The 72,089-nt window shown below is 34.2% G+C and overlaps 1 protein-coding gene across 3 annotated transcripts; it reads left to right on the top strand.

Moving 5' to 3' along the window:
- Positions 1-12,996: 12,996 nt before the first annotated feature.
- Positions 12,997-67,478, top strand: B3GALT5 (beta-1,3-galactosyltransferase 5). 3 transcript variants are annotated; one of them, XR_012473974.1, is made up of 5 exons: positions 12,997-13,661; positions 42,690-42,782; positions 44,062-44,232; positions 63,343-63,379; positions 66,748-67,478. XR_012473974.1 is itself a non-coding variant. In XM_074213850.1 (4 exons), exon 4 carries the CDS (start codon positions 53,373-53,375, stop codon positions 54,333-54,335), a length of 963 nt encoding a protein of 320 aa, XP_074069951.1. In that variant the 5' UTR covers positions 12,997-13,661; positions 42,690-42,782; positions 44,062-44,232; the 3' UTR covers positions 54,336-57,764. The 3 variants fall into 3 exon arrangements, 1 of the variants encoding a protein (XP_074069951.1); XR_012473973.1 differs by lacking the exon at positions 66,748-67,478 and having other exon boundaries at positions 63,343-63,611; XM_074213850.1 differs by lacking the exons at positions 63,343-63,379; positions 66,748-67,478 and adding an exon at positions 53,373-57,764.
- The last annotated feature ends 4,611 nt before the right edge of the window (positions 67,479-72,089 follow it).

The raw sequence follows: 72,089 nt of genomic DNA, 5'->3' as shown, positions 1-72,089 counted from the left end.
GAGCCAAAAAAAGAGTAGGACTCTAACAAGAATGTCCCAAAAGAAACAGAAGCCAAGGAGGGAAAGAATCTTTGGAAGCCATCAGGAGCAGCAATAACCAGTTCAGGAATTACATGTGCATAGAGATAATTCAGGGTCCTGAGATTGTGTCCTGAGAAGTCAGAGGACTCTAAGGATCAAGGACTCTGAACTTCAAAAATTCAGGGGACCTAAAGCCAGAAGGCAGAGGGCAGTGTAATAACCTACATGATCCTTACTCAAAAGCACAAAGTCCTTCTTTGATATATACCTACCCCAGGTAAACTAAATAAACTGAAGAAGACACACTCATCATTATAAAGAATTAATATAGATCTAGAAGTGCCTCCAAATCCAAATTAGACAGAATAATTCTATAACTATCACCATAGAGACAAAGTAATAAATGGACAAGGACATATGAATATCTAGAAGAAGTAAAGAAGAGGTAAAACAAAAATGATATAAAATCTCTGGTGGAAATAAGCTTAGAACAGAAAAATGGTAAATAGTTCAAGGTGGTGAGTACTAGAGAAAATATGTAGTTTGTTATCTTGTTGGTCATGCAACCTCCATACCTAGTTCTTCTAGAGTTTAGGTCCCAGTCTTGGGAAAATTTAGCTGCTCCTATTTAGTGAACCCAGACTAGGGTTCAACTCGATTGATGATCAGAGGTATGCAAAACAGCTTCTTTAGTTGACTAAATCTACTCTTGGTCATTGAAACCAGATCATGCTTCAGTTTTACATTTTTTTTAGGATTTTGCAAGGCAAACGGGGTTAAGTGGCTTGCCCAAGGCCACACAGCTAGGTAATTATTAAGTGTCTGAGGTCAAATTTGAACTCAGGTACTACTGACTCCAGGGCCGGTGCTCTATCCACTGAACTACCTAGCTGCCCTAGTTTTACATTTCTTACAAGTCATACACTCAGATCATTTTAATAGTTTCCTACAAGCTTTCCCCTACTTCCTTTTCATGCTCAATCACAAAATATCCCTTGATGGGCAGCATTCCCCTATATGTGTTGGTTTTTCCATTACAATATAATCATCTGAAAGGTAGGGACTCTTCTTTTAAAAATATTATTATTCCTAGTTCTTAGCACAATTTCAGTCAAATGATAAGCATATAATAAGTGCATTTTCATTCATTCAAAAATCCCTTCTAATCTAAGATATTAATTTCTCTGTAAAAAGTCACTCTTCTAGATCCTTTGTAAGGACTACTGGCTATAGAATGTCAGCTTATATGCCATTAATGTGCATGAAGAAATTTCCTTTTAGTCAAATTTTCTTTTGCAGTTGCGTAGATAAAGATATCAAAATTCATTAAAAATCTGTTGTGTACAGTGGAATGCTCACAGAAGAAGAGATAAAGTAGAGCAAGTATCATGTAATTCTCATTTTTCCTAAAGACATCTCTTTGATGGTCCTTTCTTTCAGGCAAAAAAGATGACAGTGTTAAAAGGAAGCAAAATTCTTCTAAGGAAAATTATAAAGAGCTGAATATATGAGCATTTTTAAAAGAAAGTATAAAATTTTAATGCTCTAAAAGCTTTTTTTATTTCATCTAACTTTGAATTCACAAAATCTTTCAAAGGTGCCTAGCAATTCAATTTTATATAGCCTTAATTTTACTTTAGGCCCAAGCTAAATTTAATCTCAGGTAGTCCATTATATCAAAATTTAATGAGTTGTTTTTCACCTTATACTTTGTGGAAGTATTGAAATTTATGCTGCTTCAATTCCTAGTGATCCTGCTGTTTCTAGTCTTACTTGTCTTCTGATCAATGTTATCAATCTGTTGGTTGAGGCATTAATTAGTCTGAGGCATGAATTTTCATCCTATCCCCTTACCTCTAATTAGGGCAGCCAGGTGGTACAATGGATAGAGCACTGGCCTTGGATTCAGGAGTATGGGAGTTCAAATCAGGCCTCAGACACTTGCCACTTACTAGCTGTGAGACTTTGGGCAAGTCACTTAATTCTGATTGTCTTACATACAGGACTATCTCCAGTTGTTCTGATTTTCATATCTGGCCACTGGACCCAGATGACTCTGAAGGAGAAAGTGAGACTGGTGACTTAGCACAACAACACTCCTCACTTAAATCCAATTCATGGGCTTGTTATGGCATCACCTCCCTGATATCGTGATCTTCTTATTACCTCTAATTTCATTGCCCAAGGAGCAGTGGTGGAGGAGTTGAAATTCAATGGTTTATTTCCTTTTGGAAGCTTGTGCCTATCAGGATTATCTACTGAAATATTGTCTATAAAAGCAGTTCCTGGTATGAATGCCAAGTTGGCCCCAGTAGTCAACCTACCAATGTTTTTCTGCCTTGTTTTAGTAAACTCTACTTAAACTTTCTTTATCTAAGTTTTTCCTTTTTAATCAAGGTAAAGGCCCAAACATAGAATTTTCCTTTTAACATTAGATTAATTCATTCAATTAATTTAACAAATATTTATTAAGTGTTTATGGAGTGCTGGGAGAAATAAAAAGTTTGTAAGTAAGATATGGATACTGCATTAATGGAACTTATGACGTAGTAGGGTTCTTAACCTGAAATTCATGAATAGTTTTCAGGGAATTTGGATATGAAAATGTTATATCTTTATTTTGGGGAAAGTCTTTTTTTTAAAAAAATAACTGATAACTAGAATTTAACATTTCTTTTAATTATGAGTTAAGCATTCTGATTAAACAAACACTATTAAGCAAACATTCTGAGGAGTTTGCAGGAATCACTCAACCATCAAAGGGGTACATAATACACAAAAAATGGCTCAGAACATCTGCAATGTAGAAATAGAACACAAATATAATATGCAACACAATGTTAGATAGCAGATAGATGGTTTAGTGAATATAATGCTGATCTTGGAGTTAGCAAGACCTGAGTCTGAATTCTGAAGGATGTAAATATTGATGATGTTGATATGATACGGTGGTGATTGTGATGATGATGATGATATCCTACATTAAAAACTGCAATATTTGGAGGCAAGAGAATTCCACCTTTAAGCAAATCAAAATTTCTCTGAACCACAATTTCTTTATTTGTAAAATAGAGGTAATAATAGTATTATTATTATAGCCAACATTTATAAATGCCAGACACTTTACAACTTTTAATACTTTACAACTCATTTGACCCTCATAGCAATCCTGTGAGGTAGGTTTATTATTTTACATTTTAGAGGTTGAGGGAACTGGAAAAAAACAGAAGATAAGTGAGTCACCCAGGGTCATAGTTAGGAAGTGTCAGAGGCCAGATACGAACTCAAGTGTTCTTGACTTACAGTCCTATGCTTTAAAAAAAATCCTCATAGGATTGATTGTAAACCTTAAAGTGTAAACCTTAAAGTGCTTCATAAATATGAATTTCTATTAATACAGACTAGTGTACCTATTGTGGCACAAATCTCTGACATACTATGCTGGTTTTCAATTCAATAACTGAATCTGTGTGCCATTTTTGGACTGGGCACAATGTAACTGAGCTTCAGTTTGTAAAAGAAAGAAATGGATTGAAAGAGCTTTGTTTTTCTCTAGCCTTAATATTGTGATTCTGTGAATATGCAAAATGCCATATAATATGTATATAATAAACAACTGGTACATTTAACTCCTCATATGACATTGATATGTTAGCATGAAAAAGGTCACCATTTTACAAGCAGAAATGTTTTGCTTAATTCTGTGATCTACACACTCTTGTAACTGACAATAAAAATTAATTCTCCTAGTTTTCCCTTCATTTACAATTTATTTGCATATTTTATAGGACTACATGGTCCTAGGAAATTTTAAATTTTTTTAGAACATTTGTCAATGCTATTATATAGTCCCTGATTATAAATGGTGAACTTGGTAACTATGGAAACAGAGCTGCCATAAATGAAGTGGTTTTCAGCTCAAGATGCATCAGATCTGAAAGTATAATTCCTGCAACAAAGGCTTTCTGTGTTAAGATGGGCACAAAAAATGCAGTTGTTTCTTATATTAAGCCATAAATCTTCAGCTTGATGATCAAAGAGAGAAAATGTGAGTTTTATGAATTCTGTCACCACATCTTTTATGAAAACATTAACTTTAAAAAGCTTAGTAAACTTAATGAATAAATGCATGCTGTGTAAATGATAATGAAACAAAATGTGGCTCATTGCTTCAGTAGACATGTTATTAGGTAAATATATTTAGTGATGTCAATGAACATTAAGTGTTTATTATGCCAGACACTATACTAAATATTGGGAATAAAAAAAAGGAAAAGAACATTATTGCCCATAGCACCCTTACATTTTTTTTATTTTTAGTTTTTTACAAGGCAATGGGGTTAAGTGGCTTGCCCAAGGCCACACAGCTAGTTAATTATTAAGTGTCTGAGGTCAAATTTGAACTCAGGTCTTCCCGACTCCAAGGCCAGTGCTCTATCCACTGCGCCACCTAGCCTCCCCACACCCTTACATTTTAATGTGGGAAGATGATGTGTATATAACTGTATACATACACAATAAATGCAGAGTAAATGGAAGGAACTGGGGGAATCAAAAAGGGCTTATGGCAGAATTTGAACTGTGGAAATCAAAGAACTTAAAGGGTTGAAGTGGAGGGACAGCTCTGTTCAGATTAATGGCAATGAACAACATTGTTTCTAGAGGTGATTCACTTCTCCTTAGTAGGGGAGGTATTAAATTCTGAGTATCAGAGTCTGCATGTACTGTCAGATATATTATATCAGTTGGGTTTTTATTTTTAGGGTTTTTGCAAGGCAAATGGGGTTAAGTGGCTTGCCCAAGGCCACACAGCTAGGTAATTATTAAGTGTCTGAGACCGGATTTGAACCCAGGTACTCCTGACTCCAGGGCCGGTGCTTTATCCACTACGCCACCTAGCTGCCCCAATATATTAGTTGGTTTTGATGGATAATTTTTCTTGGTGACAAGGGATAATTTGGGAGTGGAGGTAAGGAACTGAAGAGAAAAATGGGAGAAATATTTGTGAAGTAAAATAAAAGATTTAGTTAAAAAAAGATTGAATTTTAATAACTTCATATTATACTAATTGCTAGGAAATGATGGGACTGGTTGCCATGATCTTAATTTTTTTAATGTTAAGCTTCAGTCAACTTTTATACTCTTTCCTTTGACCCTCAACAAGAGGCTTCTTAATTCTTCTTCTCTTTCTGCCATCAGAAAGAGTCTGCAGGGGTGGCTATGTGGCACAGTGGATAAAGCACCTGCCCTGGAGTCAGGAGTACATGGGTTCAAATCCGGTCTCAGACACTTAATAATTACCTAGCTGTGTGGCCTTGGGCAAGCCACTTAACCCCATTTGCCTTGTAAAAAACCTAAAAAAAAGAGTCTGCATATCTGAGATTGTTGATATTTTCCCCAGAAACCTTAATTCTGGATTGTGATTCATTCAGCTTGACATTTCACTCTGCATATATGTAAATAAAGAAGGTGAAAATATACATCTTTGCCATACTCCTTTCCCAATCTTAAACCACTCAGTTGTTCCATGGTTTGGTTCTGACTATTAATTCTTGTCTCACATATGGGATCCACTGGAGTCAATAAGATGATTTGGTGCTCCCATCTCTTTGAGGACTTGTCTTATTTTGTTGTGATCCACACAATTCAAAGCTTTAGTGTAGTCAATGAAGAAGTAGATGGTTTTCTGAAACGCTCCTTATCATAACTCCCATTAGCTTCCCTATTATAATAACTCCTAATAAATTAATCAATAATCTTGCAATTTTCATTAACTGATACCCAAATGATTTTAGATAACGCTTCCTCTGTTATAGGCAAATACTTCAGAATATTGTACTCAAAGATTTTCTTCTTTTACTTTTTTTATTGTTAAGTTCATAATATAGCAACATCAAGATTAGAAAGAGATTGAGGTCTTAACAATATAATAAACAGTATTATGTTTCTGAAGCATAGAAAAAACCCTTTCTGGTTAAGGAACTTCATTTCAGTTGGATAAATCTCAAAATTACATTATACAGAAAATCATTCAAAGCCTAAGTTGAATTTACATAAAACTAATCTATAAACTTTCCCATCATACTTGCTTTTTAATCTGAGACGCTCTTAGGTTTAAATGTTATTGAATTTATAACATATCACAAGCAGAGTTGAAATAAACATAGATAAAAACATAAAATATAATAGAAATGAACATATTAAACATAGATAAAAATGATGAAATAATTTTTCCATTATTATAATCCAATAAAATGCTCTCCACACTAATAGTATAATATCCAAATTAAAAAAATAATGTATTTTTCTAACTATATTGCTGTAACCAAGTTTTACAACACAAACTTTAAAAATACTAGAAAATTTACATGTAATTTTATAAAGTCTGAATTTATGTCTAAAATATAATATTATATTGGAATGGCTAGGTTTGGATTGGGTTAAAAAAAATGAGAGACACTTATGGAATTTGACCTAATACTTGCAGGGCACAGTCAGTTTCCCCAGATGGAAACTTTCAAGAGTTTTCACAGAAAGAGTTTACTAAATAATTCTCTCTTTGAATGATACAGGCAAATATTTAAGGTCTTATATCATAGTTATAACCAATATTTTTGCTACAACCCTAAGTTCATTTTTCTAACAAGATTTCTAATACAATGAATTATATTAAAATAAAGCACTATCTTTATTCACATTACAAATAACATAATAAAGTAACTTGGATTAAAATCATATGACTAGCAAATTTCCTGATCTATATAGTATGATAATAAAAATACATAAAAATAAATTTCACTTAGAATGAGACCAAAATAAATCCAATTACATCTGAATCTAATTTCTAAATGATATCATAAAGAACTTCAATCTAAAATTTAAATTATTTAGTATATTTTAGATAATGGCTATTTATTTCAAGCATTTCATTTATGAGATTCATAATTTAATAACCCACTACAAAAGATTTGAAGTTATGATATATAAGAGATTGTAATTATCTTACTTGAAAACACATTGCTTATCAAATTTCTTCTAATTCTCTATAATAGTCCATATTGCCTTTCAAATCAAGCTATAAAATTTTCACTCTCAATCTATCTACTTACACATAAGTCAAGCATGCTCATATGTTCTCAATATACAAAAAATATATGAAATTGGCACAGGGACACCCAGAACTATTAAGGACAAGAGGGGTTTGGTGCTATTGCCTACCTGATCTCAGGTGGTGTTTCTCCTTTGTCCCCAAACCTACCTATCCAAATTCGGTATTTTCACTCCAGCCTTTATTTCTCTTTGCAAATTTTTCAAACCCATTACTCAGACTACACAACTTTCCTTTACATTTCAGCCATATCTCAGACTTCACATAATATTGCTTAACCTATGTTTTATTACAATCTTACTTTCACAAACCATAGAATTAATTTAAACATAAATTGCTGAAATTCTTATTGCATTTAATGTTGCTATAGAAAAAACCATGTTCAAAATGTGCCTTATAAGACAAAAACTTATTTTTACAGTTTTAAACACATTGATGTGATTGGGGTGGGCAATCTGTAGGGAACAGAATAACATCAGAGAACAGAGAATCTATGATCTAGCTAGGAAAGTTTGTCCTTAATAGTTCACAGGTAGATTTTAGGGATAAGAAGGAAGCAAGCAAGAATACTTATCCACTAGGTGGTGGTTCTCTGAGATACAATGAAATTCATTTCGGGGGTAGCTAGGTGGAGCAGTGGATAGAAGACTGGCACTGGAATCAGGAGGACCTGAGTTCAACTTTTACCTCAGACATTTAATAATTGCCTAGCTGTGGAACCTTGGGCAAGTCACTTAACCCCAATACCTTAAATAAATTTAAAAAATGAGCAAAAAAAATTCATTTCCACATTCAACTCCAGTCAATCAGTTATAATTTATTAAATTTCTACTGAATACCTTATAGAAAGAGCAGTTATGCAGTATTGAAAATTGGATCACCTAGAGAAACTTCTGGGATCTGATCTCTCCCCTCATTCCCACTCATCCTTTTCTTTCTGTGGTGGATCAGTTTTCTAAAGTCCAACTTTAAATACTCCTCTAGATCTTTCTTGCTGCTCTTTCATTTTTTTCAAGCATCTTTCTCTCTCTATACTGCTGAAGTATCACCTTTCTCTGATTACTCAGCAACTCATGTAGTCTGTCAGTTAACTTTTTTCCATGTTTTTAAAAATCTTATCTAGTAGAGGAAGATTTCTCTCTTCCAAGACTGTAGTATTGACATCTATTATGCCAAAGTGTTTATTTTGTTCATATTTCTTATATCTGTTTTCCTTCCATGTAAACAATAAGAAATGATTCTTACCATTTCTGTACTTGCATCCCTTCTGTTGAGACTGGGAACTAATGAAGATGCCATCTTATTCCAAACAACCGATCCTGATTATTTTTGTGAAACAGAGCTTCCTGACAACCTATTTATTTCTCTATATACATGACATTGCCCCAATCAGATTCTAAAATTCTTGAAGTCTTGGGTTAGGTCAGTTATTTTTTTATCTTCACTCATCTATTTTCACTCTTGGATTACTCATTCTAGCTTAGTGAAGTCACAATAAATATTTGTAAAAATGATTAAATGCACAATATAATACCTACATGTCTAACATGAAACCTTTGGAGAAATCATTGATATAAATTAAAATTTGTTATATTATTGAACTTCTATTATACTTTGAGACCAAGTATATAGTGTATTTCTTGCTCTTACAATGAGGAAATGTTACACTAACCAAGTTGCGGGGCAATGAGAAAACCCTACCTATTTTCTTCATACCACAAAGTTCTATAGTCTTCCTAGAAGGATGGGGAGCCTCTGATAATATCTGAAGATGTCAGAATTACTTGAAGTTACTCCTATAATGGGAATGTAGTTCATGCTGCAAGTTTTGTATTTCAACCAAAATCTTGTCATATCTCTCTAAAACTCCATTTCAAGGATAGCTCTAAACTCTTCATTTTATGTTCTCTGAGCACTCAGAGACATTCCCTTTAGTGCATATTGAAATGGAAAAACTACTAGTCTGGCAATCAGGAAACCATGTACTTAATCCAAGCTCTTCTATTATCTTTGTGACATATATGAATTACCCATTGTCTCTGAATTTTTTCTTTAAAAATGAGAGAGTTGTACCTGGAGCCATATCTTGCTTCTACCCCATATTGATTGCATGATTCTGGGCAAATTGCTTAATTTTTAAGTGTCCTCAGACAACTCTTACATGCTTTGAATTAAAGAGGTATTAATTGAAACAGTAGAGGGAGCACTTCACTGGAAACTATACCATTGTTTATCCACTGAAATTGTATTAAATGATTTTCAAGATCCTTTTCAGATATTTAATGCTATAATTTTCCATCTGACTTACTAAGGTTGTAAGGGTTGTTTCTTGATACTTGCCTTAATCAGAAAACTCTCATTTCTTCAGAAGTAGTTTTGTGACTTAAATTCTAAACATATCCAAACCAAAACTCATTTAAACTAAGGCAATACATTAAGGTACTAATACCTTAATGTGTCAACCATTCAAGTATATTTGTGTTTTATTTGGGAATTCACAAAAAAGTAGAAGGATTGGACATGCTCAGCCCAATGGACACAATCTGGTAAAAATTATGATAGGGTGCCACAATGAAGAGAACTTTGCTGATTAAGGGTCTTGTATCATTTGGAGAGAAGCACTGAAAGAGGTAAGGAACATTGAAAGCAGATTTTATCTCTTTCGAAATTTTGTCTGGAGACAGCCTAGATAGCCACATCCTACATGGTAAATAAACCTGACTATTTAGCATTTCATCTCTCCAGGAAAGAAGGTTTCCCTACAAATGCTAAGTGAAGAAAAATATGTATATTTAATATTCTTTGGGGTAATTACTTGCTCATTATTGCAGTCATTACTCATCAGACTATTTAAAATTCACAGTACCCTTCCTAAATATCCAATCCATTTCTTTCTGTCTTTCTCTTCCCTATTGTGTTACTACATCTAACAATTATTTTCTGAGAATATCTCATCATGGCTTTGAATTTTTCCTCCTACATTGCAGGTGTTTCCTTTTCCCTTCACACATTAGCTCTATTTTATTTTCATTGATATCTTTTGTTTTAATGTCATCCATTTCTCAATATATATCCCTCCCCTCTACCATCTAGAAAGCCACCCCTTAATACAAAAGAGAAAAAGAACAAAAAAAAGCATTTCAGCAAAACCAACAAATATATTATTCAAGACAGACATTAGATGCAGTGTTCTACAAGCATAATCTACAATCTGTATGAAGAAGTCAGTGAGGGATATTATAATTTCTCTCTGGTAAGGTCTATCATAATAAAATGATTGTATACCATTCAAGTTTTGTTTCATTGTTGCTGTTCTTTCCATTTTCATTGTTGTAGTAATTTTGTTATAGTAATTTTGTTTTCCCAGTACTACTTAGTTTGCTTTGCACCAATTTTCATATTTTCTTGTATTCTTTTGTTTCTGATTCTTTGTTACTACAAAAAATACAGCTGTAAACTCAAAAACTGCAGAGAAGGTGCTACCCTCAATGGGAGAGGAAGTTCCTCCCCAAGAGTAACCTAAAACAAGAGAAACCACATCTATATCCTTATCTATATGCCTAATTCACTTTATATTAGAGCTTTCTTTTCTCTCCTAGAGGCACATATCTAGAAAGAAAAACACTAGAGTAAAGAAGCAGGAATATTTTGCTCATTTTTTTAGCAGAATTTCAAATTTCTGTTCCATAGTGGTTCTGATTTATAGCTCTACCAAAAGCTAATCTTCCACAAACCCTTCAATGTGGATGCTTTCCACTCTTGATCCTCTTTGACAATTTATTTGACATGAAGTTAAACCTCAAAGTGGCTTTGCCTTGGAGCAATCTTTCATCTATTTGTTAGTAGTCTGTAATTTTTTTGAGTACCATTTGATGATAACTCACTTATCCATTAGGAAAGGAATTTATCAGATATTTGATGAAAATTTTTTCCTCAATCAGCTGCTTCCCTTCTTATGTTCGCTGAGTTGTGCTGTTTTCATTAATGAAAAATTTCTTCTTCCTTTTCTTCTTTCTCCTCCTCTTCTTCCTTTTTTTCTCCTAACTCTAACTCTCACACTAATAGTCTGGATCCCTAGAGCACAGTTACTACTTGCTACTTCTCCCTTTAAGGGTCCAGTGCACTCATGAGGAGTTAGAATATCTCCCTAATGCTATGACTCTAATGCTTTATAATTATCAACTGATGCATATTTTTCCGGTCAAACTGAATTTTTAGTTGGGCATATTTATTAATATATCAAGGCAAGAAAGTTGATATAAAACATTCCTCCCAGAAGTCTGAACTAAACTTTCCTACTAAAACATGCAGAGTTCATGCGAAGTGGAAGCAAGCAGAGAGTGAATGTGTGCAATGGGAATAATTCCTAGATCCTGGAAGAGCCTTAAAAATAAAAATCCTTATGATGACTCATTTGTCACAGCAGCTGCTGTATAACCAATGTTGATAGGGTGCCCATGAGGCTAATTCCTCTGATTTTTCTGAAGGTCATAAGTTCCTTTTCTGACCAAGAATAGGGAAGTAGACAGTGGCTTCCTTTTTTTACTTCTCCATCCACCTTCTTACCAAGTAATTCCCTCTCAGGAACTTGACTGGACAGCTTTCTCCTTTATTTTTTGGGGGAACTAATGTTTTAGTTCCAAACAGACTTGCTATTTTGTAGAAAATACATTGGCACATTACTGAATTTTTTTTTTTAGCAAATATCAACATATCTCCTGTGGAAGATATTTCTTTTTATTCAGTGAGTTTAAAGGACTTGTAACTAGTTCAACCCCCTTGATTAATTGATTCAAAAGAAGTGTTTTCATTTGGTTAAGGTATCAAGGCTAGAATATTGTATGAGTGTAGCTATTGTTCAATTAAATGGAAATACATCTAGGTCTTGTTCATACCTAGTTCAAATCTCCAATTGTTGAGGTAAGAATATAGTATGCCCTTCTTATATTTGTTTTAATTTAGTTTTTAATTTTAAAAATCTAGTATAAGAAAAATTTTCTTATATGTTACATGTGAAAATCAAAATCTATTACATATAGCTTGATTTTTTTAAAAAAGTATACAATAAGCCAACTCTTTTGGTTTCAAAACTGTCCTCCTAGTCTGTGCTTCCTTTTGAATTTACCTTGATTTCCACAAGCACTTTAAAGAGACAGATGATCAAGTCTGACTCACTTATTAACTGTGATTATGGATGAATCACTTAAACTCCTTGAGTCTTGAAGAAAAGGAGGGTTTTGAGTAAATGATGTTTTACATTTTCTTACAAAAAATAATAACCATAAAGATTCTGTAGAGACAGTGGATGATGGATAGAGACTGGCTAGTAATTCCTAGTTCCATTAATGCAGAGAACTCCAGATAAGGAAATTATTCTAAAAATTCAGGTAAACTGAATTTCTGTAATTTACAGCATTAGAGAGTTGACTAAAGCAAGAAGAGGTAAAATGACTAACCTAAGGTCACACAGCATGGTACCTAAACCTAAGCCTTCCAAGTTCTGATGCTTCTGATGTTCTCTATCCACTAGACCATATTTTCTTTCCTGTGCTTTAGGCCTAAGGATCTAAAATAATATTTGAAAATATGAAATGAGTGATCAATATATACATTCTTTTAAAAATGGAACAGAAATATGGGAGGAGGTCACAGAGGAGACAATTTTCTGGACATCTTAAAATCAGGTGGCAACTACATCTGTTATGTTTTAAGTATACTATTCTGTAAAGACAGTGAGATTTCCCCAGACGTTTCAAACTAGCCTTTTAGCTTCCAATTTTATTATTTGGCCCCTTTATTTGACAGCACTTTTGATAGGAGAAAATTTGACACAGTTTCCACAAATGAAAAGTGTGGTAGCATGAAGATGCTGCAACGGGGTCCTATTGACTTCCTACAGAAATATCCTCAAAGTTAACTTTAGAACCATCCAGAGAGAGAGAGAGAGAGAGAGAGAGAGAGAGAGAGAGAGAGAGAGAGAGACAGAGAGAGAGAGACAGAGAGAGAGAGACAGAGACAGAGAGAGAGAGAGAGAGCAGCAATAAGAAAAAAAAAAACACCTAAGGGGTTATGAGAAAGTTCCATTTGTTTAAATGGGTGGGTAGTTCTGTAGGATAATACTCTTTACTCCTGGCTATGAAACTTGAACAATTGAAGACAGTTCCTGACTCTTCCTCTATTTCACATTGCAGTGATCTTATTAATTCTAGGAGAAAGGGAGTTTATTAAATACAGTGGACTTACATATAGATAGAAATATAACAGAGACTGGGACGCCCACAGAAGGACAAGAGCATTCATTTCCTCAAACACTGTTTTAGCTATCAGTTTTCCTGTGCTGCATCGCGGTTCTTTGCCCCTCCTCCTCACTCTGAAAAGCAGCGGGGAAGGAAAAGGGGGTGGTGGTGGTGGTGAGGGATCATCAAAAGAAAGAAGTCTCGTAAATCTCTTTTGTGATGCAGATTTGAGCCGCTGGCAGACTTCGGTCCCCTCCTATCAAGACCAAAATGCAAAGGGGATGCAGAAATATAAGGTAAGGGTTCTTTGGCAATTGCAGTTAATTCTATGAAAAGTTGCGCAGAGGAGTTGGGAAGGCTGTTCGATTCCAGGAAAGGTTAATAGTTTGAAAACAGAAACCTTCTACTAGAGGAGAAGCAAATTTCACTGAGAATTTCTTTAAAATCTCCAAGTAATTTTTTGATTGTATAATGACTGTCCCTTTGAAAAAAATATATATATATATGACTTGAGAATTTGTACTGTTGGCTACATTTAAATTCTCTTCTTTCCAGTTCTGCTTCTCCCCTCCCCCACCTAAGTGAAATGAATATTTCATCAAACTTGGGTTGATCAATTTATAATATTTATAAAGAACAAAACCTCCATTTCTTCACCATACACATCCACGGACAGTTTGCTACCCTGTGACAAATAATGCAACTATAAAATTATACAATTAACTGATTGAACCCTCACATAAGTGAGGGAAAATTTACTATATCTTTAAAAATTCAGTCACCAATCAACACAGCAGCTCTCTGCAGAAAGTGTGTGGTATTTGTATATGAGGACAGATAAGGTACAATTATTAGAAAAATGCCTTTTCGTCAAGAAATACTTTTAGGAGTTTTAATTTTGAGGTATAGAATGGAATGACTTTAGGTCTTTTGTGAAATGTTGTGAGTAACCTGGAGTTTTTATAACAAATATTGATTGAACTTGCATCTGTAAAATTGGTCATGAGATAAATGCTGCCAAAATTTGAACTTGAAGTGGCTTTATTTTCATCTTGCTTCTTTTTACATCTTTTTCTTCTTTATAGTTATGACTGTGTTTATGGGAAAATTCTACAAATATTAAACCACTATATAAAACATTTTCAAAAAATTAAAATTTATGAATAAAAAGTTCAGGTAACTTTATACATGATATTTGTCTTTCTCATTTACCATTTCTTGTCTTAGTCTTAGTTCAATGAGACCAAGAAGGGATAGAATTTAATTAAGATATAGATCTGGAGAGGTATCATATTCCTAGGAGAGGGTATCTTATTTTGGATATGGAGAAGAAGAGCAGGGACAGGGACACATAACTTTTTGGGTTAATATCCCTTTAAATGACTTTTGTTCAAGTTAAATTATAATAAACTATTTAAATTAAATGATACATTATGATATTTTAAAAATGCTTTTACTTTATATTATTTAGAGATACACATGTGAAATATACTTACTTTCATAAAAATACCCAGAATGCACACATTCTAAATGACTATGAATGCTTATATATATATATATATATATATGATTATATCTCTTCTTCCATTAACCTTCTCTACTTTCTTGCTCATTAAATATGTTTGCTTTGAGCAATTTCTTTTCCAAATTATATTTACAAACATTTAATATCCTTTTATATGCACAAGGTTGGGTCTTTGAAGTTGATATCATTCTGTCTCCAGAAAAAAGCACTAGAAAATAAAAAATGAAAATATTTAATATACCATGACCTCTAAGAAGATGACAAGGAAAAGGCATTGCAAAGGTCTTTGAAGTCATATCTCTTCTTTTTGTAAAAGAATGTCTTTGCTTATGTTTCCATTGAACAAAGATGATAGTTAATGTTCATTTTCATGATGTCCTAATTTCAGATTTCACAATAACTAGTTTTTTGTCCTACTATGCAAACATGATTTTCTTTCATAGATGATAAAATGTTAATATTTGTACAGCTTTAATAGTCCATTTCTGGTTTTTCTTATAAGCAGTTACTATGTTGCTATCACTGTTCTAAGTAAGGGGAATATAAAGAATTACAAATATTTAATCTCTTCTCTCAAGAAGCTTTCATTTTAATAGGGAAAATTTTATGTAAACTACTATATTATATATATGTTATGAACACCCAATATGGAAGGTAATCTCAGAGAAAAGGCATTGAGGAGGGGAGTGAGTGAGAAGATAGGAAAGATTTTTTTGCAGAAGGTAGAATTTTAACTGGGTTTTAAAGGAAGTCAGGAGACAGAGGTTAGGAGGCAGAACATTCTAGGCATGAGGGACAACCAGTGAAAAGACATGGAATATGGAGATGGAATATTGTTGCAAGGAACAGTGTATACAGTGAAAGTAGAAGGGTGTAAAGTATAAGAAGACTGGAAAGGTAGGAAAGAATCAGTTTGTAATGAACTTAAAATGTCAAATAGAGGGTTTTATATTTCATCTTGATGATAATACAGAACCACTGGAATTTATTGAGTAAGGAGGTAGCATGGGGAAAGCTGTACTTTGAAAGATCTCTTTGTCAGTAGATTGGAGAGGTAGAAAGAGTTGGGGCAAGAAAACCAACCATAATATACTCATTGTGACTGTGTGTGTTTGTGTGTGTTTGTGTGTGTGTGTGTGTGTGTGTAAAATACTATGAAGGTCAACATGATAATATTTGGCAACATTGGATATGTGGAGTTAGTAATAAATGATAACAGAAATTGCAAATCTGATTTACTGGGAAAATGATGGTACTATATATGATAATATGGAAGTTGTGAAGAAAGGGGGATTTCTGTAGATGGATAAGTAGTCCCATTTTGGACACACTGAGTTTGAGATGCTTATAGGGTATTCAGTTTGAAAAACCCAATATTTAAGACTGGAAGTCATGAAATAGCTTAGGGCAGGAGATATGTATAGATATATACAAATAACTATGTGCATATATAAGACACTTAAAATTTCAAATAGATGGCTTTATAGTTCATCTTGGTGATAATAGGGAGCTACTAGAATTTATTGAGCAAGGAGGTAGCATGGAGGATTGTTTTGGCTAGATGTAAATATATACACATATGTAGGTGTGTGTGTGTGTGTATATATCTTCAGCTCTAATTTCTTTCATGACCTTGTCTTAAAAAAATAGATTTTTTAATATGTATGTATGTTTATAATATGTATATTGTATTTGTATGCATGTGTGAATTATATTTATCTTTAGTCCTAATTTCTTTCATGAAGTTTTCAAATGAATGTCCTATAGGCATCTCAAACTCAACATGTATAAAGAAAGGGAAATTCCTCTAGTAGGGAGTCAGTAGAGCATAACAGATAAAGTACTAGAGTTGGAATTGAGAAGAACTTAGGTCAAATCCTGCCTAAGACATTTATTATCTGTGTGACCCAGAGCAAGTCCTTTATGTTTCTGTGCCAAAGTTTCATTATTTATAAGAAGAGGATTATACTCCCCATTGCTTTGTAGTGTTGTGAGGATCAAAAAAGTTACAAATGTTAAGTACTTGGCAGCTTTTAACATTCTATGAAAAAGCTTATTATTATTATTTTTACAGGACTTGACATAATTGGTATGGTATCATTAGCAAACAGGAGTATTCCAAGGATTTTACCATCTAGGTAGATAATTTCTTTTTCTTTTAGACTGCAATAGATTGCCAAGAGAGTGACAAATATATTTGGTGAAAAAATATAGTTTTGCTGAATCGTTTTTCAGTCATGTCTCCTTGGCAAAGTGCTTTGCCATTTCTTTCTCTAGCCCATTTTACAGATGAAAAAACTGAGTCCAATAGGGTTAAGTGACTTGCTCAGGATCACACAGCTAGCAAGCATCTGAGACCAGATTTGAACTAGAAAGATGAATCTTTCTGACTCCAGGGCTGGCATTGTATCTACAGTAACACCCAGCTGCCTAGGAAAGATACACACACACGTAGTTACCTAGATATCTAAATGCAGTATATACAGATATCTAAATATATTTATACCTCTCTATAGCTATCTATCTATCTATATATAGATAGATAGCTATATGTAGATAGATAAATATGAATAACTATGGACATATATGCACACATACATACATATATTTATATTCTTATCTTATTCTTCACTTGATACAAATAATTAGGAAATCATGAAACAATGACACTTTTGTTTATATAGCTTTCAAGAATCATGCATCTTAAAAACATGCATGAATAAAAACTTTTTGGAAAAGAACACTGAAGGTAGAATTTTGCTCTATTGACACAAATTTTAAAACAAACATACATGCAATAAACACTAAGCACAGTAAGACTGTGTGATAGTAAATTGTGTGACAGTAAAAATGTCTGCTATAGAATATTATTTGCAAAAGTTTCCTTATTCTCTTCTATATCATTCAATTAAGAAGATCTTATTATGTATATTGATTAGACTCCTAAAGATTTTTGTACACATGAACAAGTGTACAGATAGGTTTTCAATTCTTGATTGCCTTTTTTGATTATTTTCCCAATCATTTTGTATTCTTCCTTTCTTCAGAGACCTTGTGAAATAATCTCACAAATTTTGCTAAATCCTGCAGCTCTTTAATGTAGTAATTCCTATTTCCTTATATAGTACATCAAGGTCTATGATTTTAGATTGTATGTGGTAGTTCTCCTTGATGTGGATTAGAGGTGCATTCTGGGAATATGGTGAAGTAGGTCAGAAATTTCCAGATTCCTCAGATTTCCTTCAAATAGACAGAAAATCACCACAAAATGAATATAGAGGGGCAAAAATAAACGGGGTAAAGCAGTTGTTTTCCTAGGACAACTTGAGAGGACCTTGGGAAGGATTGAGCCTCCAATGGCTGAAATTTGACCTGAGTGAAGTAGACACCTCAAGACCAACTCAAGGCCAACTCCACTGAATCAATAAACAGCAGACCTTGGAGTAGCTAATCAGGAAAACAGACTAGTCTTGGGAAATTCACTTTAACTTTCACCTCACTCAAGGCCTCAAGAAATTTGCCTCAAAAGACATAGATAAACTAATGCTAAATGAAGTGAGTGGAACTGGAACTGTACTCTTTTTTTATTTATTATATAAATATTTTATTTGTTTTCCAATTACACACAGTGGTAGTTCCTACCAATTATTTTTTACAAGGTGTTGATTTAAATTTTTTTTTCTCTGTTCCTCTCTTCCCTCCCCTCCCCCCCAACAAAAGGCAATTTGATATAGGCCTCATGATAAGCATAGATTGAAATTGAATGTGTTGTGAGAGAAGAATCGGCTGCAAAAGGAGGAAAGAAATCATTAGAGATAGCAAAATTGCATAAGATGTAAAACAACTTTCAAAAATTGAAGATAATAAGCCAAAGCTTTCATTTAAACTCCACAGTTCCTTCTCTGGATTCAGATAGTATTCTCCATCACAGAACCCCTAAAATTATACCTGATTATTGCATTGATGGAATGAGCAAGTCCATCATGGTTGTTTACTACCACATTATTAGGGAGTATAATGTTCTTCTGGTTCTGCCCATCTCACTCAGCATCAATTCATGCAAGTCTTTCCAGGCTTATTGGAAATTCCTTCCCTGATGATTAGAACTGTAGCCTTTTTTTTTTTTCAATTTTAGTAAGGTTTTATTTATTTTGAGTTTTACAATTACCCCCCCAATCTTGCTTCCCTCCCCCCACCCCCACCGAAGGCAGTTTGTTAGTCTTTACATCATTGCCGTAGTATGCATTGATGTAGTAATGAGAGAGAAATCATATTCTTAAGGAAGAAACATATAGTATGAGATATAGCAGAATTATGTAATAAGATAACATTTTTTTAAATTAAAGGTAATAGTCTTTGGTCTTTGTTCAAACTTCACAATTCTTTCTATGGATACAGATGGTATTGTCCATTGCAGATAGCCCAAAATTGTCCCTGATTGTTGCACTGATGGAATGAACAAGTCAATCAAAGTTGATCATCACTCCAATGTTGCTGTTAGGGTATACAGTGTTCTGGTTCTGCTCATCTCACTCAGCATCAGTTCATACAAATCCTTGCAGGCTTCCCTGAATTCCTATCCCTCCTGGTTTCTAATAGAACAACAGTGTTCCATAATGTACATATACCACAATTTGTTTAGTCATTCCCCAATTGATGGGCATTCATTTAATTTCCAGTTCTTTGCCACCACAAGCAGGGCTGCTATGAATATTTTTGTACAAGTGATATTTTTGCCCTTTCTCATAATCTCTTCAGGGTATAGACTCAGTAGTGGTATTGCTGGATCAAAGGGTATATTCATTTTTGTTGCCTTTTGGGCATAATTCCAAATTTCTCTCCAGAAAGGTTGGATGAGTTCACAGCTCCATCAACAATGTATTAGTTTCTTAGGGGCGGCTAGGTGGTGCAGTGGATAGAGCACTGGCCCTGGAGTCAGGAGTACCTGAGTTCAAATCCGGCCTCAGACACTTAATAATAATTACCTAGCTGTGTGGCCTTGGGCAATTCACTTAACCCCATTTGCCTTGCAAAAAAAAACCCCTAAAAAAACAAAAAAAACCCAGTGTCCCAGATTTCCTGCATCCCTTCCTGTTGAGTTCCACTTCTGGACTCCCTCAATCTTCCCCAAGTGAGCATTGGAGGAGTGGTAGACAAGGATGACAAAGGACACAAGTACTCCAAGTGCTCCATTTATTCACTAGAATACAAGTGCTTAAATATCCTTCCCAGTACCTAATCTACTTCCATTTCGTGGCACTTAGTAAGATAAGACTGGTGCTCAAGGACACCAGGTGATGATAGTTACAATGTTCCCATACACAGTAGTCCCTAACACCTTCCAACATTGATCATTGTCCTTTCTGGTCATATTGGCCAGTCTGAGAGATATGAGGTGATACCTCAGAGATGCTTTAATTTGCATTTCTCTAATAATTAGTGATTTAGAGCAATTTTTCATATGACTGTGGATTGCTTTGATTTCCTCATCTGTAAATTGCCTTTGCATATCCTTTGACCATTTGTCAATTGGGGAATGTCTTATCTTTTTTTTTTAAATTGACTCAGTTCTCTGTATATTTTAGAAATGAGTCCTTTATCAGAAACACTAGTCATAAAAATTGTTTCCCAATTTACTACATTTCTTTTGATCTTGGTTACAGTGGTTTTGCCTGTGCAAAAGCTTTTTAATTTGATGTAATCAAAATTATCTAGTTTATTTTTAATGATGTTCTCCATCTCTTCCTTGGTCATAAATTACTTCCCTTTCCATAGATCTGACAGGTAAACTACTCCTTGTTCTCCTAGTTTACTTATAATATTGTTTTTTATGTCTAGATACTGTATCCATTTTGATCTTATCTTGGTATAGGGTGTGAGATGTTTGTTTAATCTTAGTTTCTTCCACACTAACTTCCATTTTTTTCCAGCATTTTTTATCGAAGAGAGAGTTTTTTTCCCAATAGCTGGACTCTTTGGGTTTATCAAACAGCAGATTACTATAATCATTTCCTGCTATTGGACCTAGTCTATTCCACTGATCCACCACTATTTCTTAGGCAATACCAGATAGTTTTGATGACTGATGCTTTATAATATAATTTTAGATCTGGTAGGGCTAAGGCACCTTCTTTTGCACTTTTTTTTCATTAAATCCCTGGAGATTCTCAACTTTTTATTTCTCCATATGAATTTAGTTACAATTTTTTCTAACTCATTAAAGTAATTTTTTGGAATTTTGATTGATAGGGCACTAAACAAGTAGTTTAATTTTGGGAGAACTGTCATTTTTATTATATTAGCTCAGCCTATCCATGAACAGTTGATATTTGCCCAGTTATTTAAGTCTGATTTTATTTGTGTGAGAAGTGTTTTGTAGTTGTTTTCAAAAAAGTTTCTGAGTCTGCCTTGATAGGTAGACTCCCAGGTCTTTTATATTGTCTGAAGTTACTTTGTGTGCGTGGGTTTTTTTATTGCAAGGCATTGGAGTCAAGTGACTTGCCCAAGGCCACACAACTAGGTAATTATTAAGTGTCTGAGGCTGGATTTGAACTCAGGCACTCCTGACTCCAGGACCAGTGCTCTATCCATTGCACCACCTAGTTGCCCTTTGAAGTTACTTTGAATGGAATTTCTCTTTTTTGACTCTTTCTGCTGCATCTTGCTAGTCATATATAGAAATGTTGAGGATCTATGAGGGTTTATTTTATATCCTGTGACTTTGCTAAAGTCACCAATTATTTCTAGCAGTTTTTTAGATGATTTTTTGGAATTCTCTAGATTTTCCATCATGTAATCTGCAAAGAGTGAGAGCTTTGTCTCTTCCTTCCCTATTCTAATTCCTTCAATTTCTTTTTCTTCTCTTATTGCTGAGGTAAACATTTCTAATACTATATTGAATAGTAGTGGTGATAGTGGGCATCCTTGTTTCACCCTGATCTTATTGGGAATGCCTCTAGCCTAGATCTATATTCTTTAACAGAAACATTGTATAATGATCAATTATGGTAGATTTAGCTCTTCTCAAAGTGATTGATTCATGGTGGAAAATACCAACCACATCCAGAGAAAGAACTATGGAATCTGAATCTGAATGCAGATCAAAGCATACTATTTTTCACTTTTTAAATTTGCTTTTTTGCCTTTTCCTTCTTCTGTTTTGCCTTTTTGTTCTGATTCTTCTTTCATATCCTGAATGATATGAAAATATATGTAAAATAATTGTATTTGGATCAGATTACTTACTATTTAAGGGTGAGTGAGAGAAGGGTAGGAGAGAGAAAACTATAAAAATGAGTGTTAAAAATTATCTTTACATGTACTTAGAAAAATCAATTAATAAATTAATTAAAAAAAAGAAATTCTCCTCAAATTTCACCTCATTCAAGCCTCAAGAAATTTTGTCTCACAAACTTCCTTCTAAGGAATGGCAGAGAGGGGATTGAATGGGAGAAGGATCAAGGACTTCCTGCTGGTTCCAGAAGCCAAATATAGCAATGCTGACTAGAAATGACCAGGCTTTGACTTTGGGTCAAGACTAGTGAGGTCACTCCTGATGACTGTGGTACCCCCAAAACATTATCAGGACAGCATTACTGGGGCTCTAACTGTTGCTTGGGGAGGACAGGAATAACTGAGGTTGAGCCCCTGGTCAGAATTCATAAAATAGCATTAAGGAGGATCTGAGGGCTAGGACTATCAATAACTACAATGCTGGAATAAAATTTGATTATAATAATAAACTGATAAAAATGAGATAAAACAAAATAAAAATGAGTTAGAAAAGGAACAAGAATCTAAATGTATAGCTATGGTGCTGTGGAGTAAAAGAAGATCTGGGTTCATATTCAAAGGAAGATGGTGAGGTTAAAAAAAGGCACTCCTACGCCAAAGAATAAAACTCAAATGGTCACAAGCCCAAAAAGAACTCTTAGAAGAACTTAGAAAGGAATTCAAAATTCAAATAAGAGAGATTGAGGAAAAATTAGGAAAAAATAAAAACAGTCTCAGAAAATTATGAAAGAAAGTCAATTGGAAAAAAGAGGTCCACACTCTTAAGAAAGAAAGTAATTTCTTGAAAACTAGAATTGGGTAAGAGAAACTGAATGACCTTATATGACACCAAGAAATAATAAAACTAGAAAAACCAGAAGAGAGTCTGAAACATCTTATTAGAGTAGTGACTGACCAGAGGAAAATTTCTCTAAATGTTTACATCAAAATGAATTCTATCAAACATTTCAAGATTAACTAATTCCAATTTTAAAGAAACTATTTTGAATAATTGGCAGAGTGAGTCTGATCAAATTCGTTTTATATAAACAAAGTAAAAACAAAGAAAATTATAGACAATGACATATAGGAATATGGATACAAATATTTTAAAATACTAGTTAAAAGATGACAGTGATAAATTATAAATATTGTAAATAATGATTAAATGGGCTTAATTAATTAGGGTGGGGAGAGGGATGCAGGGTACTTTATTATAATGTAAATTATTAACATAATTAATGATATCAGTGATAACAGTAAAGAAAACATGTATAGCACTCATTTCTATTAAAAACATTTGAAATTTGGCATAGTTCAAATGGGAAAACAAAGATTTATCTAAAACTATGAACAAGCACTGTCCGTAATGGTGGTTAGCTAGAAGACTTTTCAGTAAGATCGGGTGTGAAACCAAGATGCCCACTGTCACCAATATTATTCACTATTATACGAGAAATTGCAGCAATTGCAATGAGGAAAAAAAAATAAAAGAATCAGAATAGGAAATGAGGTAATAAAACTCTCTCTTTTTGCAGTTGATATGAAGATATATTTAGAAAATCCCAAAGGTTCAGCCAAAAAGTTATTTGAAATAATTAATAGTTTAAGCAAAGCAGCAAGCAGTAAATCCACATAAATCATTAGCATTAATATATATCACAAATAAAACCCTACAAGAGGCAATAAGAGATATTCCAGTTAAAATAACTCTAGACTATAGAATATATGCTAGTACGCCTACCAAAATAGTCCCAGGAACTATAGAAAAAAATTAGTAAAAAAACACCTTTGTATTCAAATAAACTAAGGTTTAAATAAATTAAAAATAAAAGAAATGAAAATTTTAAAAAATAGTGTTTTAATAATATTTTAAAGATCTTTTCCATTTTTGTCTGTTGTATTCCTTTAGCATAGTTTAAAACTTTTAAAAAATTCTTTTTTTGATTATATTTTCTTCCAAGGTATCAATTTCCAGTTCTTTGCCACCACAAAGAGAACATTAAACTTCTTTTCCTTTTTACCTGACTGCCTTAAAAAATAGACTTAATAGTGGCTTTTATGGGTTAAAGAGTATAGACAATCTGTATAACTCTTTAAGCATAATTCCATATTGTTCTTCAAAATCATTGAACCACCATTGTTCCACCAACAATGTGTGTGTGTGTGTGTGTGTGTGTATTATCTTCTTTTTTCCACATCCTTCTAAAATTTCTCATTTTCCCCTTCTATCATTTTAGTCAATTTAATAGTGTAAGATGATATCTCAAATTTGTTTTGATTTGCATTTCTCCAATCAATGATTTAGAGCCTTTTTTCTATATCACTACATATAGCTTTGATTCCTTCCTATAAAAATGGTCACTTCTTATCCTTTGAGCACTCATCAATTGGAAAAATGACTCATTTTCTTATAAATTCAACAATTTTTTTCCTATATTTGAGATGAGAGGCATTTACCAAAAAAAATTGTCTATAAATCTCACTCTCCCCCAAATTTTTGCTTTCCTTCTAATTTTGACAGCATTGATTTTATTTAAATAAATATTTTAAAAAAATTAATGTAATCTAAATTTTCCAATTTATATCTCACACTGGTTTCTATTTCTTTATTTGTAAATTCCTTTTTTTTTCATAAATTTGATTCAGACCATTTCTTTTTGTCAATGAAGAAAGTGAAATCCAGAAAGATCACATAGGTAGCAAGCAGCAGCTGAGAAATCATCCCAAGTCCTGCCTCTAAATGCAATTTCCCCCCAATGAATTGAAACATGTCCTAATGATTAGGTTTACTGAATTCTCTCATAAGTTCTATGTAAACTTTTCTCTTTTCCATCACTACTCACTATTTTATTGAATCATTTTGTTCACACTTTTCTATCATGTTCATCTGTGAGATTTTATAAAGAAATTTATTTATTTTTTTAATTTATTTTTTATTCTCATTTTGTACAAATTTTTACATTAATAAAATATACTTGTTTACAAGTAAACAAATTACCCCTCCCCCTATGAATATAGATAGACTTGCTTGGGCGAAAAAGTAAAGGGGAGAGAAAAAAAAATTAAAATTAAAAAAATAATAGTAATAATTGTAGGTATGGCCAGGCGTCGCAATGGACGAAGCACCAGCACCAGCACCCAAGTCCATATGCAGCCTTGTAAATCCAATAATCACCCAGCCATGTGACATGTAAGCCACCCGATCCCCACTGCCCTGCAAAAACCAAAAAGAAGAAAAAAAAAACAACAAAAGAATAAAATAAAATAGTAATAATAGTAGGGGTGGCTGGGTGGCAGACAGAGCATTGGCCCTTGAGCCAGGAGCACCTGGGTCCAAATCGGGCCCCAGACACCCAAAGATCACCCTGCTATGTGGCCCCAGGCAGGCCACCCAACCCCACTTGCCCTGCACCCTCCCCCAAATAATAATAACAAAAGATGTGCTTCAGTCTTTGTTCCAACACCATCATCTCTGTCGTGGGTGGATCACATTCTTTATGATAAGTCCATCACAAAAGTTACTTCCATATTTTTCCAAGGTTGCCATTGCTGATTGCAACTCCCTCCTTTCTTATTTCTCCACTACCATGTACTATATTTTCTCTCTCCTTTCACTCTGACTCTGATGTAAGGTCGCTGAGTGGCGCAGCAGACAGATCCCTGGTCCTGGGGCCAAGAAGCCCTGAGCCCCCATACCACCTCTTAGGCCCAGAATCCACCTGGCCCTATGGTCCCAGACAGGGCATCCAATCCCAGCCCCTTGCAAGAAGTAAAAAAGAAAATGTGTTATATCTGACCACTGTCCCCCCATGGTCCATCCTCTCCTCCTTTATTCACATCCCCTCCCCTTCCCCCTGTCCCCCCTCCTTCTTACTCCAGTTGTCTATACCCCATTGAGTATATTTGCTGTTTCCTCTCCTAGCCATCTCTGATGAGAGCAAAGGTTCCCTCATTCCCCCTTGCCTCCCCCCTTCCATATCATTGCAATAGCTCATTGTAATAAAAAAAATCTTATTATGTGAAATATCTTGGACTATTCCCCCTCTCCTTTTTCTTTCTCCCATTCCATTTCCCTTTTTTTCCTATTGACTCCATTTTTACACTATATTTTATCTTCGAATTCAGCTTTCTCCTGTGCTTCAGCTATAAAAGCTCCCTTTACCTGCTCTATTAACTGAGATGGTTCATATGAATATTATCAGTATCATTTTTCTATACATGCAGTTCATGCTCATTAAGTCCCTCATATTTCCCCCTTCTCCTCCAATCTCCATGCTTCACCTGAGTCCTGTATCTGAAGATCAAACCTTCTGTTCAGCTCTGGCCATTCCAAAAGGAACCTTTGAAATTCCCCTGGTTCATTGAAAGTCCATCTTTTTCCCTGGAAGAGGACATTCAGCCTTGCTGGGTAGTTCATTCTTGGCTGCATTCTAAGCTCTTTTGCCTTCCAGTATATTGTATTCTAAGCCCTATGAGCTTCCAATGTAGTTGCTGCTAAGTCCTGTGTGATTCTGATCGCAGCACCACAGTATTTGAATTGTGTCTTTCTGGCTGCTTGTAATATTTTCTCTTTGACTTGGGAGTTCTGGAACTTGGCTATAATATTCCTAGGGGTTGGTTTTTTGGGATCTCTTTCTTGGGGGGATTGGTGGATTCTCTTCATTTCTATTTTGCCCTCTGCTTCTAGAATATCAGGGCAATTTTCCTGTAGTAATTCTTTGAAAATGATGTCAAGGCTCTTTTCCTGATCATGACTTTCAGGTATTCCAATAATTTTCAAATTATCTTTCCTAAGTCTGTTTTCCATATCAGTTGTTTTTTTCAATGAGATATTTCACATTTTCTTCTAATTTTTCATTTTTTTGAAGTATTGATTCCTGATTTCTGGTAAATTCATCAATCTCCCTGAATTCTATTCTTTGTCTGAAGGATTTGTTCTCCTCAGAGAGTTTTCTTATCTTTTTTTCCATCTGGCCAATTCTGCTTTTTAAAGCATTCTTCTCCTCAATAACTTTTTGAACTGTTTTATCCATTTGACCTAAGCTGGTTTTTAGCATGCTATTTTCTTCAGCATTTTTTTAGATTTCCTTGAGTAAGCTGCTGACTTCATTTTCATGTTTTTCCTGCATCTCTCTCCTTTCTTTTCCCAGTTTTTCTTCCAACTCCCTCATTTGATTTTCAAAGTCTTTTTTGAGCTCTGTCATAGCCTGAGCCCAATTTCTGTTTTTTTTTCTTGGAATCTTTAGATGCAGGAGCTTGTGCTTCCTCATCTTCAGACTGAGTATTTTGATCCTTCTTGGGCTCATTTGCAAAATGTTTCTCAATGGTCTTCCTCTTGTTTCTTTGCTTGTTCATTTTCCCAGCCTAAGCCTGTTTTTTAGGGTGCTTCCTGAGCTTTTGGGACACTCCCACAAGGGTCTCAGTGTGTGAGGTTCTGTCCTCCCTCCTGGTCTGTGAATGACCATAAGCGCCCCCCCTCTGCCACTGGGCCGAGGTGGGGGGGGCCCTGTTGTTCTATGCGGGGGCCTAGACTGCGATTAGGATCTGAATGTGGTCAGAGCCCCAGAGTCCTGTTCCAGGGGCAGAGGACAGAGCTTGGCAGTCTCTCTCTCTTCCCTCCCTCAGCTCAATGGGCTCATGCCCTGGGGGCTCCTGCTTACCGGCCCGCCTGCTTCTGTTTGGGTCTGGGCTGCTGAGAAAGACCAAGCTGCTTGCTGCGTGCCCTGAGGGCTGGGCTCCATGTGCTCGCTCTGGCAGAGGTTCCCCGCTGTTCCCCCACTTTGTGCCCAGTGCTCCCTGGGGTGCAGCTCAGGAGACTCCCCCGCTGCTGTGAGCTGTGGCTCCCAGCACCCTGGGGCTGCTTCCGAGAGGCTGAAGTTCTTTGGCTCTGGTGGGCCACCCCTCTGGCGGACCCCGGGGGAGCAGAGCCTTTCTGCTCTTTTCCAGGTTACCTTGAGTTGGAGAACTGCCTCACCGGGTCCCTTTGTGGGTTCTGTCTCTCGAAAGTTTAGTTAGAGTCCTTAGTTTATGAGTTTTTATCAGAGAGCTCCTAAGACTCAATCCCTTCATGTTGCCATCTTGGCTCTGCCCCCCTAAAGAAATTTATATTATAAATTGTTGACTTTAGCTATCCTATCTCTCTCTTTTTCAAGATAAAGGAAATATTTTCTAGCTAGGAAAATTGCTAGACTCTTTGGTCTCAAGGATCTGGTCAATGTTTTGGCACAGTGGATAGAGTACCAGCCTTGTTATCAGTAGGATTTGAGTTCAAATCCAGTCTTGGACACATGATAATTACCTAGCTGTGTGACCTTGGACAAGTCAATTAACCCCATTGCCTTGCAACAACTAAAAAAAAAAAGGAAATAAAGCACTGAACCTGAAGTCAAGAGGACCTGAGGTAACATCTATCCTCAGATGCTTACTGTGTGACTTGTTTAAGTCACTTGATCTCTGTTTGCCTCAGTTTCCTTAACTGTAGAATGGTGATAATACTATTATTACACCTACATTTTAAGGTTGTTATGAGAATTATATAAAATAGCATCATTAATCATTCAAAACAGTGTCTGGAACATATTAGGTATGGCATAAATGATAGCTATAATTATTGCTATTATTATTATGATGTCAGTTTAATGTTCTTAGGAAAAGATGATGATTCACTTAGGTGAATATTTTCTTTCTAGCACCTATTAATTTTTGAATTAATAGCTTATCTGAATAGCTTGGGTTGGACTTCTTTTGCATTTAATATCTTTTCAACTTTATATTTCCATCTTTATTCTTTTTGGCATTGATTTTGATCTTTCCTCTAAAAAATCTGACTGCATATGAATCTTGGAAATGACTCCTATGTCAGTAGTAATTTTTTGTTTATCAAGATATAGTAGATTTCTTTGTGATTTTATTTAATATTTTCTGTGTGGAACACTTTCCTATTGTTTTCTTAAAGAAAGCATTCATTGTGTCTAAGTTTTTGACTTCTTTCATTTCTTAATTCTGAGGCATATTTTCTAACATTTTTTCTTTATCCTTCCTATGAACAACTTTACATTGAAGAAATTGAATATTTAAGTTATATAGATTTAGCTTGAAGGTATTATCTAGTTCTTCCTATAATTCATTTTTCTCTTTATCTTCTTCAATGCAGATAGGTATTGGAGACTTCTCAGGTAGTCTAGCATCAGTCATTCATGCTGGCACCAATTTATGACTCCTTCATTATTAGTACTTCTTCAGAGAGCACTGTTTGTTGCCTTTCTGTCACCTCTGTCTTTCCCTCAGGACCTTCCTCAGTGCTCTAGGGGCCTTTAAAGGATTAGATTCATCCTGCATTGCCAGCATTTGCTTCTTGTCCAAACTCCCTTAGGCTAAGACTTTGTTAGACCTTCCCTTTTCTGAGATGGCCCCACTGAACCTCAAGTATTCAACTTCTTCCCTTGCTTTGACATGGATTTGGAGGGGGAGGATCTTGAATCATTTCATCACCTTCTTCCTTTAAAGGACTTGTCACTAGCTGCTGATACTCTCAAAGCCTGAAGAAATTAGTCTTTAGAGTTACCATGACTTTTCAGGGAAGGTATGGAAATATGCTACCAGTGATGACTTCTATAGGTTAATTCAACGTTGTTATACTTTACCCTTGGTTCACAAATGTGTTGTTCTTTATAAATAAGTTTGGATGCATTTTTTTCCTGGATTTTATTTATATTCCTAATTCCTTAAGAAAAGCCTTTATATTCCCAAGGAGCTACAGGCATTTTCTTTTTATTTACTCCTTCAGTGTCATGCATAAAAGAGTCCTCAAAATGGTCAGAGTGTCACTGCCCCAAACTTGCCAAACATTGATTCAGAGATCCCAGTGATTTCTTCAATACAAAGTCATGCAAATTAAACAGAGGGCTCATTGCAATGCTTATTAGAGGTTATGATTTGTTTATAATGTAAACAGCACCATTCAAATAGAAAAGTTAAAAATATGAATTTGGAATTAGACAAAACTAATAAAAGGAGAAAAAATGTAGTATAGAAAATTTGAACTCTTATTAGATAAAGAAACTCTAATCTCAAGTGGTATAGCATAGTAATTTTTAAAAGTTAATGTGATTGTCCATGACATCCATGAAGTCATAGCCAGAAGCATTCCTTTTGTATTAAAGAAAATAAAATATTAACAGCAGGAAAAAAAAGAATTCATGTAATAATAATACAAATTGAACATGAAAGATTTGATAGATGTCACTTTAAAGAAAAGGAGTCTTTAGTGTAATTTCTCAAGACAAAAGACACATAACAAAAATTAAGTTACCTAGCAAAAGAGAATATAATTTTACCAGTGAAAAACAGACCTTTAATGAAAGAGGATTTCCAAATATTATTGATGAAAATAGTAAACCTAAGTAAAATACTGGAAATGTTAACATAAAATTCAAGAGAAAGCTAAAGAGGTAAATACATATGAACAATTGGGAGAAATTATATGATGGGGAGAATTTTTATGATAGCAGTGAGAGAAGGAACAAATGTCCCCTCAGAATCTTACTGTCTTCTAGGATCATAGAGGAAGTTAAATAAGATAGAAAGTCTCATGTAGTTTCATTCTGTTTTGATAATCTTAAAAAATGATAGCAGATAATACCCTAGGGAAGAAAGTGGGGAGTAGAATTTAGCATATCACATAATTAAAAATTATGAAATGATCTAAAAAACTATGGAGAAATGTGTGAGGAAAGCAGATATCAAGTTGAATCCACTTCACTATGAAACAGACAAAGGAGGGTGGAACACACATAAACACACAGAGTTTGATATAGAAAAAGCATTAAAAATTAACAGGGATGGTTGGAGTCAAGATGGCTGGTGAAGGCAGCATTTCCCAGGAACTCCTTCCCCCCCCAAAACTCCAAAAGTCATCAAATTATGACTCTAGTCAAAATTTAGAGGGGCAGAACCCACAGAAAGACTGAGTGATACATTTTCCTAGTCCAAGATAACTTAGAAGTTCTGTGGGAAAGGTGTGTTTCACCAGGACTGGGAGATGGAAAAAGCCCTGGTCACAGCATAGCCCAGGAACAGCTTGAAGGGGTGATAAGAGAATTCTGCTAAACCAGAATGAGTGTGGCATGAGGAGCACCAGCTGTAGAACCTGCAGTGAAAATTGGGAGAAACCAGCCTGCACCTCCAGAGCACAGCCCACAGATGGTAAGGGGCTCAGGGGAGGTTGAAGAAATTTTTCTGCTCTCCCTGGGGGTAGGACTCTGCTGTTTGCCCACACTCAGATCCAGGTTGCAGTTTGGGCTTCCATACTAAGCTAGACGAGCAGGGCCCCTCCTTACAGATTCAGAGCCGAGGGGAGCACCTGTGGTCATCTACATACCAAAGTACAGGCAAGAGAGCATAAGACCTTGGAGGAATAAAGGTCCCAGTGGGGTGTCCCACCAAAAAAGAAACCCCAAAGCCTTGGAAGTGCTGTAAATTAGTCTTGGGTTGAGGAAATGAGTGAACAATAGAAAAAGAAGAATCTGACCATAGAGAATCACTTTAGTTCCATGGAAGATCAAAACACATACTCAGATGATGACAAAATCTAAGCTTCCATATCCAAAACCTCCAAGAGAAATAGAAAATGGGCTCAGACTATGGATGAGCTCATAAAAGACTTTGAAAAGCAATTAAAGGAGGTGGAGGAAAACTTGGGAGGAGAAATAACAATACAGAAAAATCATGAAAACCAAATCAACAGCTTGTTGAAAGAAATCCAAAAAATAATACTGAAGAAAATAATATGTTAAAAACCAGTTTAGGCCAAATGGGAAAAAAAGCAAAACATAAGGCAAATGAGGAGAAGAATACCTTAAAAAAGCAAAATTGGCCAGCTGGAAACAGAGATAAAAAAGCTCTCTGAAGAACATAACTCCTTCAAATACTGAATGGAACTAAAGGAAGCTGATGATTTTGTGAGAAATCAGGAAGAAATAAAACTCTGCCAAAAAAGTCAAAAATTAGAAGAAGATGTGAAATATCTCATTGGAAAAACAACTGACCTTGAAAATAGATCCAGAAGAAATAATTTTAAAATTATTGGGCTACCTGAAAGTCACGACCAGGAAAAGAGCCTAGACTTCATTTTTCAAGAAATAATACAGCGGGGGTGGCTAGGTGGCGTAGTGGATAAAGCACTGGCCCTGGAGTCAGGAGTACCTAGGTTCAAATCTGGTCTCAGACACTTAATAATTACCTGGCTGTGTGGCCTTGGACAAGCCACTTAACCCCATTGCCTTGCAAAAAAAAATAATAAGACAGCAAAATTGTCCTGAGATCTGAGAAGCAGAGGGTAAAAATAGAAATTGAGGGAATTCACTGGTCACCTCCTAAAAGAGATCCCAAAAGAAAAACTTCCAGGAATATTATAGCCAAATTCCAAAACTACCAAATCAAAGAGAAAATTCTAAAAGCTGCCAGAAACAAACAATTCAATTATCAAGGTTCCATAGTCAGGATTACACTGGATCTTGTAGCATCTACTTTGGATTGGAATATGATATTCCAGAAGGCAAAAGATCTTGGTTTACAACTGAGAATCAACTACCCAGCAAAACTGAACATCCTCTTTCAGGGGAAAAGATGGACTTTCAATGAAACAGGGGACTTTCAAACTTTTCTATTGAAACAACCAGAGCCGAACAGAAAGTCTGATCCACAGAGGGGGTGGATGAGAAGGATGAACTATGAGGAACTTAATGATATTGAACTGCTTGTATTCTTGCACGGGAAGAAGATATTGATAGTTCATGTGAACTTTCTCATTTATAAGAGCTGTTAGAAGGAACATATATAGATAGGGCACAGGAAGGAGCAGATTATAATTGTATAATATAGTAAAAAGGTGGAGTCTATGGGTAGTAAAAAAGTACTGGGAGGAAGGGAAAGGAGTTGAAGAAGAGGCTAAGAAATTTCACCTAAGAGTCAAGAGAAAGCTTTTTCAATGGAGTGGAACAGGGAAAGGCAAGGGGTGTGAGTGCACTTTCATTCTCATCAGAAATGGCTTAGAGAGGAAATAACATACACACTTAATGGGGTATAGAAATCTATCTTACCCTAGGAAAAAAATAAGAAGAAGGGGATGGAACAAGGGGGAATGCAGGGAGGAAAGGGGGGGAATAGGTGATACTCAGATAGAACACATTTTTGGACAGGGACAGGATGAAAGGAGAGAGAGAATAGAATAAATGAGAGTGGGGAGGAATAGAGTGGAAGGAAATACAGCTAGTAATAGAAACTGTGGGAAAAATATTGAAGCAACTTCTCTGGTGGATTTAGGATAAAGAGAGCAACTCACCCCAGAGACAGAGCCATTGGAATCTAAACACAGACTGAAGTACATTTTTTCTCTCTCACTATTCTTTCTTTCTTTCTTTCTTTCTTTCTTTTTTTTAAGATTTTCCAAGGCAATGGGGTTAAATGGCTTGCCCAAGGCCACACAGCTAGGTAATTATTAAGTGTCTGAGGTCTGAGGCTGGATTTGAACTCAGGTACTTCTGACTCCAGGGCTGGTGCTCTATCTACTGAGCCACCTAGCTGCCCCTCTCTCTCATTCTTCTTGAGGTTTCTCATCTTTTTTTGGGGGGGAGGGGAGGTTTATGTTTACTCTCATAACAAAATTATTATAATAATATAAAATAAAAAAAATTAACAGGGAGACAGGGAGGAACAGGCAGGAGTCATTGATAGAGACTGAAGAAAAAGGAACATTGATAAGTAAACAATCTAATTTTGTAAGATGTTTTAAATGAAATAAAGGATAAAAATCTTTGGTGTTTGAGAGGAGTGAAGGAAAAAGCTTCAGTTTAACAGAAGTAGATTGCCTGCTAGCATCGAATACATGTATTCGATGTATTGAATAGTATTGAATAGTCTCTCACCACTTTTGTCTTTTTTGCTATTGTTAAATTAGGGTGGGGGAAAGGAAAGGAGAATTTTAAGAGAACAGGATATAGGAAATACACAATTAACATTCATAACCACAGATGAGAATGGGAAAAACTTAATTATACATTGAAAGAGGGCAGCTATATGGATTAGAAAGTACAATTCAACCAAACATATGGTGTTTACAGAAAGCACACTTGAAAAACAAAGTGATTCCCAGAGTTAAAATAAATGACTGGTGAAGAAATTATTGCTTCAGAAGAACTAAAAAAGACAGAGGTAGTAATTATGATATTAGATAAAGTGACAATAATATAGATATACTTAGAAGAGATAAGTAGCAAAGTTACATTATACCTAAAGTTATATATAATAATAAACATCAATGTATTATAATGTAATGCTATGTAATGACATAGCTTTTAGCTACTTAAAATTTAATAATTTTACAGAGAAAAATAGAAATTAAAACTATAATTGTTGAGATTCTCAGTTTACCTCTTTATAGTTTAAATAAATCTCTCAAGAGTAATGAGAAAGAAATTAAATAGCTGAGCTGGAATTTAAATTAGATTAATTATGAAAGACGAAGTGATTACTGAATGTGAAATGAAAGGGATATACCTTTTTCAGCTGTGAATGACATCTTTACAAAAATTAACCAGTATTTTGTTCTAAAAATCTCACAAAAAAGAGATATGTTAAACATCCTTTACTTGTAAGAATTGTATTCAATCAAGGATCTTTGAGTAATTAATTGAATAGTCATAAATTTTATTCTAAATTACCTATAGGCCATAGAACAAATCAAATAAATAAATATATTAAAGAAAAAGAAAACATTAAGACAACTTACTAAAAACAAGACAGAAAGAACATACCATTTAATTGGCCATGTAACTGTAAAAACTAAAAAATCAACAATTTAAAAAATTTAATTTAATTTATTTTTGGTTACATGTTAATTTCCAAATTGTCTCCTTTGCTCTCTACTCTGCCCTAGAGAAGGTCAATATTTGACACAAATATCTATGTATCTTTGCATATCTCTTTCTCTCAATATAAAGTTACACACACACACACACAAACATTTTTATTTATCAGTTCTTTTTCTATTTATCAGTTATATATGTATTTCTATTGATAGTTATATATTTATATATTTCTCTCAGTTATATATAGTTCTATATATATTCTATCAGTTTTATATATTACATATTTCTATTTATCAGTTCTTTTTCTTGAGATAAATAGTATTTTTCTTCATAGGGTCCTTTGTAATTGATTTGAATTTTAATACTCAGAATAGCTTAGTCATTCACAGTAACTCTGAACAGTCTTTTAATTTTGCTTTATGTATATCTTTCATTTTTAAATGTATTTATTGTAAACAGCATATTATCAGATATTGGTTTCTAATCCATTCTTCTGTTTCTGTTTTATGGGTGAGCTCATCTCATTCACATTCAAAGTTTTAATTACTAGTTGGGTAGTTTCCTTTATTCTCTTTTTCCTTACTGATCATCCACCTCTCCCTCTCTTTTTACCCTATTTCTCCTTGGATATTTAACTTATTTTTGACCATGCCTTTTTAATTTGCAACTTTTTGAAGTGTCCTGTCTTTATTCTATTTCTTCATCCTCCTACTTCTTTGTAAGTTAAGAAGGCTTTTTTTATGCTTTTAGTTGTATATTATTTCCTCTTTAACCCAGTTTTTTGAGAATAAAGTTATAGCATTACCAATCCTCCATCCCTCCCTGCTTTCATTGTTAACATTTCTTCCATTAACACCTCAACTGTATGAAATAATTGCTCTATTTTACTTTTTCTAACCCATTTTATTTTTTTAGGATTTTCCCAGCACATTCAACTCAATCTCAAATTTTCTAATATATTTATGCTCTTTCAAATTACCCTAGAAATGATAACATTCTTAAGAGTTACAGATGTTTTTCCATATGAGAAGTAAGCAGCTCAATCTTATTAAAGTTCTTAGAATTGTTCTTCCATGTTTACATGTTTTTCTGGATTCTGGTAAGTCTAATTTTTTTTGTTTAGTTCTGTACTCTTCTTCACAAATGCCTGAAAATTCTTTAGTGCACTACATTTTCATTGTTCTCCTTTGCTGCATTATATTTAGCTTTGCTTGGTAAGCTGTTCTTGGTTGCAAACCCAATTTCTTTGCTTTTCAAAAGATTATATTGCACTATGCCCAAAGGGCTATAAAACTAGGTATACTATAATATAATAATATCACTACTAGGTCTGTATCCCAAAGGAGATGAAAAACAAAAAAGGAACAAGACCTATATATTAAAAAATGTTTATAGCAGCTCTTTTCTGGTTGCCAAGAATTGGAAATTGAGGGGATGCCCATTAATTGGGGAATGGCTGAATGTGTTTAAGATGGAACCCTAATCTGCTATAAAAATGATGAGCAGAATATTCTCAGAAAAATTTGAAAAGATTTACATAAGATGATGCAAAGTGAAATAAGCTGTGTACAAAGTAATAGCAATATTGCAAAATGATCAGCAGTAATACAATGGTCCAAGGCAATGGTCTGAAGGACTTATGATTGAAAAATGCTATCCATTTGAAGAGAAAGAACTGATAGCTTCTGATATTAGACTGAAGTATACTTTTAAAAATTTACTTCATTTTTCTTAAGGGTGACTATTATGGAAATGTATATACTTACCTTCTGAATAAGGGACGAATATGAGGAGAAAGGAAGGGAGATAATTTGGAACTCAAAGGTTTATTTATATATTTTTGGCTTTTGCAAGGCAGTGGGGTTAAATGATTTGCCCAACATCAAACAGTTAGGTAATTATTAAGTGACTGAGGTTCGATTTGAACTCAGGTCCACCTTACTTCAGGGCTGGTGCTCTATTCACTATGCCATCTAGCTGCCCCAGAAGAGAAATTAATAGCTTGAAACATGATATATAAAATCTTAACCAAGGAGCAGATTCTGAGAAAACTAAACTGTAACAGTTAATGACTCTTAGATCACAAGAAATACTAAAATAAATTAAAAAAACTAGACCCCCCATTATGATAATTTCTATAAAAACAACTAAGTTGAAAAACATATCAAGGAAAGATAATTTGAGAATAATTGGATTACTAGAAAGCCATAATGGTGAGTAGGTAGAGGAGGGGAAGGCAGGGAGGGGGAATAGAAGAAAACAGAGAGGCAGAGATACAGAGACTGAAAGGGAGGTGGAGCTAGAGCCAGAGAGAGAGAGAGAGAGAGAGAGAGAGAGAGAGAGAGAGAGAGAGAGAGAGAGAGAGAGAGAATGAATTTGCATAGCATAGTTTGAGAAATAATAAAAATTGCTAGAGGACAAAGTGAAAATAACAAGACACCACTGGGAAAGATACCCTTAAATGAAAATTCCCTGGCAGATCATAGCTAAAACAAGAACTCCCAAGTTAAAAAAATAATGCAAACAGAGAGATTTCATATATTGAGGAAGGAAACCTAGCATCACACATGATTTAGCAGTGGTGGCAGGGGGAGGGCAGGAGAGGCTAGAATATAACAATCTAAAATATCTAGCCTTACAATCAAGAACATCTTTTTCTGGTAAAATGGATCTTTATAGAAGTAATGGACTTCCAAAAATTCCTATTTAAAAAATCAGAGTTGAGTAGAAGCACTGAAATCAAGATAACCATAAATAGATAAATATAGGTGAGAAATCAAGAGGGACTGAACAGGGGTGAAGTGTTTACATTCTTTCAGAGGGAGAAGATCCAAGTGGTCCCTCATAACCCTATTATCATCAGGTGTAACATAGGAGTTAAATTAGAGAGCTTGGAAGTAGTTTTATTATATTTTGATTATCTTAAGAAAGGTAAAGAGGGAATACTGAATATTAGGAAAAAAGGAGTAAGAGTGAGAGAAATTATTTTTCATAATCAGGGTGTGCAATTAGTAGATTATATAAATATATATCAATTATACTTTCATCTTGGTTTCTAACTTTTGTTTATGTTCACTGCATTAATGACTCATGATCTGAAAATGATATAATTAGTTCTTTTGCATTTTTACATAGGGGATACCCTTAGACCCTCCTCTTGGAGAATGCTAAGTCACCATTCTTAGCTATCATGTGCAAATTTTGGGTAAGCCTAAAAATCAACATATGACTTTTGAAATGGGAGATTATGAAGAGTTCTCTGTATGCTGAACCAGAAAAACTTATGTCTCTAGGGCCTGAAGTAGGACTAGGGCCTGAAGTAGGAGATAGCAAATAGTACTCTAATTTGGCCCTAAGCAGAAAATCAATGGATATAAAAATAGACAATCTACTCTTCTGTCATATTATGGGGATAACTCTTTGTTGTTAACTTTTGACATTGTATCTTTTAAGACCCCACCATATCCACCACTATGTTTCTCATTCTTTATTGGTCCATTATTTCTCTGTCATGAGATGAGTTGTATTCTTAGACATCATCCATCTTTTGGAATTATTGTTGATCATTGCATTAAGAATTCTCAAGTCTTTTGGAATTTTTATTTAAAAACAATTGGTGTGATAGTATAAAATATTCTCCTAATTTTGTTCACTTTATATGTCCTCTCAGGTTTCTTAAAGGCCATTCTTTAAAAAAAAACCAAACCATTAGAATTCCATTCAAGTCACATGCTGTAATTTGTTCAACCACTCCCAGATTGATGGACTACCTTTTATTATCTATTCTTTTCCACAATAAAAAGAACTATAACAAATTTTTTTATATATAGAATTTTTTCTTCTTTCTTTTATGTTTTTAAGGCCTCTACCAATTAATGGTATTACTGGATTATAGTTCAGTAATTTTTTCAGTTACTATTATTTACATATAAAAATAGTTTTTAATATTCATTTTTTTTAGGTTTTTTTTCAAGGCAAATGGGGTTAAGTGGCTTGCCCAAGGCCACACAGCTAGGTAATTATTAAGTGTCTGAGACTGGATTTGAACCCAGGTACTCCTGACTCCAGGGCCAGTGATTTATCCACTGCGCCACCTAGCTGCCCCTTTAACATTCATTTTTAAAAGATTTTGAGTTCAAAATTTTTCTCCCTTCCTCTTTCCTCATCCTTTCCCATGACAGTGAGTAATTTGATATAGGTTACAAATGTTAAACGTATCTCCATATTATTCATGCTATAAAAGAAGAATCAAAGGGAAAAAAAACAAGAAAGAAAAACCTAATTTTAAAAAGTGAAAATAGCATGCATTGGTCTACATTCAGATTCCATAGTTCTTTGTATGTTGATGATTTTTTCCATCACAAGTCTATTATAGTTGAACATCACACAATGCTGAAGTTAATGTGTACAATGTTCTCCTGTTCTACTCATTTCACTCAGTTCATATAAGTCTTTCCTGAAATCTGCCTGTTCATTATTTCTTTTGGGACAATACCATTCCATTACTATCATATACCACATCTTGTTTAGCCATGATATCTCCTCAATTTCCAATGCTTGGTCACCACAAAAAGAACTGCTATAAATATCTTTGTACATATGAATCCTTTCTCCCTTTTTTATGACCTCTTTGGAATATAGACTTAGTAGAGGTATAACTGAATCAAAGGTATAATTGAATCACTGTTTGATTGCCCTTTGGGCTTAATTCCAAATTGCTCTCCAAAATGGCTGATTCGCCAAGTCTACCAACAATGAATTTGGGCCCCAGTTTTCTCACATTCCCTCTAATATTTTCCTTTTTTTTGTCATATAAGTCAATCTATAGGTTAGAGGTGGTAACTCAGAAATTTGTTTTAAAAACTTTGTTTTAATTTAATTTAATTAGAGAAATTCATATTTCTCTAATCAGTAGTGATTTAGAATATTTTTGTATCACTATTGATAGCTTTAATTTCTTCATCTGAAAACTGTCTTTTCAGATCATTTGACCATTTATCAATTGGTGAATGACTTGTGTTCTTATATATATATATATATATATATATATATATATATATGTATGTATAGACTTCTCTTTATATTTTAGAAATGAGAAGTTTATCAGAAACACTGACTATAAAGATTGTTTCCTAGCTTTCTACTTTCTTTCTTATTTTCCTTGAGAAGGCAAGCACTTTGATACAAATTATAAATGTGAAGTCTTGCAAAACATATTTGAAAATATATTTTTACAGAATAGTCTTTTTTCCTTAGCCCTTTCCTTAATGGACTTTTCCTGTATAAAATCAATGTCAGAGTAAAGATGAGAGTAGCAGAAGCTTAATAGAACCTCCCTCTGAACAATTTTGAAGTTCAATTTAATTTTAAAATGAAATTTGATTTAGTTTGATTTGGAGTATTGTATTCTAAATGCTAATATTCCACCCTTCCCCCTTCTCTATTCCCTCCTGGCCCCAGTCTGGTATTACCTTTAATTTCACTTCCTCTTTCCCACTAGAAAGGACAGCTAGGGGTTTCAGAGGATAAAGTGCTAGGTCTGTAGTCAGGAAGATTAATATTTCTGAATTCAGTTTGACCTTAGATACTTATTATCTGTGTGACCCTGGGCAAGTCACTGAACCCTGTTTGCTTCAGTTTTCTCATCTATTAAATGATCTGGAGAAGGAAATGGCAAACTACTCTATTATTCTTGCCAAGAAAATCTCAAATAGGGACTAAAGAGTTAGACACTGCCTAAATCCTAAACTAGAATGTAAGACATTTGGAGGCAGAGAAGTGAGACTGTAGCTAGTGGATTCCTGTACCTTAAGCTATAGGATATGGAATTAAAAAACCAGGGAATTTTTCTAGGACCTTAATCCCATCCTGTCATTATTCTCAGTGACATTTGTTAATGCTTGAAATTCTTTCTTCCAATGCCATGAATCAAAATTACACATCAATCATTGACTTTAACATTCAGCTCTTGTTTTTTTTTAACCATTGCTTTGTGAGGGTAAGAGGCTATAGGTTTTATTTTCAAGTGATTAAAAGATAGTGGTACATTTTGTTACCCTCTCCTGTTCACAAATTTAAGATTTAAACATTTAGTAACTTTGGTTTCAATGAAGAAGCATTTCATATGAAGTATTTTTCATAGTTGTAGAAAATTAAACATCTGGTGAAAATTACTGGAGTATTGGAGGTAGGGTGGTAAAGACTAAAACTCTGTAATTCCTGCCTAGAGGAAGAAGGAGGGAGAGGGATTAGGGAGAGCTGGTGAGTGCTGATTAACACCATCTTCCAGCCAGTGAGAGAGTAATACATTAGTTATTGAAATTTATACTTTGGCTTCAAGGAGAGGTGGGGGTGGTGGTGGAATATGTGTGTGTGGAAATATTTTTCCATTTAAACTCTTAAGTGAAGATGAAAGCAAATATATAATGGGAAAATTAAGCTATATACTACTTGGGAGTACTAAACCTTAAGAATTTTTTTATGTGTATCTAATGCCTAAATATTGAGAACATAATATTCAAAGTTTCTGTCTTATTTATCACTATATTTCTTTTTTACTTAGCACAGAATCTTGAATTGGAAACAATGCAACACATACTTTAAAAATGTTTTTCAATGAATATATACTTTCAATGAATATATATTTATTGTTATTTGTTGCAATCTGGAGACAACTGTATCTTGAATCACTGTTAGACCCGAGAAAGCAAGTGTGGAAAGAAAATAAAAATTTATTAAAAGAAGTTACAACATATAATAAAGTGATAGAAAAGTCAAGAAGAGTTTAAAGAGAAGACCACGTGGGTTGCTGATTGAATTGGCAGGTCAGCTGTCAGACTCAGCTGAAGTTTGGAGAGAGAGAGAGAGTGTTTAGGTGAACCAGGCCACATGGTGAAGACCTTGGAGCTCCAAGTGGAAGTGGAAGAAGCAAGAGAGCTTGAAGGGGCAAGCACTTCCTGTTAAATACCTCTCCATTGTAGGCTGGACAGGTTGTGTTTGGGGTTTCACCTGGGACCAGGTAACTTTAAATGGTAATCTATGAGCCTTCCTATCTCAAGATACTTAATGGCCACTTTTTATCATGTCATTTCCTGCCTGGCAGTGTTCAGGACAAGGTTAATAGGGTCAAGGTAGAAATATAAACAGTGTCCAAAGGAGGCAGAATTTCAAGAGCAGACACATCCCCCTACTTGAAAGATTTTGTTTCTTCTTAGTTCACAATACTCTACATCATTTCTCTGCATCAGAACTTACTATGTGGAATGAAACTATTATTTGTTTACTCCTGAGTTTGAATTCAGATATAACTGCTTGATTAAGTTAAGCCAATATCCTACCCTTCAAAGGAAATGTTAAGAGATGCTCTAAGAGAGTCTCTTCTGGAAAATATACTACAGTGAACATAAATTACTGGGAAAGTTGAGAAGATAGTTTTATGAAAAAAATTGCAGGACTTTCTTGGCTTAGCTTCCCTACTATATGGTTTTCTTTCTGAATAGTAATATTTCCTTCATGAACCTGACTATGATACTCTGTGAATAATGTACAACTGCATTTTTGGCTATTCCAAAAGATATCTATGACTTTTACCTGAAATCAATACAAGTAAGGAAATATGCCTGCATGCATCTTTAATTGTATCTCTCCTTCTTTCATAGCAAATTTCTCTGACCATATCAAGAGAATTGCAAATGTTTTATAATGGATCTTATTGTTACAATCATTAAGGATCTCAATTTCTAAAAGGAAATGTAAGTATAAAGAATTTTATAGCTTTGATTAAATTTGTGAACATTATTTGTCTTATTTTTCCATATAGGTTTATAGGAAAACCAATTCTTAGACTTGCCATCTTGCCTATTTTTTTAATAATTATATATATAATAGATCAATATAGTATCTTCTGAATGATATTAGTATTATATATTCTCAAAGTAGTGATAGAATAAAGATATGATGTGATTAAAATATAAGTTTCGATATTTAAATTTTTATTTTATTTTGAACTTAAGAAACGAAAGAAGCATTTCCATAAATTAGTAAAATAGGAAAATATGGTTGTACATGAAACTACAAATCCATTAACTGTTATTCCTTTTAAATTTATAATAAAGTTATGTAACTTTATTTTTTCTTCCTTTCTCCCAAAGATGTCTACCATTAGGCACAAATAATGTATGTATAGATGTAAAGTTATTATAAGTATAATTCTATTTATCAGTTCTTACTCTGGATGCAGATAGTCTTCCTTCATATATTCTTTGTAGCTAATTTGAGTATTTATAATAGTCAAAGTGAGTTGTTTACGCAAAGTTGTATTTAAAACAATATCATTGTTACTTTGTACAGAATTTTCATGGTTCTGTTCATTTTGTTCTTCATTATTTCCATGTCTATCTATGTTTTTCTAAGTCTATCCATGTTTTTTTTTAAGATTGTCCAGCTCATAATTTCCACAGAATTTAGTAGTTTTCTATCACAATCATATAGCACAACTTGTTCAACAGTCCCCATAATGTCCAATTCTTTGTTGAGAAAACAGTAGGGCAAAATGCTAGTTAATAGTAGCAAGGTCTGGCATCTCACTGCAGAGATGTTGGTGCCACAATGGGAAGGAGGAGCTTCTCTAGTTGAGAATTTCTTTGGATCCAGTCTCAAGGAAAACCTAGCCAATAATGATAGATTTGAAATAGATTTGAATCTATTTCAGTTGATCCTTTCTATTCCTTCCTTCCTTATTTCTTTCCTAAGATAGATTTGCACAGCCTTGAAGTTCTGAATAAACCTCTAGGTTTATTCAGAAAACTCCTTCCCTATTAGAGGACCAAGTTATGGTAATTTTGGGAAATACCTTTCTTTCTAACAGCTTGGAGGTGGAGCCAACTTGACTTTGTGTTTGCATGAAATCCAGAAGATATTTTTAGGTGTATTTCATTTCATGATCATTAAAAGTGTTTTAAAAATAATTTTCTTTTAATGGGATATCAGATATAAAATTATCTAAATGACACTGTTTTTTTCTTCTTCTAGTGATTGTTGAATGATCACATGAACAGACTTCATTTTGATAAACATCACAGGCTCAGAAACCCTGAAAATTCCAGCCTTCAGTGACAGTGGGAAAGTGGAATAACTTTTCTTATACTATCTCGCTCAAAACTTAGCTTCCAATTCTAGGGGATCATTTGTGTTCAGGAAGAAGTAAGTCATAGTTATGACTAATTGTATAAAATATTAAAAAAGGAAGGTTTCTAACTTGTAAGTTAAGAAAAGTTTAAGAAAGCTTAAGAAAACTAAGCATAATATATATTTGACTGAAGAATTAGATGGGAGATTAGAAAGGAAAAAAAGACAACCTCTACTACCCTTACCACATTTCTTAATTCACATCAGTATAGATTATGTACTTTATCCTTTCTCTTTACTACTATCAATCAAATGTTCTGTGCTATTTCCTTAGTAATTTAATTAAAAAATATAAAAAGTAATGAAAGAAAAATAATACATAGTTAAGCAAAATTTGTATATTTTATTTTATCCCCAGATACAATCTGTCTTTCCAAAGACAGAAACTTTCATTATGTTGCAATCTCTTTTTTTCTCATAGTCACCTTCTAGCAGGGAGGAAGATAGTTAATTCAAAACATCAATATATTTTTAGACTTCCCATTTCCCAGTGAAAAGGATGATACACGAAAGGATGATATAAAGTCATACCTAGTTTAGATGTAGAATAATTAGCCATAACTAATTTGGAATTAGAAACTTCATTGATTCTATTGGTCACAGGTACATGGACAAAAAGGACAACAGTTCAGTGAAAAGAACACCAACTTTGTGGTCAGAAGAATCTGGAGCCCCAAGAAGGCTCATTCTCAGGTGTTGCAGTTTCACTGTGCTTTGATCTATCTATCCTTGATATTCTAGCACTTAAAATCAGGTGATGAGAAACTACTATAGAAGCTATGGTACTATCTGAATATCATAAATTTAACTGACAATTGCAAAAGGATAAACTTTAGTGGTGTACTATCTTTCTTAAATCTCTCTTTACACCTAACCTCTCTTAATCTTTTTACAATGGAAAGACTTTGCTTGACATATGCAGACATTCTCTGCCACTCTGCCTGCAGTTTTTTAAATCCAAGTTTATGTCAAGTATGTCTTATCCATACCCTTGTCCCTATTCGACTAGATTCTGTTTGGGAATGAGGCCATCCCCTCACCTTCTAATTTATACTTGTACACACACACACACACACACACACACACACACACACACACACACACACACACACTAATTCAGGATAGAGATCACTGGATTTAGAGTCTGATAATATGAGTTTGAGTTCTGGATTTGCATTTTACTCAACATGTGACCACAAGTCACTTAAACTTCTCTGAGTCCCACCTTTGCCAAATGTAATCTAGGAAAAGTAGTAATAGCTGCCAACTTGTCTTAAAACATTTTTGCAGTCTTGAAAAGAGTCATTATCACTATCTCAATCATCTAAAGTTTCTTTAATTCAACTCTTGTATCCAATATAGTTTAAAGCAATCTTTTTTTATTGTTTTTAGATTTTTACCAATCTCAGTACATTCTAGGTTTAGGATTGCTAATATAATTTTTATCAGACCATGGTCTTTAAAAGCTACTTACCTATCCTTTCTTCCTTCCATATGTAAATAGTTCAAGTGTGTATATACATTTCTTGTCATCCATATTAGTCTTTTTAGGCTACTCTTTTTTTTCCCTCTACCCATTCTTGTTTAGGTTTTAAGAATCTCATATTCAGACTACCTTCCCCTGCAAAATATGAAAATATTAAATAAAATCTTTCCTTTCATTGAACCCTTTGAAATGTCCTTCCTCCCTTTTTAGGGTGAATAGCAAATTATGCCTGGCTTTTACCCCTTTTTCTCTCATGCTTTTGAGGAACATTTGATCCTGAGGTTGCTATTATTTCTTCTTGAGTAATCAAGTCCTCCTCAAAGACAAAAATTGAATCTAAAATAGTTGCTTCCCTTATTATTTCCCTTTCTCCTTTGAAGGCAAGTCAGAAATTTATCAAATTTTCTGCTATCAGCAGAGGGTTTTATAGATAACTGAATTTTGCTTTTACTATAATTTCAGACTTTGAGGGTAGATTTATGACCTGCTTCTTACATTCCTTATCTCATTACTTCTTCAGTCTAATTGTACTGTAGAATATTCTTGTAATAATATTTTGTCTGTTTGTACCTTCATTGACTTTCCATCAAATACTCAACAATTCATTTTTTTTCTCTGTACTTCCTCGCTGTAGTATATATATATATATATATATATATATATATATATATATGCTTTTCCCTTTATTTATAAAGATATTTCATCCTATTCCTTTTTAACTTTTTCTTTGGATAAAGCTGTTGCCCTCTTATAAAAATCTCAGTGATGCCTTTAAAATAAAATTTCATTGGAATATAATTTTGATTTCAGTTTTTCAATGCAAATAGAAATCTAAAACTATATATCTATAAACTCTCTTCCTAAGTGCAGTCTTCTATGAATGACTGTTTTTTCATTTCTTATACTTTTCAAATGTGGTACCTAACTTACCAGATTTGTGAGCTTAACCTCCATTTTCAGTTGACTGCTTGACTGGATGCTTGAAACTCCAGACAAAAGGGCTTTTACTGATTTATGTTAGGTTTACTTTAAACCTGGTAAAGAGCCTAAAATTCCTAAAACACCAGATGTCACTGTGGAGCTAGGAGTCTGTATTCTCCCTTTACCAAAGAGAAATCAGGTAGGTACAGAATCCTCACAGACCACTACTTTCACCTACTTGGCTGACCCTGTGTGAGTATGGAACCCTATAGTCCTTCTTCATTCCCCACTTCCTTCATCTCCTCCAGCTTCTGGTAAAAGGAAAACACCTAGACTCAGGAGCCTGCTCTCATACTCTCCTAGTGAACTATACTATATGGTTATTATTACAATAGAAAATTAGGATTTTTAGTCATTAGGAAAGTCATTAGTCAAATCTGAGGAATCACCTCTTTAGCTCAGGATAGCCTTACACAGTCTTGGTGAACATCAAGCCAGGATGTGAGACTGCAATTAATATAGTCTGTGAAATATAAAGCCCTCAGAGTTGTAATCTGTCATTCTACAAAGGAATTCAGAGGTATACTCTGATCATGTCTTAAAATAAATCAACATAAAAGTAAAGATCAATCCTATGTCTAAGAAATCAAACATTCAAATATCATTTGATACACTGAGGGAAGTAATTGACAAGGAAAACAGGTCATTTTGGATTTAAGTCCCTTCCTTCTACATGGGTGGGTGGGGAGAGAAGGAAGAGAAAGTAAGATGAGACAGAAGATGGCCCTTAACTGTATGGGTTCAAAGTCTAAGCAAGATAGTTGTGGTCCACTGTCCTTCTTGTCTTTTATTTGTGGTTTCTACTGTTCCATGTGTTTGTATTGAACTCTGGGAAAACTAAAGTTCTTTCTACTCACCTGTGTTGCTACCTCTCAGCTCTACTTCCCTATCATTTTGTCTCATTCTTTTCCTCTGCTGTTCCTTTTGCTGCTACACCTAACATTCCTTCCTTTCCATATTTTTGTATGCTTATTCCCAACTCTACCCTTGTTTACATTTCTAATCATTCTTTAAGGGCTCAAATTACATTTCTTAGAATTCTCATGAAAAAAAAAGAGAACCCATACCTTTATCCAGAACGTTGTTTCATTTGTCATGAAGTTTTCAATTTTGCAGTCTTTTGAAAGATCAGCTATAGTATACTTGATCTTTGGAATAATAGCAAATAGATATCAATACAAAACAAAAACAATTAAGCCATTATCTCAAGTAAGCTTATTAGGGTGCCATGAATAACAAATATATATTAAGAGACACAGCATAACACAAAACATCAGGTCTTCCTGACTCCAAGTTTAGACACTTGTCAAGTTTCAGGCCATTTTTTTCTGTCAATTGAACACTTTCAAGAATTTTTCCTTCATGTTATTCCTCAAAGGAATCCTCCTTAATTTCCCAAAGATACTGATGTCATTAAAGTATATTGACACTTGCAGGTGGTTTTTATCTCCAACTAATTTCTCCATCAGTCTTCCACCACTTCCACCACTTTCCACAGGTATCCCTGAGCTATTTCAAGAATTTTCTTTTACCACTCCCCTCTTTGAGTATATGTTTAATGTCAGAAATTTTCCAATTCCACAATGCCACTGAATCCCATGTAATTCAACTTTTCCCTAGTTGTTCCTCATAAATACTTGAGTCCTCTCTTGGGAAGCTTCCTAATTTGGATCAATAGTGATTCTTTGCTAATATATGTGTGTGTGTGTGTGAATATATAGCTGTATACACAAAATTTCCTATGTGTAAAAGATGTTCATCTATCTATGCCAAATTTTCTATTTGTGAAATTATTTATATAAATATATATGCATATATACATGTATGTATATGTATAAAATTTCTCATACTTACCTTCAGGTGATACTTAGGTTTTCTACTTCATTCAGTGGATCTATCCCTCCTCCCGTATTCAGGTGAGATAACTATGACTCAGGGGTTTGTATGACTCCATTCAAGAGAGAAAATAAGCTTATCCTTGTGACATTTTTTTTTATGAGGTAAGTGATCTGTATTCCATGGATGCAGAAAGCTTAAGTTTGGGCCATTTCCTTAAGGCCACAAATTTTAGAAAGAGTCAACAGCTTTGGAAAAGGGAAAGGGAAGGAAATAAGCATTGAGCAAGAGAAAAAAAACAGAAATTCCAATCAAAACAATTTGCTAGCACTACAAAATATTTGGGAGTCTATCTTCAGGAATCATAATGAAAACAATTACAGAACACTGCACAAATAAAGACAAATCTATACAAATTGGAGAAATAATAAATGGTCATGAGAAGACTGAATTAGCATATTAAAATTTGCAATCCTAAATTAAATAACATATTCAGATCCATACCAATTAAATAATTATTTATAGGGTTTAAAAATAATAATACAACTCACCTAGAAGAGCAAAAGATCAAGAATATCAAATGAATCAATGAAAAAAGAAAGTGGAGGAAAGAGGTCAAGAAGATCAAAATCTCAAACTATAGCACAAAGCAGTAATCATCAAAACAATTTTTTTCTGAATAAGGAAAAAAGTGGTTGATAGTGGAATAGATTAGATACACAATATACAGCAGTATATAATCACAGTACTTTGATAACCCAAAGATCCCAATTTTGGGAGCCAAAGCTTACCATTTGACAAAAATTGTTGGGAAAACAAGAAAGTAGTGTGGCAGGAACTAGTCACAAATGAACATTTCAAACTAAGATAAAGTCAAAATAAGTAGATGATTAAGGTATAAAGAATGATATAAGAAAACTTGAGGAGCATGAAAAAATTACCTATCAGACCTATGGAAAAGTGTCTTCTCTGTATTTAGGATCAAATATAGAAAGAATCACAGGAAGTAAAATAAATAAGTTGTACAAACAACACCAATGCAGTCAAGATTAGAAGTCAAAAAAGGGAGAAAATTGCTGTAAAATATTTTTTCCTCCCAAATTCAATAAGGTACAAAACTAGAATGAAAAGTTAATATACAGCAATTCTCAAAATTTGTCAACATTATAATAAATTCACTAATAGTGTCAAGTTGTAAACATGAATTGATAATTTATTAATATGCAAGTAAAGAACAGAAAATTCAAAATAAAAATGTATCCTTTAATATTATAACAGCTAAATTCTGTCTATCCTATTGTGGTTCCCTGATATTTGAATTGTTCCTTTCTGACTGCTTTCTCCTTGACCTAATTGTTCTAGAATTTGTCTATAATGTTCCCTGAAATTTTCATTTTTGGAATCTCTTTCTGGAGGTTACTGGTGGATTATTTCAAAGTTCATTTTGTCCTCAGAGCAATTTCCTTTGCTAATTTCTTGAAGTATATTTTCAGGCCTTTCTTTTGATTATGACTTTTAGGTAAGCCAATTATTCCTAAATAACTTATTTAGCATTTTATTTTCTGACAGTTCCCTGTAAAAACAATTTTTGACAAACTTAGAGTTCAAAATTCTCTCCCTTCCTCCTTCCCCACCCTCACCAATTCAATATAAATTTTACATGTGTAGTCACACTATTTTCATAACTGTCATATTATGAAATAAAACACAAATTAAAAACTCAAGAAAAATGAGAAAGTAAAAAAATGTGCTTCAGTCTCTATTCGGATTCTTTCTCTTGAGATGGATAACATTTTTCATCATAAGTCCTTTAAAGTCTCGGTTCATTGTATTGCTGAGAATAGAGAATTCATTCATTGCTGCTCACTTAACAATATTGCTGTTACTTTGTATACAATACATTTCATTTTATATCAGCTCATATATGTCTTTTCAGATTTTTCTGAGAGTATCCTGTTCATTATTTCCCACAGTAAAATAGTTCAGTTTGTCCTGGACTGAGTCTTCTTTCACCCTAGTGCAACCGACCTTTCCTGTTGACCTTTTAGGTTGTCTTGGACAGGAAAATTATTTCCCTTCATCTTTTTGTGGATTCTGCCACTCTTAAATTTGTTTAGTCATTATTTAAAGGTATTTGGAGGGATTTGGGGGAGCTCAGACAAACCCCCTCCCCTTATTTTGCCTTTGGCTTTGTTCCTTAGACCAATGATTCTTAAATTATTTCTCTTCACATAGGCAATAGAGCTGAGAGACAATTTGAAGAAACCAAAAAATACCCCCAGTTTCATGAATTGACAGTTGAGAGAAAAAAAGGAATACATTATTGTGCTTATCTCTGAAACCAAGGGGAAACCTAGAGATATCACAAAAAATCCCCCCAAATCCCTGGACCCTATGTCTAGGGAAAGAAAAGAATAGATTTTTGTCAGAGAGGGTGTTATAGGTCAGGCAATGTTCTGTCCATATGTGGTGGATCCTGGGGGTGCCTGAGTTCTTTCTTTACCCATTCAATATCACCCCTCAGTTATGCTTGCCTTCTATCTCTTTACTCTTTCTCTTTCCCTATGCTGCTTCTAGCAGTCCCTAAGTTCTGGCACTCTGAATTTGTCTTGTTAAATTGGGATCTATAATTATAAAAGTAGTCTGTTGAGGTCTCATATTATTTTTCTAGAATCTTCATGGGAAAGTAGAAAATTTCCCCTTTCCAAAAGATTATTATTATTATATTTCAAACTTTGGTTCAGAAATACAAATATTCTCCATCACAGGATTTCTTTCAATATTGATCTTTTACATATGAGCTTCATATCTTCAATCAATAATAGTGATTCAATAATAGTTATCCAAAACCCTAAGGTCTTCAGTTTCTTGTTCAGGTTTTCATAATTCTTCAAAATGTTTACTTTTTGGTAGTATCATATGTTTCCCACCAAACATCACTAGAAATGTGTTATGAGTTTGCCTATTTGGGGAAGGTTCTTTGTTATGTTCAAGATATGAAGAAGACAGAACTCCTATTAACTGCTTATATCAAGTCAACAAATAGCTGCTTCCATACCCCTTAGCAAAGCATTATTACCTTATAATATATGTTTTTCTTTTTACTTTACCATTATCTGTAGATTCAAATAATTTATTGGAAGACAGCATGCCACTTCTTTCAGAGATAGTTTAACTCCTCCCCCCAGCTCCCTAATCTCATACTTAATTTCTGTTTAGATCCAACATTCAGTATTTTTTTCTTCTTCCTTTTCTATATCACAGTTTTCTATACTTTCCAACATCCTCTCATGAGAGAGAATTACACTCTTGACTCTTTAAAACGTTCAGTGGATAGGATCTAAAGTCAGAAATACTCGAATTAAAATCTGATCTTAGATATTAATTGGGTAACCCAGGAGAAAGCACTTAATTCTGCCTCAGTTTCCTCAGTTATAAAAATATAGATACTGCCCTCCTAGAGTTGTTGTGAGGATAAACTGAGATATTTGTAAACAATTTTGTAAAATTAAGGTAAACTGAGATATAAAATTCCTAGCCTGGTCAATCTATTATTGAAGCATGACTTTACCAACAAAGGGTGTATTAGCTTCCTCAGAAAAGCTAGGTGAGTAAAGCTAGCATCGTTTAATAGTTTTTCTAAGAAGCATTGAACAAAGAACAGCACTTCATAGATGGGAAACAAGTTATGATTGGTTACAAAGGCTAAAGAATTGGCAATATCATACATGTAAGAGATAGCATAATTGTCTGAAAATCAAAATGTGGGACTTGTAACAACTCACTCCTTGTAGTTAAGGAATGTTGATTGATTTATAGAGCCTATGTGCTGGGCTTGTTAGTAGAACAGAGATAACATTTCCTAGCTCCCATCTGCATCTTACAAGATAACAGTTCTCCCTTAATTGTGTATGGGTATTCAAGGCTCATTAGTAAGATTACAGGTCTTCCTTAAATGTTCTTTAGCAGTAAGATGTGTAAAGATAACATTTATTCCATTTAAGGTCATTATAGAGAAGCTTTGTTCAGAGAGGAAGGTTGAACTTCTTAATCTAAGATCTTAACTCAGAGACAAAAAAGGGACTTAAGGTAATTATACAAAATACTGAATAAAATCAACTACAAAGAGAATTACAATAAATAAAATTGATTAAGAAATAGAATCAAGGGGCAGCTAGGTGGCACAGTGGATAGAGTACCAGCCCTGGAGTCAGGAGTACCTGAATTCAAATCTGGCCTCAAACACTTAATAATTACCTAGCTGTGTGGCCTTGGGCAAGCCACTTAACCACATTGCCTTCTAGAAAAAAAACCTAAAAGAAAAAAGGAAATAGAATCAAGGGGGTGGCTAGGTGGTGCAGTGGATAGAGCACCCTTCCTGGAGTCAGAAGCACCTGAGTTCAAATCTGACCCCAGACACTTAATAATTACCTAAAGGTATGGCTTTGGGGGAAGCTACTTAACCCCAATGCCTTGCAAAACTAAAACAAAACAAAACAAAAACTAAACTAAAAAAAAAGAAATGGAATCAATTTGAATTTCATAGCACCAAATACAGTCAATACTAGCTACTATGATGATGATGATCATGATGATGATGATGATGATGATGATGATGCACTTTTTCTACTTTGAAAACAAGCTTCATACTTTCTGATAACCTCAAGCCTCATCCTTTTCTTCTTTTACCACTATTAAGTATTAGAGGCAGGATTCAAATTCAGGCTCATCATATCTCTGCATCCAATTTTTTTGTTTTTCCAGTATACCATAATGCATAACTGTCAACTATTTATTGTCCCAAAGAAAGCAGTTTTGGGGGGGACTAACAATTTGATTTTATTTCTTTCAGATGGTTTACCAGAAGATTAAGATGATACATGTTTTCTTTATTATTCTTGTGGTTTCTTGTTTATGTTTAATCATATTTAAGATGAGTTCAACAGAAATCTGCCTATTTTGCATAAGAAAAGAAGGCACAATAGTTTTCAAAAAACATAGTGGGAACTTTCTTCAGCTCCCAGATATAGACTGCAGAAAGAAGCCTCCATTTTTGGTTGTGATGGTAACGACATCTCACAATCAGATTAAAGCACGGATGGCTATCCGTGAAACCTGGGGAAGAGAAAGAAGTATAAAAGGTAAACGGATAATAACATACTTTCTCCTAGGAATCACAAATTCAAAGAATGATGATGTGGTGACACAAGAAAGCCAGAAATACAGAGATATTATCCAGAAAGACTTTATAGATGTATATTTCAATTTGACTCTTAAAACAATGATGGGAATAGAATGGATTCACCATTTTTGTCCTCAAACTGACTTTGTGATGAAGACGGATTCTGATATGTTTGTAAATGTTTACTATTTAACTGAGCTCCTTATAAGGAAAAATAGAACAACTAGGTTTTTTACTGGTTTTTTAAAGAAGAATGAATTTCCAATTAGAAAAATATTTAATAAATGGTATGTAAGTACATATGAATATCCATGGAAAAAATATCCACCTTTTTGTTCTGGAACGGGTTATGTTTTTTCTAGTGACATTGCAAGTGAGGTTTATAATGTTTCAGAAAAAGTCCCTTTTATTAAATTGGAGGATGTTTTCATGGGACTCTGCCTTGCAGAACTAAAAATTAATCTAGAAGAACTACACTCAGAACAGATATTTTTCCCAGATGGACTAAAGTTTTCTACCTGTCGCTTTAAGAAAATTGTGACCTGCCATTTTATCAAGCCAGCAGAACTGCTGATATATTGGAAAGCTTTGGAAAAGTCCTTAGATGAAAAATGTCCAATTGTTTTGAAATGATAGTAATAAAACATCAGGACAAACATTAGATACACTGCAGTGACATTTTGGAAAGAGAAGCACATTTTTGTTGGTATTTTTGAGAATCATAACCTATCTAAAAGTGGGAAGGAGAAGAGGATAGAACAATGTTCCTCAGTGTTCTGAACCACAAGATTAAAAATTTTTTAATATTTTGTTCATTACAATTTTAAGACCCTTAAATAACAGATATTGACCCCATAATCATTCTCCAACCCATCCTAGAATCTCTTGATGGTTATGCTATATCAGATTAACAAAGACATTGCCATTACAGAAATCCCCAACTCCCTGGCTTCATTAAGGCTTGGTAGACAAGCAAGGAAATATACTATTCTCAGCTTAGTATTTAGTGCTTCATTGAGATGAATAATAATATCTCAATTCTCCTCTAGACAGCATCCAGTTTGAAATTGAAGATGGCACTTCTTTAGGCCTAATAATCAAAGCCCTAAATAATAAAAACACTAAGTATGTAAAACCTTCCTTTGCTCTTGAGTTTGAGTTTGTCTCCGAGCTATTGTGCCATTGAAATTCAAATCTTTATACCATTGATTGTTCATTTAGTATAGAAGAATTCAAAGGCTCAGGTACCCATTCTTCTCTATATCCAGTTTCTTTTTTCTTTTGGTGAGCCAAGTTAGTGGTGAGCCTCCCTCTAATAAGAGGGCCAGAATCTTCATTGATACACTCATTTGCTTGCTAAAAAGTCTCCACTCCATCATCTGGGTGATGATGTTAATTTTAGTGAAAGTCTTGACTTGTGTTTGGGTCTTTTCATTCAGGTCTGTGACAGATTTTTTTTTTCTTTCCAGTAGGAAGGATGCTAAGCACAAAAGTAAATTAATGCATGCTTTACCAATGATTAGACAGAATTTAATAATTTAACAAGTATTGGCATATTCATTTGGGAGGCTAATATTATTACTCATCAGAATATAATCATGAAATTCTTATACTTATATTCTTATAATTCTTCAGTATGTCCCCTGCCATGAGCTACTGCTGCCCTGGAGACTGAAGCTTCTTTCGCAGAGTTTCTTAAGATGTTTGGATCTTTTGAAACTTACAAAGTTCCAGTTCTGGACATAGTTATCATGGGATAGAATAAGATGAAGAAATAAATAGGAAAAAAAAATTTTGTGCTCATGACTATAAGGAGGTTGGTTGGGAAATAGAACTCCTGGCTCTTAGAAGACAACTCTAGGTATTCTTTATACTTCTTAGCCAGAAAGAAAGAAGAAATCAAAGGTCCCAATAACTTGCTTTATTATATCCCAAGTCATCAGTTCTCCTGGCTCAATATACAATTTAGGAAATTATAATCATATAGTGCAAACTCTGCATGATCTAAAGGATTTCCAATTTAAGTTTCTGTGAAGTAGGTTGGAACCAGGTAAAGAACACCTGCTTTACATGATCCAAGGGATGGCTTCTTTTGGCCTGTTTAACCCCTATTATATTTAGATAGAATGAGACAAGCTTCAACATTTCTAAAACTTTCAAGCATGAGGTTAGGGTACAAATATTAGGATATAAGCATATTCATTGCAGGATACTTAATGTATGAATTAAGTTTTTGCTAAGTTACTATTTCTATGTGCTAACAATCATCTAAGAGTTTCAGAGAATTAACTTTTTTGGACTGATCTAGCCAGATAGATAAGAAACTCCTAAATTTTTCTCTGTCTTTTTTTTCTGAATGGAGGTCTGAATGTAAACTTTTCTCAGGGATCTGGTGAAATTAAGGTAACTTTTTACAAAGGCCTTCAAAGTTTTCTGAAGCATGTCTTATATAATGCAAATTAGTAGTTTTTAGCTATTATTATTATCTCACCAGACTTTAATGTGTGATTATTATAAAGTATCTCAGAAGTATAGAGTAATAAATAGGACTGTTCCCATGAATATGTCTGAAATGAAATGAAAGCCTTTTCCCTGAACTTGAGATCCTTTTATATTTGATGCAAAATAGTCATGGCAGTTTAGTTGGTTTCAACAGTTCCATTTTACAAAGCTAATATATTCTTATGAATATACTTTTAAAAACTTTCTTTCCTTGTTTTGAAGCTGCAGTATACATTTTATTCAATTAAGTAAATGTTTACTGTGTCTATTAGGTGGAAGACACTAAGTATACAAAGAGAGAGAAGATAAAGACCTAGCCTCTGCCTTTGAGGAGCTTACAATAAAACAGGAGATGGGGGATAAAGAAGTCATGAACACAAATAATTATAATACAAGGTAGAACACAACATGATAAAGGAGTTGTCAACATGGGTTCAAAGAGAAATTTTAGGAGGTAGAAATCAATTTTTACTGGGAAGTGCATTGGAAAGTCTTCATGAAAGAAAATGGCCTTGAAATAAGAAGTATTTCAAAAGATAAAGCTGAGGAAGGAGTCTAGGAAGGGTAACATCTTATGAGGGGCCTTGCATGAATATGTAAAGATGTTAAAGAAATAATTTAGCTTGGCTAGAACATATCATCAAATATATGAAACAGAGAAGAGTCCAGATTGGACAAAGTTGGAAGAATAATTTCTTACTATGTTACAGGTTTGAAGGCTATAATTCTATTTATTTCAACTAGTATTCATAATTGAACTAGTTCAATATTTCATTGTGAAATTTGTTCTGAATACACTATGAATCATCAATATGCATTCTCAGTGGAATGTATGAGTTTTCATGGATGTATGGTCCTGAGTGGACTTCTGGACCCCAGCCCAGGTTGGGGCTAATTCCTGCTTCACAACTAGTGTTTTTGGACTCTTTAGAGTACACAACCTTACCAGGCTAGGCTCAGAGAATAGGTTCCAAACAAACCATCTCCTACTTTCTGGTTAGACCTACCATAACCATGGCAATATCATCTCTTGGCTTTTCTACCAGGTGACATTTTTGACTTTTACTCATACTTTTACTCAAACTTTACTCATGCTTTTTTGACTTTACTCATGCACATGGCAGGACCTTAGAACAAAGTACCTCCCACTTGTACCTATGCTCCTAGGATACAGCAATACTACCGACCAGGAGACCCATCATTTAAGTTCTCTACCTAGAGGGATCTCCTTGAACATTCTGATCACATGCCTTCATTAGCAAGCATCTCCTTACTGATACTTCACTCAGACTCACTTCCCAATAGTTAACTCATTCCCATCCCTTCCTAGTCACCCCATCCCATGGATATTAGTCTCTAAGTACTTAAGAACAAACTCCCTTCCCTAACTCTTACTGTCTGCTTTCTCTTTTAAACCCTACTAATGTCTATATCTTTGGCCCTTTCCATAGTTTTCCCTGGAACTCCATAAATGACAAACTTCCTTTCCTATAAACCTTCTTCCTCTTTTACTCCCTCCACCTACTAGTGCCACTGAGACCTAATTCCTACAATGTAAAGACTGGCAAATTGCCTTCTGTTGGGGGTGGGGGGGAGGGAAGTAAGATTAAGGGGAAAAACTGTAAAACTCAAAATAAAATCTTAAAATAAAAAAAGACCTAATTCTTTCCAAATAATACAGTATTGGTTGCACTTTCTCTGTCCACTGCCTATGCCTTTTAAGGTTAATAGTATTTAGGGGCAGCTAGGTGGCACAGTGGATAGAATACTGGCTCTGGAGTCAGGAAAACCTGAGTTCGAATCTGGCCTCAGACACTTAATACTTATTTAGCTGTGTGACCTTGGGCAAATCACTTAACCCCATTTCCTTAAATAAATAAAAATTTAAAAAAGTTAATAATATTGATCATACTTTCCTCCCAGATCCTCTCTCTTCCCTTGAATTTCAAGACAATACTCCTGGTTTCCTCCCCCTAGTTTTCTGATTGTTCCTTTTGGGTTACTTTTGCTGGATCTTCATCCATGTCATGTATACTGTGAGTATATTCCAAACTTTGTCCTGGGACCCCATTTCTTTTCTATTATTATTCACGTGATTCTTTCATAGATTCAGTTATCATCTCTATGTATATTGTTCTTAGATCTACATAATAATTCCTAGTTTCTGTCTTTCAGTTCTACATCATTAGTCACTTACTGAATTTTTCAAATGAACGTTCCATTTCAACAAATGTTCAAAACATAATTCATTATCTGTCATCGTCCTAGTTCAGGCACTCAGAACTTCATTCATACTTATACTAGTGAAAGAGCCCCCTAATTTGTTTTACTGCCTCAAATCTTTCCCGACTTTATTGTCCACATGCCAAACCGAATCTCCTAAAGCATGATTTAATCTATGTCAACTTCTCTTTCCCTCTGCTTCCCCCCACTTCTATCCCATTTTGTAAAGTCCAGTGAATCCTTGGTACATCTGGGACCAAATATAAAGTCCTCTCATATCTAAAAATTCTTCACAAACTTTCCTAGTTTTCTAATCTTAGAACATATCACCTAATTTCATGCAGTCTAAGTTTATTGTTGTTTGTCCTTTATTCTCAAAGAAGACCATGACTTCAGGGCTTTACTTGCTATAACATGCAAGTAAATTGGATTTAAGTGAGGGAGGATTATGCAAAGTCACCAGCCTCACTTTCTCTTCCAGAGTCATCTGAATCTAGTGTATGGATTAAGATATCTGGAGATGACCCTGATGCAGTGGGAGATCTTGACCTTTTTAAGAAGTCTTTATCATGTCTCAATTAGATTGAAGCAATGTTCATTTAATTATTAAGGCTAGTAAAGAAAGAAATGAGGCAGAGGTGGGCCTTTTTTAGTCCAAAAGAAAAAAATCAATCTTGTAGGAGAAGACTCTCAGAGTTTCTGGTCAAACTAGAAGCAATTGCTGTTTGCATTCCCTTTTAGTCAATGAGGACCCAAATAATGACAAGTGGAACTTGGCCTGAGAGCTAATGCTGACCAATTGATATGATTTATGGTCTATAACTCCAAGATAGTTTACCAGGTTTCTCATGATCAAAAATTTACATTCCTTTCAGCAGAGAACCTTCAATTAAGGGTGTGATATCAGACATGAATGTATCCAGGGAAGTATGGTCTGGGGAGGCAGAGGAGTCAGAGCTTCCCCTGATATCATGAAAATTAAAAAAATAAAAGATAAAATAAATATCAATACTTGTTTACTGATATGTGTTGTATATATGTAATTTCTGGATGATTCCAGTCATTTCATTGTCAAAACAGCTGAGATTGAGTATTTTAGCCTCAAATATGGGATAAGAAGTGAGTTGAGGTAGTGTCAAGTTGTGCCTCACCTCATAATTTGCAATTCCTCACAAGCTGTGTTGAGCATGTACATTAAGTATGCTCCTTTCACTATTTCTCTGTATGTCACCCAGTTTTGTTTGTAGACACTTTTATTATATATACTCATTTTCAATAATCTAGGTGATGCATTTCACACAAGTGCATAAAATATTTAGTATTGTTGATCTTGATTTTAATGCTGGAAAAGCCACCAGGTGATGCTATCAGTACACCTGCCTCACTGAAGAGGGACAGGTTTGTACTAATTTTGTTAGGCTCATAAAATGCTAATCCTGACTCTGATAGTGTCTGTGTCTCCTCTGAGATGGATTTCACTGCATATCACTGGACATATCACTTAGTACATATCACCTAATTTCATGGACCCTAAGGTATAACCATGATGGTTTATGAGTTGTTCCCCATACAATATTACTGTTCTCATTTCCTTACACTCACAGTCCTCTCTGCCTAGAATAATCTTCCTACTTACATTCACCTCTTAGAATCATTGCCCTTCTTCTAGGCTCAGTTTGAGTACTGTCTTTTACAGGTCACCTTTCCTATTCATATAAATCAGGGACAGGGAATGATGCAACCTGTGAAATCATTTGGGTCTGGTGCTGCCATAGCAACCACAGACTGGACTCAGAATTCAATAAATCTAGGAGCTTTTCAAGTGTAAATTAATTAAATACTTGATCAAATATAGCAGGTGAATAATATAATAAATATCCAAAAGATTCTTGGCAGAAAAAAGGTTCCCCACCCCTGATCTAAATGCTAAAGCCTTTACCTCTAAACTTATCATTAATATTATTTTTTATTTATTTTATATATTTATATGTATTGTTTATACTTTTAAAGATACATGTTGTCTTCTCCATTAGAATGTAAGCTCCTTTAGGGCAGGGAATGTTTTCACTTTTTGTTTGTAATCCCAGTGTTAACACAATATTCTGTACTTAGTTCCTAATAAATGTTTATCGATATATTATTTCTTCTCCTGTTTATAAGTATTCAGAAATGGGATAGGAGGTCAGAATATGATTGTTCTGCATAACTATGGAGTAAAGTAGAATTAGCTAGTCTGCATAGAGTTTAAATTCATGGCTGTAACATCAGCAGTTACAAATGTGCATATGCATTAGCCATTTGAGCTAAGTAGCCACAAGGGCTACATTAGTAGCCCTTTACACTACAAAACACACATATTCTTTAAAAGATTACTGCAAACCAAATTACTTTTTTTCTTTTGATTTTTACATAATTGTTGGTGGTGAAAACATTTCATATTTGTAATGGAATTTTAGCTCTAGAAGAGATCTAGGAGAATTTAGGTTAATTCCTTTCATTATGATAGTTAAACTCAGCCAAGATCACACACTGATAGTGGCAGAGCTAGGATTAAGTTTTCTGAATCTTAATGAGTAAATAAATACTAACCCTTATTATCTATGGATAAGACATATTAAATATTTGCCTCTAATAGCAGAAATATTTAAAATAATATATTTAGGAGAAAAGTAATAATTTTCACATATTCAAAATAATTCACAACATATGCCTACTTTAGTTAATTCATACATATATTCAAATTAACACCATTCTCCAATAAATGAGTGCTCAAAATGCAAAAAGAAGAAATTTATTCTTCAAAGAAGAAACACAAACACTATCTGAAAAATTAAAAATTATGAATATTCAGGGAAATACAAATTAAAATAATCTTGGCATACTCTTTCATAGTCAAAGTAGTGAAGATTGGAAAAATCATGGTTGAATGGGAAGACAGACATGCTGTTGGAACTGTCAAAGGTTCTATCACTCTGAAAAAATTTGGAATTATGAAATTATGCAAGGAATGTTTTACCCCTTGACTCATTTTTACTGATCCTTCTTCTCTCTCTAGACCAGGGATTATAGACCTGAGGTGTACTTGAAAAATTAACATAAAGGTAACTATGAATGAGGATGAGGAAAAAATACTCTTTATTCTAGTATAGTTACTTTCCTTTGTAATCTTAGGTTTTTTTATTTTAGGAATTTAAAAAAATTATTCTGAGCAGTCAACAGATTTCACCACCAACTTGAAAAGTAGTTTACAATACAAGAAGAGCCCTTTGATTCCAAGACCTATAAATCCAACCCTAATACATAGAGGTGGCTATTGAACCCATGGAAGTTGATGAGATCATTTAGTGAGATAGTGGAGAGCAAGATTGATTTCCTTGCCTCAAGTCTTTCTGTTCCATTCAGCTGCCAAAATGCTTTTCTAAAGCGTTGGTCTGACCGTGTCATCCCCATCCTCCACTTACACAATAAAATCCAGTGGTTCTCTATTCTCATAGGATCAAACATAAAATCTTCTGTCATTTAAAACCTTTTACAACCTGGCCTCTTCCCACTAATTCGGTTTTCTTACATTTTACTGCTCTCCATGTGCTCTGTTCAGTGATATTTATTTATTCTGTTTATTCTTTGACTCATCTATTGATTCTATGCCTTTTCACTGGCTTTCTCCCATTCCTGGAATGTGTTTCCTCCTTATCTCCACTTTCTGAATTTCCTGAAGAATCAGCTCAAATCCCACTTTTTTTGCAGGAAGACTTTGCTATATCAGGACAGCTAGGTAGTACAGTAGATAGAGCACCAGGCCTGGATTCAGGAGGTCCTTAATTCAAATCCAGTCTCAGATTGATATTGTTTCACCAAAAAAAAATAAGACCTAACTGGGAAAAAAAAAAGCCCTAGCATGATTTTTTCAGGATGCTCATAATGTAAACCCTACCCCTAAAATAAACCCCAACTAAAATCATTAGCTTGATGAATGCATTTAGTACATATGTTGCATCACATGACAGATGTATTGAATTATAAAATAATATCCATAAATAATTCAGTATGAATAATATTATTGACATTAATTCTTAAAAGGATTGATAATATAAATTATGTTTAAACATTTTAAAATGCCCAAGCAGGTACCTTTGTACGAGAGGTAAACACCTATGTATGAAACAGAAATTTATTACTGAATGATCAATTGGAATACAGATACAATGCATGAATGTGTGTACTTCATAAGGACTGGATGGAAAGAAAGCCCCACCTCTAATCATCACTAAGGGCAAGAAAGATAAAATTGAATGTGTTTCAGGCATTCATATTCTTGAAGCTGAAAAAGCATGGTGCACCCAAGCAGTTATAATGAAGTGGGTCGATTTAATGCTGCCACTTATTTTGTGAGGTGGCCAAAGAAATCTGCTAGTCTGGTATTAGCCAGCACTCACTGTGCTAAAGACATGAAGAACTGCATTGCAGAGAGAATAGATCAAATAATGATTTCCACAGGAATGATTGTCTGCCTCTAGACATCCCCTGAAAATAAGTCCTCCTTTTGGAGCAAAAATTAATATAAGACCCATCTTATTTTCTGGGAAATACATTACTAGTTGTATGACCTTGGGCAAGTCACTTAATCCCATTGCTTTGACAGGAAAAAAAAAAGACTTTGCCAGTTCATAACTCCTTGCCCCTGTTCCCTTTACTGCTAGTGTCTTACCTTGGGGATTACCTTTAATTTATTCTTTGTTTATATCTTGTTAATATGTAATTGCAGTTATTTTCATGTTATCTTCCTCATTAGGATGTGTTTCTTTCAGACCATAGACCATATCTTTGCCTTTCTTTGCATCCCCAGCACAAAGTACATAGTAAGCACATCATAAACATCTGTTGACTTGACTTTATTTTCTTATATTTGATTCAGATGGAAACCTTAGTTCCTCATCACTCTTCTCTTTTAGGTAAGAAACCAAACTCCCCTGAATGTTAATTTCCTAGGATTCTTTCACTGCATGACTGGAGTTCAAACAGATATCCCTTTCTATATAGAACACACCACAATTTATCTTATGTCCTTGTACCATAAGCCTCTTGGAGACCCACACAAATGTTATAGATATAATATGTATATATATATGATTGTAACCTCTGCTAATATTTTATTTTAAAATGTTGAATCAGTATTCATTAGGGATATTGATTATATTTTCTTTTTCTGCTTTGATGCTTCCTGGGTTGGATAGTAAGTCTATATATCACAGAAGGAATATTCCATGTGTATTTATATTGTAAATATTCATCCATTTCATTTAAATTGTTACTTTGTTCAGCAAAATAGTTTCTAATAATATTATTCATTTCATTTGTATTTGTTATGAATTCTTTTTGATTTCTGATACTAGTAACTTGGTGGTCCTCTTTCATCTTTTGATTTATTTTCAAAAAATTAGCCCCTAGTTTTATTTGTTAATTCTATTGTGATTATTTTTTTAGTTCTTTGCTTTTTTAACCTTTTTTAAACTTTTCTTTGACCTATTCTGTTTTGGTGTTAAAATTTTTTTCTGAGTTTTCTACTTTTTTTAGTTGCATACCCATTTCCTTGATCTGTTCTTTCTCTTCTGATGATACAAATATTTAGAAATATAAATTCCTAAGGACTAATTCAGCCACATCCCTAAAATTTTGGTATATTTTTATTATCATTAATGTAGTTATCATTTCTATGATTTCTTCTTTGATCCACTAATTTTTTAGAATTAGCAAATTTAGTCTCCAGTTGATTTGGCAGGACAATGGTTTCTGGATGCTAGAAGCTCTTTTCTTCCTTTTGTGGAGTGCTCCATTTTTATCTTGGTTAACAGTCAGGTAGACACTACTCTCAACTCATTCATATGAAAGAAATGATTATTTCTCTCTTAAATTAATTACCATATACTATTGGAGAGATCCAGGATTTTTTTTTCCCTTTCTGTTTCCTCATTCAGAATCTAGCACCTTGTAGGTTATTCAGCCAGCAACTAAAGGACACTGCTGATACTAAAATTGAATTAACTTTCTCCTCCATCCTCCTATGCATATCCTTTTGGGAAATATGCTTGCAAGCCATTGATTCAATTGTAGAAAAAATTTTCCATTTTATTGAGACCTCTTTTTGCCTAGTCAGAGCTAAAATTTGGTGAGGTGGTTTTCACACCTTCCTCCCCCCCACCAACTTGTCTAGTTGATTCCCTATTTTTTTAATAGATGGTCTGGAAATGCCATTTTCTTTATTTCTATCTTTTTTGCATTATTTCCCTTGAGATTTTTGTTCAACATTTGTTTCACCATATGAATTTTATTATGTTTGGTCAAAGTCTCTAAAACATCTATTGCTAATTTGACTAATACATTTGACTAATACTAATTAGAGCTAGTACGGCTGTCAATTTTATTATATTGGAATAACTCAGGGAAGCTAGATGGCACAGTAGGTAGAGTGCTGGTCCTGAAGTCAGGAAGATCTGAGTTCAAAAGTGGTCTCAGATACTTATTAATTATGTGACCTTGGGTAAGTCACTTAACCTTGATTGCCTCACATCCAGGGTTGCTTCTAGTTGTCCTGATTCATTCTGGTCCCTGGAGGAGAAAGTGAGACTGGTACTTAGTCCCCCTTCACTCAAATCTAACTCAAGTGCATGTCATGACATCATCTCCCTGATGCCATGGTCTTCTTTGAAAATGAAGGACAAATATCATCAGCATAACTCAACTATGAATACTGAATATCGGAAAGACCTGAGTTTAAGTCCAATGACAGACATTTACTAGCTGTGAGATCTTAGGCAAGTCATTTTAACTCTGTTTGTCTTAGTTTCCTTATCTTTAAAATGGGGATAAGAATAGCACATACCTTATAGGGTTGTTGTGAGAATCAAATGAGATAATAATTAAAAAAGCACTTAGCATAGAACTTGCTGCATAGCAGTGAGATGTAAAATGTTAATCCTTGTCTTCCTCATTATTAATGAAGTTGTTGCTTTTTTTAAGAGCTCCTTTGGAATTTAATGTATATAGATAGTAAATTGTGCTTTGGTAGACTGATTCCAAGATAATTGGTGCATTTTGTAGTTATTTTGGATGAGATTTCCCTTTTTATCATTTCTTCCAGGATTTTAGCATTGTTTAGAAATACCGTTGATTTTTGAGTTTATTTTCTAAAAATGGAAATTTACTGAAGATATAGATCATCAATTAATTTCCCAGCTGTTCTGCTAGGTTTTCCTAAGTTAATTATCATAATAATTTTACCTTTTTTTTCTAATTCTCTTTTTTGTTGTCTTATTGCTCTTGGTAAGATTTATGGAACTATGTCAAATAATAGTAGAAATAGAAAGTATTCTGGCTTTATTTACTTATGAATTTATTCAATTGTTTTGTATTGGATATAATGCTGGCAACAATCCTGCAAAGTTGGTGGTATTATTATCTCCATTTTGTAGCTGAGAAACTAAGAAAAACAGTTGCTAAGAAGTTTGCTCATGGTCATGCAGTAAAGGTCTGAGGCTAGATTTGAACTCAGATCTTCCTAATTCCAGGTCCAGACTTCTATCAATTCTAGCTCTATTAGAAAGTTGCCTTATATTTCAGCTTGCAGGCATCTCTACCATTACATAATGGTACATAATAACTACTGTTATAAATGACTATTATAGCTTTTGAAATTTGGAAGACTTGAAATCCCATATTCTGGAAGCAGACACAGGAAAATGTATAGAAGGAATCCTGAACAGTGAAAATCATGTCCTCACTTTTGTAGAATTTTGAGTAAAGTAATTCCTTAGACCATCCCCTTGAGTCTCAATTGGGAATCAATTGGGAACTCAATTGGGAACCAATCATAAAGTTTCTGTTGGTTCTTTTGGTAATGAATAAGTGTTATGTGCACCTCTATAGAAGTTGTATGATGGATGCTTCTAGACAAAGCCTATATTATTAAAGTAACTGGGGGACACATTATATTTATTTAAGTTTTCTTTTAGGTTTTTTTTTTTTTTTTTTGGTAAGGCAATGGGGTTAAGTGGCTTGCCCAAGGCCAAATAGCTAGGTAATTATTAAGTGTCTGAGACCAGATTTGAATTCAGGTACTCCTGACTCCAGGGCCTGCTCTATCTACTGCACAACCTAGCCACCCTGACTCATTATACTTATCAGAGAATCTCTTTACCCCGCTTATCATCGTTTAGAACTAATAGAGCAACATAATCTTTGAAAAATAAATAATAAATAATTCCCTCTGTTATCTCTACTTTGACTCTTCTTTGACCCTACCCATGTCATTTTATGTTCTTAGAAAGCAGTGAAAATTATTCTGAAATATGTCCATTGGTTGGGGAATGATTGAAGAATCTGTGGTATATCAATATAATGAAGCCATCCAGAATGAAAAATATGAAGAATTCAGAGAAAGATGTATGAAGTATGTAATGTGATACAGGAGGAGAACAAAGCCAAACTATTATTACTAAGGACTTCAAAAATCTAAATAAAGACAATTCTAAAAATCAATAAAACTAATATTAAGTACACAAGACTGTTAAAATTCTGTTATCAGACTTAAAAGACACAATCTTCTTTTCTGTTAACCATCGGAAATCTATAAAAATAGGGGCGGCTAGGTGGGGCAGTGAATAAAACACCGGCCTTGGAGTCAGGAGTACCTGGGTTCAAATTCAGCCTCAGACACTTAATAATTACCTAGCCGTGTGGCCTTGGGCAAGCCACTTAATCCCATTGCCTTGAAAAATCTAAAAAAAAAAGGAAATCTATAAAAATAGAAAGTAGCATTAGTTTTAAATAATTAGGAGTGTTGCTTGTATGGTATATTTAAACATTTAATTTAGAAGGCATAGAAGACTTGAGCCACAGCAATTTGAGGGGACTTCTGCATAGTAGGGATGGATATTTTAATAAATATGATTTGTGATCTGGCCTGTCCCTTCTCTAAGGGAGACTTCATTTTCTGATTTTGTTGGGAATAGGAGGAGGAACACAGGTGGGTCCTTGTTCCTACATTATCTTAACTCTAAGAGAGCAATGACATAGGATTATAACTATTGTATATATATATATATATATATATATATATATATATATATATATATATATATATATATATGTATATATATATATATGTGATACTTGCAGTCTAGGAGTTCAAATGATTTTATAAATTTTTTTATTTTTATTTTTTATTTTCTATTATTACAATAATCTTGTTATGAGAATAAACATACCCCCCCACACAGAAGATGAGAAACCTCAAGAATAGTGAGAGAGAGAGAAAAAAGGATGTACTTCAGTCTGTGTTCAGATTCCAGTGGCTCTGTCTCTGGGATGAGTTGCCTTCTTTATCATAAGTCCACCAGAAAAGTTGCTTCAATATTTCTCCCACAGTTGCTATGACAAGCTGTATTTCTCTCCATTCTAGTCCTCTCCACTCTCATTTATCCTATTCTGTCTCTCTCTCCTTTCATCCTGTCCCTATCCAAAAGTGTTTTTGAGTCCCTCTCCCTCCCCTCTTCCCTCTTTTCTATCATCTATTCCCCCTTATCACATCCCTTTCTTCTCATTTTTCTCTAGGGTAAGATAGATTTCTATACCCTATTAAGTGTGTATGTTATTTCCTCTCTGAACCTTTTTGGATGAGAATGAAGGCTCACACATTTTCCCTTGCCTTCTCCCATTCCTTGCCTTACCCCATTCCACTCCATTGAAAAAGCTTTTTCTTGACTCTTATGTGAAATATCTTAGCCCCTTCTTTTCTCCGTTCTCTTCCTCCCAATACTTCCCTTTATCACCCATTGACTTCTGGATCTGTTTTCAAGGTTGGTTGTTTTTCCAATGAGATATTTCACATTTTCGTCTAATTTTTGGCTTTTTTGGAAGAGTTTTATTTCTTCCTGATTTCTCACAAAGTCATCAGCTTCCTTTAGTTCCATTCTGCATTTGAAGGAGTTATTTTCTTCAAAGAGCTTTTTTAATCTCCTTTTCCAGCTGACCAGTTCTGCTTTGTAAGGCATTCTTCTCCTCATTTGCCTTTTGTTTTGCTTTTTCTATTTGGCCTAAACTGGTTTTTAACATTATTTTCTTCAATTTTTTTGTATTTCTTTCACCAAAGTGCTGATTTGGTTTTCATGATTTATCTGCATCACTCTCATTTTTTCCTCCCAATTTTTCCTCCACCTCCCTTAATTGCTTTTCAAAGTCTTTTTTGAGCTCATCCATAGCCTGAGCCCACTTTCTATTTCTCTTAGAGGCTTTGGATACAGAAGCTTCGAGTTTGTCATTTTCTGAATCTTCCATGGGACCAAAGTTATTTACTATGGTTCAGATTCTTCTTTTTCTGTTGTTTGCTCATTTCCACAGACTAAGACTAATTTACCACACTTCCAAGGCTTTGAGGGGCTTTTGGGAGACACCACTGGGACCTTTATTCCTTCAAGGTCTTATGTTCTCTTGCCTATGCTTTGATATGTAGATGACCACAGGTGCTCCCCTCTGCCCTGGAGCTGTGAGGAGGCTCCCTACTTGGCTATCTTAGTATGGAAGCCCAATCTGCAACCTGGATCTGAGTGTGGGCAAATAGCAGAGTCCTGCCTCAGGGAGAGCAGAGACATTTCTGCAGTCTCCCCTTATCCCCTTACCATCTGTGGACTGGGAGCTCTGGAAGTGCTGGGTGGCTTCCCTGATTCCTGCTGCAGATTCTCACCACATGACTGTTCTGAGGCCAGTGCTCCTGTACTCTGGTACAGAAGAATTTTCTCATCCCTCTTCAAGCTATTCCTGGCAATCCCTGGGCTGTGCTGTGTCTGTTTTTTTCCAACCCCAGGTCTGGGTGAAACACACCTTTCCCAAGGAACTTCTAAGTTGTCTTGGATTGGGAAGTTTTATCACTCAGTCTTTCTGTGGGTTCTGCCCCACTAAATTTTGACTAGAGTCATAATTTGATGCTTTTGGAGTTTTTTGGGGAAGGAGTTTCAGGGAAATCTTGCCTTCATACCACCATCTTGGCTCTGCCCCTCAGTACAATGCTCTTTTGAGCATTCCAGATAAAAGTCACTTTCCTTTGTTGATCCGAAATGGAGAGTAACAGCTAACTCTTAGTGAGCTTAGCTCCTTCCTGCCAAATGTTTATTTCACAAATTACATGATCGTCTAATCATGGGTAGAGAGCAAATATATTTATCAAAAATAAATAAACATAATTAGGGAAATTACACACATTAGATTAGATGGAAGAACACAGAAGGAGAATCTATTACAGAAGCAAGATAAAAAAATCTCAACTCAACTTAAGAAAAAAGGATCTCGCTCAAGAAGTCTATTCTTACCAGTATCTGAGGGGTGCAGGTGTTGGGAACCAGGAGACATGATGATGGTGGGCTATTTTTTCCTACATGCTTATGGCTTAGAGATCTCTCATCAACAATTCAAAGTTCATGCCTTGTCTTCTAATCTCCTCAGTCTCTGAGACATCTATAGTCTGATAGCACTATCATTCAGGGAATTTCTAAAGCTCACTTGCAGTGGGGGATTACAATTAATATCTTATGGATGTGCCATTTCAATCAATTAATTATTAGCTGTGTGGTTCTGGACAAGTCATTTAACCTCAATAGTGACTTTATTATAATTTGAACTCAGAATCATTGTGAGTGCTTTGTAACAATAAATTGGTATATTTATACATAGTAAAATTCATTCTACTATAAAGGAATGGTGATCATGGGAGCATACTGTTCTCCTAGATGAAGCACCTCCTTTGGAGTTAGGCATGACTTAGGAGATTTCATTCTCTAATTGAAGGACATATATTTTGGGATGATGGATAACATCTTATTGATCCCTGTGATTTTAATGGAATAGATCTGTCAAAGATAATAGGCAAGTGATCCAAAAAGAGCCTTTAGAAAGACTCCATTTCTCTTCATTTTTTGAACATGTTACTTTGAGATTCTGCTGTCTTTCCTTGGACTTTCAATGGTGTGAATGTGTGTGTGCGTGTGTGTGTGTGTGTGTGTGTTTATGTATTTTTCTTCCTTTCCACTCCCAGTAGCACCAATGTCTAAATCACATACCTTTTCTGCCCTTGTGATTTTTTTTTCTGAGAACAGCTCCATAATGAGCAACTAGAAATTCTGAGTAATGTAAATTTCCATCCAAGAGATCAAGTCTCAACTGTCCTCAAAGTTTGTGAGCTGATCTCTCATATTTCCTTTTTCCTTCCAAAAACAGGAATAACTATGAATCACAGAGGGTAAATGGGAATAACTATGAATCACAGAGGGTATACATTTAGCACAATGTAGAACTCAGTATTAATAAATATTTTTTCATTAATGTAGAAAGTTGCATGCTCAATAAAAAGGAGCATTTGAAGTATTTCTATAAAGAAAATTTTACAGGTCAGCTAGGTGGCACAGTGAATAGAGCAACAGCTCTGGAGTCAGGAAGTCCTGAGTTCAAATTCAGCCTCAGATGCTTACTAATTACCTAGCTGTGTGACCTTAGAGAAGTCACTTAACCTGATTTCCTTGCAAAAAAAAACTAAAAAAAAGAAGAAAATTTTACCTGAGGAGTTTACTTGCTTTGAAGATACCCTAAGCAACAGAAATAAAGGAAAGGTAAACAAATATAATACAGAAGTAAGAAACAAGTAAAAACAACAATAAAATAACCTAGAAAAAATGTAAAAAAAAGATACTATGATTTAAAGAAACAAGAAATAACAGAAGAACTATTCAAATATTTCTAAAGGAGAAAAGGGTGAGAAAGGAACTTAAATAGAAGTGATGATGAAGAGAAATCCTAAAACACTATGAACTAAGCTTCATAACATCACCTATAGGTGAAAGAATATTTTCAAGGCATTAATTTGAAGATTGTGAGGGGGGAAAAAAAGGGGAGTAGGAGATAGAAGAAAATTAAATTTATACCTTAATCAAGTCAATGGTAAACAATGAAGGGAAATAATTCCTGTAGACTCTCAGAAAGAGAAGGATTTAAAGGAAAAAGGATGAGGGGGGAAAAACCGAGATTATTAAAATAGGAGAAATTTTAATGCTGTGGTGACAGGAGGTTCCAATGAAGAAAGCTCTGAAGAGAAAAGAGTCTATGATGTGTATAGGGACCTAATAATGGGAATAGGATTGTATTTATCTTTGAGAGAGTATTCTGACTCCATGGACAACATCATGTCTCAGGCAAAGATGAATTAGAACACCAGGGGACAACTGATTTCTAGAATGCATGGATTCAGAGAAGAGATTTCTTGACAAATGGGAAAAAATAATCATGGAGAGATAGCAATAAGGTAGGTTATAATTTGCACAATCAGAAACAGAGAAATTTCTAATATAGAATAATATATTTAACTTTTCTATCTTCTGCAAGAACCACTATTTCTAAGAGCTACGTAAAACAGAAGGGACATGGTCTACCAGGGAACAACCCAGAAATTGTTTAAAAGAAGGAATATTAAAAGTTCCTTACAAGCATCATTTCCATGATAAATATAAAGACTAAAGAGAGAATAACTAAATATTCGGACCATGAATCAAAAGAAAAAACAACTAGAATAGACTGAAAGAGAAAAAAAATTAATGAATAGAATGAAAGAAAACTTTTTTAGGG

The sequence above is a fragment of the Macrotis lagotis genome, chromosome 1 (genome assembly GCF_037893015.1).
Source record: "Macrotis lagotis isolate mMagLag1 chromosome 1, bilby.v1.9.chrom.fasta, whole genome shotgun sequence".
Taxonomy (NCBI): domain Eukaryota; kingdom Metazoa; phylum Chordata; class Mammalia; order Peramelemorphia; family Peramelidae; genus Macrotis; species Macrotis lagotis.
The sequence above is the reverse complement of the archived record's forward strand: the minus strand, read 5'-3'. Positions and strand labels throughout refer to the sequence as shown.

What these genes read in the sequence shown, in the direction of transcription:
- B3GALT5 (XM_074213850.1), top strand. Translation starts at nt 53,373, where the DNA reads ATGGTTTACCAGAAGATTAAGATGATACATGTTTTCTTTATTATTCTT.